Below are 61,908 nucleotides of genomic sequence, written 5' to 3' on the forward strand. Positions count from 1 at the left end.
ATGGCTGGAGTGGTTGGTGGCGGGGGAGAGTTTGGGACTTGGGCGTTGGAGCTCAGGGACGGAAGGCGTGGGGTAAAAAGGTGGATCCTTATCTCCTTATAAAGGCAATGAATATCAAGCGTCCCCCACGAACCTTAAAACTCGCCTATTTCCAAGGGGTCGTGCGAACGGCACGGTTGCATTACCCAAACCCGTATTGATGAGAATCCCGCAATAAGGGGACACGATCTTTGCTTTGACAAAGCGGGAGGCTGAAAACGGTTCAGAATAATAATAAGGCCAGAACATGACGTCTCGCCGGAAAAGCTGTCAGTAGACGTGACTTGTTTAGTTTAAGTATTTTGCCCTTGTGGTTCGGGGTTGTAACTTTTATACAGAGCCAGATATAGTTCTTATCATCGACTGCTTTGAAGTGTTCGGAGGAGGAACCCGCCTTGCAATGCCGAAGATAATCTGCGTGTCGGACACATCGTCATTAAAGCCTGGTTCAGGGGCTACTGAGGGAGTCCTGGATTAGGGGGTCCCCAGGCGTCGGGCCTATGTGACGTGGGCCGGACTGGTGGGCCGTGAAGATACAAAACAGAAGGCCTTCCCCCGTGTCTGGACGGGACTCTCCTTTTCATGGATGGCAAGCTAGGCGTTCGGATATGTATTTTCCTTTCTCTGTGCACCGACTCTGTACAACCCTAGTCCCCTTCGGTGTCTATATAAACCGCACGGTTTAGTCCGTAGAGGCAAGAATAATCATAATCATACAGGCTAGATGCTACCTCTTGAGCATTGCGTTGGTTTTCCCTTGAAGAGGAAAGGGTGATGCAGCAAAGTAGCGTAAGTATTTCCCTCAGTTTTTGAGAACCAAGGTATCAATCCAGTAGGAGCCTACGCGCGAGTCCCTCGCACCTACACAAAACAAATAAATCCTCGCAACCATCGCGATAAGGGGTTGTCAATCCCTTCACGGTCACTTACGAGAGTGAGATCTGATAGATATGATAGGATAATATTTTTGGTATTTTTGTGATAAAGATGCAAACTAAAATTAAAGCAAAGTAAAAAGCGAATGAAATAACTAAGTGTTGGAAGATTAATATGATGAAGATAGACCCGGGGGCCATAGGTTTCACTAGTGGCTTCTCTCAAGAGCATAAGTATTTTACGGTGGGTGAACGAATTACTGTTGAGCAATTGACAGAATTGAGCATAGTTATGAGAGTATCTAGGTATGATCATGTATATAGGCATCACGTCCGAGACAAGTAGACCGACTCCTGCCTGAATCTACTACTATTACTCCACTCATCGACCGCTATCCAGCATGCATCTAGAGTATTAAGTTCATGGAAACAGAGTAACGCCTTAAGCAAGATGACATGATGTAGAGGGATAAATTCATGCAATATGATAAAAAAAACCATCTTGTTATCCTCGATGGCAACAATACAATACGTGCCTTGCTGCCCCTACTGTCACTGGGAAAGGACACCGCAAGATTGAACCCAAAGCTAAGCACTTCTCCCATTGCAAGAAAGATCAATCTAGTAGGCCAAACCAAACTGATAATTCGAAGAGACTTGCAAAGATAACCAATCATACATAAAAGAATTCAGAGAAGATTCAAATATTGTTCATAGATAATCTTGATCATAAACCCACAATTCATCGGTCTCAACAAACACACCGCAAAAAGAAGATTAGATCGAATAGATCTCCACGAGAGAGGGGGAGAACATTGTATTGAGATCCAGAAAGAGAGAAGAAGCCATCTTGCTACTAACTATGGACCCGAAGGTCTGAGGTAAACTACTCACACTTCATCGGAGAGGCTATCATGATGATGTAGAAGCCCTCCGTGATGGATGCCCCCTCCGGTGGAGCTCCGGAACAGGCCCCAAGATGGGATCTCATGGGTACAGAAGGTTGCGGTGGTGGAATTAGGTTTTTGGCTCCGTATCTGATCATTTGGGGGTACGTAGGTATATATAGGAGGAAGGAGTACGTCGGTGGAGCAACAGGGGCCCACGAGGGTGGAGGGCGCGCCCCCTACCTCGTGGCCTCCTCTTTTGTTTCTTGACGTAGGGTCCAAGTCTCCTGGATCATAATCTTCCTAAAAATCACGTTCCCGAAGGTTTCATTCCGTTTGGACTCCGTTTGATATTCCTTTTATGCGAAACTCTGAAATAGGCAAAAAATAGCAATTCTGGGTTGGGCCTCCGGTTAATAGGTTAGTCCCAAAAGTAATATAAAAGTGAATAATAAAGTCCAATAATGTCCAAAACAGTAGATAATATAGCATGGAGAAATAAAAAATAATAGATACGTTGGAGACGTATCAGGCATCCCCAAGCTTAATTCCTGCTCGTCCTCGAGTAGGTAAATGATAAAAACAGAATTTTTGATGCGGAGTGCTACTTGGCATAATTTCAATGTAATTCTTCTTAATTGTGGTATGAATATTCGGATCCGAAAGATTCAAGACAAAAGTTTAATATTGACATAAAAATAATAATACTTCAAGCATACTAACAAAGCAATTATGTCTTCTCAAAATAACATGGCCAAAGAAAGTTATCCCTACAAAACCATATAGTCTGGCTATGCTCTATCTTCACCACACAAAGTATTTAAATCATGCACAACCCCGATGACAAGCCAAGCAATTGTTTCATACTTTTGACATTTTCAAACTTTTTCAATCTTCACGCAATACATGAGCGTGAGCCATGGACATAGCACTATATGTGGAATAGAATGGTGGTTGTGGAGAAGACAAAAAGGGAGAATATAGTCTCACATCAACTAGGCGTATCAACGGGCTATGGAGATGCCCATCAATAGATATCAATGTGAGTGAGTAGGGATTGCCATGCAACGGATGCACTAGAGCTATAAGTATATGAAAGCTCAACAAAAGAAACTAAGTGGGTGTGCATCCAACTCGCTTGCTCACGAAGAACTAGGGAATTTTGAGGAAGCCCATCATTGGAATATACAAGCCAAGTTCTATAATGAAAAATTCCCACTAGTATATGAATGTGGCAGAATGAGAGACTCTCTATCATGAAGATCATGGTGCTACTTTGAAGCACAAGTGTGGTAAAAGGATAGTAACATTGTCCCTTCTCTCTTTTTCTCTCATCATTTTTTTATTTGGGCCTTTTCCCCTCTTTTTTTATGGCCTCTTTTCTTTTTTTTTGTCCAGAGTCTCATCCCGACTTGTGGGGGAATCATAGTCTCCATCATCCTTTCCTCACTTGGGACAATGCTCTAAAAATGAAGATCATCACACTTTTATTTTCTTACAACTCAACAATTACAACTCGATACTTAGAACAAAATATGACTCTATCTGAATGCCTCCGGCGGTGTACCAGGATATGCAATGAATCAAGAGTGACATGTATGAAAGAATTATGAATGGTGGCTTTGCCACAAATACGATGTCAACTACATGATCATGCAAAGCAATATGACAATGATGGAGCGTGCCATAATAAACGGAACGGTGGAAAGTTGCATGTCAATATATCTCGTAATAGCTATGGAAATGCCGTGATAGGTAGGTATGGTGGCTGTTTTGAGGAAGGTTTATGGTGGGTGTATGATACCGGCGAAAAGTGCGCGGTATTAGAGAGGCTAGCAATGGTGGAAGGAAGAAAGTGTGTATAATCCATGGACTCAACATTAGTCATAAAGAACTCATATACTTATTGCAAAAATCTACAAGTTATCAAAGCAAAGTATTACGCGCATGCTCCTAGGGGGATAGATTTGTAGAAAATACCATCGCTCGTCCCCGACCGCCACTCATAAGGAAGACAATCAATAAATAAATTATGCTCCGACTTCATCACATAACGGTTCACCATACGTGCATGTTACGGGAATCACAAACTTTAACACAAGTATTTATCAAATTCACAACTACTCAACTAGCATGACTCTAATATCACCATCTTTATATCCCAAAACAATTATCAAGCATCAAACTTTTCTTAGCTTTCAACACACTCATAAGAAAGTTTTTACAAATCTTGATACCAAGCATATTAGGATTATTTAAGCAAATTACCATGCTATTTAAGACTCTCAAAATAATCTAAGTGAAGCATGAGATATCAATAGTTTCTATAAAACAAATCCACCACCGTGCTCTAAAAGATATAAGTGAAGTACTAGAGCAAAACTATATAACTCAAAAGATATAAGCGAAGCACATAGAGTATTCTAACAAATTCCAAATCATGTATGGCTCTCTCAAAAGGTGTGTACAGCAAGGATGATTGTGGTAAACTAAAAATCAAAGACTCCAATCATACAAGACGCTCCAAGCAAAACACATATCATGTGGTGAATAAAAATATAGCTCCAAGTAAAGTTACCGATGGAAGTCAACGAAAGAGGGGATGCCTTCCGCGGCATCCCCAAGCTTTGGCTTTAGGGTGTCCTTATATTATCTTGGGGGTGCCATGTTCATCCCCAATCTTAGGCTCTTGCCACTCCTTGTTCCATAATCCATCAAAATCTTTCACTCATAACTTGAAAACTTCACAACACAAAACTCAACAGAAAATCTCGTGAGCTCCGTTAGCGAAAGAAAACAAAAGACCACTTCAAGGTACTGTAATGAACTCATTCTTTATTTATATTGGTGTTAAACCTACTGTATTCCAACTTCTCTATGGTTTGTAAACTATTTTACTAGCCATAGATTCATCATAATAAGCAAACAACACACGAAAAACCGAATCTGTCAAAAACAGAACAGTCTGTAGTAATCTGTAACTAACGCAAACTTATGGAACTCCAAAAAATCAGCCAAAATAGGAAGACCTAGAAAATTTGTTTATTGAACAGTAGAAATTGGAATCACTATTTTATCACGTTCTGGTGATTTTTAACAATTGTTTTCGCGAACAGAAAGTTTCTGGAAATTACAGCAAGATCAAATAACTATCATCCAAGAAGATCCTATAGGTTTAACTTGGCACAAACACTAATTAAAACATAAAAACACATCTAACCAGAGGCTAGATCAAATATTTATTCCTAAACAGAAGCAAAAGGCAAAAAACTAAAAATAAAATTGGGTTGCCTCCCAACAAGCGCTATCGTTTAACGCCCCTAGCTAGGCATAAAAGCAAGGATAGATCTAGGTATTGCCATCTTTGGTAGGCAATCCATAAGTGGCTCTCATAATAGATTCATATGGTAATTTTATTTTCTTCCTAGGGAAGTGTTTCATGCCTTTCTTTAATGGAAACTGTAATCTAATATTCCCTTCCTTCATATCAATAATTGCACCAATCGTTCTAAGGAAAGGTCTACCAAGAATAATAGGACATGAAGGATTGCAATCTATATCAAGAACGATAAAATCTACGGGCACATAGTTCCTATTTGCAACAATAAGAACATCATTAATTATTCCCATAGGTTTCTTAATAGTGGAATCCGCAAGGTGCAAGTTTAGAGAGCAATCATCAAAATCACGGAAATCTAGCAAATCGCACAATGTTTTGGGAATAGTGGAAACACTAGCACCCAAATCACATAAAGCATAGAACTCATGATCCTTAATCTTAATTTTAATAGTAGGTTCCCACTCATCATAAAGTTTTCTAGGAATGGAAACTTCCAACTCAAGCTTTTCTTCATAAGATTGCATCAAGGCATCAACGATATGTTTAGTAAACGCTTTATTTTGACTATAAGCATGAGGGGAATTTAGCACGGATTGCAACAAGGAAATACAATCTATCAAAGAGCAATTTTCATAATTAAATTCCTTGAAATCCAAAATAGTGGGTTTATTAATATCTAACGTTTTGATTTCTTCAATCCCACTCTTATCAATTTTAGCATCAAGATCTAAAAACTCCGAATTTTTGGAATGCCTTCTAGGTAAAGGTGGATCATATTCAGTCTCATCATTATCAAGACTCATATTGCAAAAGAAGGATTTAATAGGGGACACATCAATAACTTTTAGATCTTCATCTTTATGTTCACAGAAATTCGAAGAACACGCTTTCATAAAGCAATCTTTCTTGGCACGCATCTTAGCGGTTCTTTCTTTGCACTCATCAATGGAAATTCTCATGGCTTTGAGAGACTCATTGATATCATTATTAGGAGGAATAGATCTAAGCTTTAAAGAATCAACATCAAGAGAAATTCTATCAACGTTCCTGGCCAATTCATCAACTTTAAGCAATTTCTCTTCAAGCAAAGCATTGAAATCGTTTTGCGAATTCATAAACTCTTTAACACTAGTCTCAAATTCAGAGGGCATCTTATTAAAATTTCCATAAGAGTTGTTGTAGGAATTACCATAATTATTAGAGGAATTACTAGGATAAGGCCTAGGATTAAAGTTTCCTCTATACGCGTGGTTACCAAAATTATTCCTACCAACAAAATTCACATCCATAGATTCATTATTATTCTCAATCAAAGTGGACAAAGGCATATCATTACGATCGGAAGAAACACTCTTAATAGCAAATAATTTCATAAGTTCATCCATCTTTCCACTCAAAACATTAATTTCTTCTATCGCATGCACTTTTTATTAGTAGATCTTTTAGTGTGCCATTGGGAATAATTAACCATAATATTATCTAGGAGTTTAGTAGCTTCTCCTAAAGTGATTTCCATAAAAGTGCCTCCCGCGGCCGAATCTAAAAGATTTCTAGAAGCAAAATTCAATCCGGCATAAAAAAATTGTATAATCATCCACAAATTCAAACCATGAGTAGGGCAATTACGTATCATTAATTTCATCCTCTCCCAAGCTTGTGCAACATGTTCATGATCAAGTTGCTTAAAATTCATAATATTGTTTCTAAGAGAGATGATCTTAGCGGGAGGAAAATACTTAGAGATAAAAGCATCTTTGCACTTGTTCCAAGAATCAATACTATTTTTAGGCAAAGACGAAAACCAAGCTTTAGCACGATCTCTAAGCGAAAAAGGAAATAGCTTCAGTTTAACAATATCATTATCAACATCTTTCTTCTTTTGCATATCACACAAATCAACGAAGCTATTTAGATGAGTAGCGGCATCTTCACTAGGAAGGCCGGCGAATTGATCTTTCATGACAAGATTCAACAAAGCAGCATTGATTTCACAAGATTCAGTATTGGTAAGAAGAGCAATCGGAGTGCTAAGAAAATCATTATTGTTGGTATTGGTAAAGTCACATAATTTGGTATTATCTTGAGCCATCGTGACAAGCAAGCAATCCAACACACGAGCAAACAAGAGACGGGCAAAAAGAGGCAAACAGAAAAGAGAGGGCGAATAAAACGGCAAGGGTGAAGTGGGGGAGAGGAAAACGAGAGGCAAATGGCAAATAATGTAATGCGGGAGATAAGGGATTGTGATGGGTACTTGGTATGCTGACTTTTGCGTAGACCTCCCCGGCAACGGCGCCAGAAATCCTTCTTGCTACCTCTTGAGCACTGCCATGGTTTTCCCTTGAAGAGGAAAGGGTGATGCAGCAAAGTAGCGTAAGTATTTACCTCAATTTTTGAGAACCAAGGTATCAATCCAGTAGGAGGCTACGCGCGAGTCCCTCGCACCTACACAAAACAAATAAATCCTTGCAACCAACGCGATAAGGGGTTGTCAATCCCTTCACGGTCACTTACGAGAGTGAGATCTGATAGATATGATAGGATAATATTTTTGGTATTTTTGTGATAAAGATGCAAACTAAAATTAAAGCAAAGTAAAAAGCAAAGGAAATAACTCAGTGTTGGAAGATTAATATGATGAAGATAGACTCGGGGGCCACAGGTTTCACTAGTGGCTTCTCTCAAGAGCATAAGTATTTTACGGTGGGTGAACGAATTACTGTTGAGCAATTGACAGAATTGAGCATAGTTATGAGAATATCTAGGTATGATCATGTATATAGGCATCACGTCTGAGACAAGTAGACCGACTCCTGCCTGCATCTACTACTATTACTCCACACATCGACCGCTATCCAGCATGCATCTAGAGTATTAAGTTCATAAGAACAGAGTAACGCCTTAAGCAAGATGACATGATGTAGAGGGATAAACTCATGCAATGTGATATAAACCCCATCTTGTTATCCTCGATGGCAACAATACAATAAGTGCCTTGCTGCCCCTACTGTCACTGGGAAAGGACACCGCAAGATTGAACCCAAAGCTAAGCACTTCTCCCATTGCAAGAAAGATCAATCTAGTAGGCCAAACCAAACTGATAATTCGAAGAGACTTGCAAAGATAACCAATCATACATAAAAGAATTCAGAGAAGATTCAAATATTGTTCATAGATAATCTTGATCATAAACCCACAGTTCATCGGTCTCAACAAACACACCGCAAAAACAAGATTACGTCGAGTAGATCTCCACGAGAGAGGGGGAGAACATTGTATTGAGATCCAAAAAGAGAGAAGAAGCCATCTAGCTACTAACTATGGACCTGAAGGTCTGAGGTAAACTACTCACACTTCATCGGAGAGGCTATGATGATGATGTAGAAGGCCTCTGGGATGGATGCCCCCTCCGGCGGAGCTCCGGAACAGGCCCCAAGATGGGATCTCGTGGGTATAGAAGGTTGCGGAGGTGGAATTAGGTTTTTGGCTCCGTATCTGATTGTTTGGGGGTACGTAGGTATATATAGGAGGCAGGAGTATGTCGGTGGAGCAACAGGGGGCCCACGAGGGTGGAGGGCGCGCCCTGGGGGGGTAGGCGCCCCCTACCTCGTGGCCTCCTCTTCTGTTTCTTGACGTAGGGTCCAAGTCTCCAGGATCATAATCTTCCTAAAAATCACGTTCCCGAAGGTCTCATTCCATTTGGACTCCGTTTGATATTCCTTTTCTGCGAAACTCTGAAATAGGCAAAAAACAGCAATTCTGGGCTCGGCCTCCGGTTAATAGGTTAGTCCCAAAAGTAATATAAAAGTGAATAATAAAGCCCAATAATGTCCAAAACAGTAGATAATATAGCATGGAGCAATCAAAAATTATAGATACGTTGGAGACGTATCACTAGACATCTAGGGTTTAGCCATTACGATCTCGAGGTAGATCAACTCTTGTAACCCCTATACTCATCAAAGTCAATCAAGCAGGAAGTAGGGTATTACCTCCACTAAGAGGGCCCGAACCTGGGTCAACATCGTGTCCCCGGCCTCCTGTTACCTTCGATCCTTAGACGCACAGTTCAGGACCCCCTACCCGAGATCCGCCGGTTTTGACACCGACACCGGGTCTTGGTGGGTTAAAAATATATTTTGGCAATCCGCTTTCCCATTCTTTTGGTTACTTATAAATAGCTTGCCTTTATCCTTGCTAGTGGTTGAGAGTGAGTTCTCTGGCGAGTTAAGGTTTCCCTGTGAGCCGCCGGCGACTTGTAAGTGAGGATATGGTTGAGAACTTTGGCAGACACAGGGGCGCTGGGAGATTCAGTAATGAAGGGAGGGGTAATTATAAATATCATAGGAATGAAGATGAAGGAGACCGAATTAGACACATAAATCCAAGAGACGAAAGGGGTGATCTGGTTGCGAAATCTAGTGATTTAAATTGAAACTGGCTATTTCATGATCTGTGAGGACCTCACTCGAATGACGGTGATGCCCAAGGCGGTGGATCTCTTCAACAGGATGGCAAGAAGAGTGCAGAAGCGAATCTCTTGCAGCAAGGAAACATGGTAATCTCGGGACACCTTTGTTGGGGAACGTAGTATTTCAAAACAATTGCCTACGATCACGCAAGATCTATCTAGGAGAAGCATAGAAACGAGTGGGGAGAGTGTGTCCACGTAACCTCGTAGACCGAAAGCGGAAGCGTTTAGTAACGCGGTTGATGTAGTCGGACGACTTCGCGATCCAACCGATCAAGTACCGAACGCACGTACCTCCGCGATTTGCACACGTTCAGCTGGGTGACGTCCCTCGAACTCTTGATCCAGTTGAGGCTGAGAGAGAGTTCCGTCAGCACGACGGCGTGGTGATGATGAAGTTACCAGTGCAGAGCTTCACCTAAGCACTACGACGATATGACCGAGGTGTAAAATTGTGGAGGGGCACCGCACACGGCTAAGAGATTGTCTGTTGTCCTTGGGGGTGCCCCCCTGCCCCCGTATATAAAGGAGGGGAGGAGGAGGCCGGCCAACAAGGGTCGCGCCAGGGAGAGGGGAGTCCTACTAGGACTCCAGTCCTAGTAGGATTCGGCCCCACCCTTTTTTCCTTCTACCGAAGGGGGAAAAAGGGAAGGAGAGGGAGTAGTTGAAGGAAAGGGGGGTGGTGCCCCCTTCCCAAGTCCAATTCGGCCTCCTCCCTTGTAGGGAGCGCACCAGCCCCTTGTGGGCTGGTTAGCCTCCCTCCTATGGCCCAAAAGGCCCATATCTTTCCCCGGGGGGTTCAGGTAACCTCCCGATACTCCGGAAAAATGCCCGAATCACTCGGAACCATTCCGATGTCCGAATGCAACCTTACAATATATGAATCTTTACCTCTCGACAATTTTGGGACTCCTCGTCATGTCCATGATATCATCCGGGACTCCGAACAAACTTCGGTCATCAAATCACATAACTCATAATACAAATTGTCATCGAACGTTAAGCGTGCGGACCCTACGGGTTCGAGAACTATGTAGACATGACCGAGACACATCTCTAGTCAATAACCAATAGCGGACGCTGGATGCTCATATTGGCTCCTACATATTCTACGTAGATCTTTATCGGTCAAACCGCATAACAACATACGTTGTTCCCTTTGTCATCGGTATGTTACTTGCCCGAGATTCGATCGTCGGTATCATCATACCTAGTTCAATCTCGTTACCGGCAAGTCTCTTTACTCATTCTGTAATGCATCATCCCGCAACTAACTCATTAGTCACATTGCTTGCAAGGCTTATAGTGATGATCATTACCGAGAGGGCCCAGAGATACCTCTCCGATACACAGAGTGACAAATCCTAATCTCGATCTATGCCAACTCAACAAACACCATCGGAGAGACCTGTAGAGCATCTTTATAATGATCCAGTTACATTGTGACATTTGATAGCACACTAAGTGTTCCTCCGGTATTCGGGAGTTGCATAATCTCATAGTCAGAGGAACATGTATAAGTCATGAACAAAGCAACAACAATAAACTAAACAATCATTATGCTAAGCTAACAGATGGGTCTTGTCCATCACATCATTCTCTAATGATGTGATCCCGTTCATCAAATGACAACACATGTCTATGGCTAGGAAACTTAACCATCTTTGATTAACGAGCTAGACAAGTAGAGGCATACTAGGGACACTCTGTTTTGTCTATGTATTCACACATGTATAAAGTTTCTGGTTAATACAATTCTAGCATGAATAATAAATATTTATCATAATATAAGGAAATATAAATAACAACTTTATTATTGCCTCTAGGGCATATTTCCTTCAGTCTCCCACTTGCACTAGAGTCAGTAATCGAGTTCACATCGCCATGTGATTTATCACCAATAGTTCGCATCGTCATGTGATTTAACACTCTATAGTTCACATCGCCATGTGACCAATACCCAAAGGGTTTACTAGAGTCAATAATCTAGTTCACATCGCCATGTGATTAAACCCAAAGAGTACTAAGGTGTGATCATGTTTTGCTTGTGAGAGAGGTTTAGTCAATGGGTCTGCCACATTCAGATCCATATGTATTTTGCAAATTTCTATGTCTACAATGCTCTGCACGGAGCTACTCTAGCTAAATGCTCCCACTTTCAATATGTATCCAGATTGAGACTTAGAGTCATCCGGGTCAGTGTCAAAGCTTGCATCAACGTAACCCTTTACGACGAACTTTTTGTCACCTCCATAACCGAGAAACATATCCTTATTCCACCAAGGATAATTCTAACCGCTGTCCAGTGATCTACTCCTAGATCACTATTGTACTCCCTTGCCAAACTCAGGGCAGGGTATACAATAGGTCTGGGACATAGCATGGCATACTTTATAGAACCTATGACTGAGGCATAGGGAATGACTTTTCATTTTCTGTCGTGGTCTTGTTTTGAGTCTTTACTCAACTTCACGTTGCAACACAGGCAAGAACTCCTTCTTTGACTGTTCCATTTTGAACTACTTCAAAATCTTGTCAAGGTATGTACTCATTGAAAAAAACTTATCAAGCGTCTTGATCTATCTCTTGAGATCTTGATGCTCAATATGTAAGCACCTTCACCGAGGTATTTATTTGAAAAACCCTTTCAAACACTCCTTTATGCTTTCTAGAAAAATTCTACATCATTTCCAATCAACAATATGTCATTCACATATACTTATCAGAAAGGATGTAGTGCTCCCACTCACTTTCTTGTAAATACAGGCTTCTCCAAAAGTCTGTATAAAACCATATGCTTTGATCACAATATCAAAGCGTATATTCCAACTCCGAGATGCTTGCACTAGTCCATTAATGGATCGCTGGAGCTTGCACATTTTGTTAGCACCTTTAGGATTGACAAAACCTTCTGGTTGCATCATATACAACTCTTATTTAATAAATCCATTAAGGAGTGCAGTTTTGTTATCCATTTGCCAGATTTCATAAAATGCAGCAATTGCTAACATGATTCAGACATCCTTAAGCATCGCTACGAGTGAGAAAATCTCATCGCTAGGAGTGCAGTTTTTTTTCGTAGGTTCGTCATGGTCAAGTAACATGACCTCCAGAACAGCATTACCGTACCACTCTGGTGCGGATCTTACTCTGGTTGACCTACGAGGTTCAGTAGTAACTTGATCGGAAGTTTCATGATCATCATCATTAACTTCCTCACTAATTGGTGTAGGAATCACTGGAACTGATTTCTGTGATGAACTACTTTCCAATTCGGGAGCAGGTACAATTACCTCATCAAGTTCTACTTTCCTCCCACTCACTTCTTTCGAGATAAACTCCTTCTCTAGAAAGGATCCATTATTAACAACGAATATCTTGCCTTCGGATCTATGATAGAAGGTGTACCCAACTGTCTCCTTTGGGTATCCTATGAAGACACATTTCTCCGATTTGAGTTCGAGCTTATCAGGTTCAAGCTTTTTCACATAAGCATCGCAGCCCCAAACTTTAAGAAACGACAACTTTGGTTTCTTGCCAAACCACAGTTCATAAGGCGTCGTCTCAACGGATTTCGATGGTGCCCTATTTTAACATGAATGCAGTCGTGTCTAAAGCATAACCCAAAACGATAGCGGTAAATCGGTAAGAGACATCATAGATCGTACCATATCCAGTAAAGTACGATTATGACGTTTGGACACACCATTACGCTGTGGTGTTCCGGGCGGCGTGAGTTGCGAAACTATTCTGCATTGTTTCAAATGAAGACCAAACTCGTAACTCAAATATTCTCCTCCACGATCAGATCATAGAAACTTTATTTTCTTGTTATGATGATTTTCCACTTCACTCTGAAATTCTTTGAACTTTTCAAATGTTTCAGACCTATGTTTCATCAAGTAGATATACCCATATCTGCTCAAATCATCTGTGAAGGTCAGAAAATAACGATACCCGCCGCGAGCCCCAACACTCATCGGACCGCATACATCAGTATGTATTATTTCCAATAAGTCTGTTGCTCGCTCCATTGTTCCGGAGAACGGAGTCTTAGTCATCTTGCCCATGAGGCATGGTTCGCAAGCATCAAGTGATTCATAATCAATTGATTCCAAAAGCCCATCAACATGGAGTTCCTTCATGCGCTTTACACCAATATGACCTAAATGGCAGTGCCACACATAAGTTGCACAATCATTATTAACTTTGCATCTTTTGGCTTCAATATTATGAATATGTGTATCACTACGATCGAGATTCAATAAACCATTTATATTGAGTGTATGACCATAGAAGGTTTTATTCATGTAACTAGAACAACAATTATTCTTTGACTTAAATGAATAACCGTATTGCAATAAACATGATCCAATCATATTCATGCTCAACGCAAACACCAAATAACATTTATTTTAGGTTCAACACTAATCCCGAAGGTAAAGGGAGTGTGTGATGGTTATCTTATCCTTGGAATCACTTCCAACACACATCATCACCTTGCCCTTAACTAGTCTCTGTTTATTTTGCAACTCCCGTTTCGAGTTACTAATCTTAGAAACTGAACGAATATCAAATACCGAGGGGTTGCTATAAACACTAGTAAAGTACACATCAATAACCTGTATATCACATATACCTTTGTTCACTTTGCCATCTTTCTTATCCGCCAAGTATTTGGGCAGTTCTGCTTCCAGTGACCATTTCCTTCGCAATAGAAGCACTCAGTTTCAGGCTTGGGTCTATCTTTGGGCTTCTTCATGGGAGTGGCAACTTGCTTGCCTTTCTTCTTGAAGTTCCTTTTCTTTCCCTTGCCCTTTTACTTGAAACTAGTGGTCTTGTCAACCATCAACATTTGATGCTTTTCTTGATTTCTACCTTCGTCGATTTCAGCATCACGAAGAGCTTGGGAATCGTTTTCATCATCCCTTGCATATTATAGTTCATCACGAAGTTCCAGTAAGTTGGTGATAGTGACTAGAGAACTCTGTCAATCACTATTTTATCTAGAAGATTAACTCCCATTTGATTCAAGCGATTGTAGTACTTGAATAATCTGAGCACATGCTCAGTGGTTGAGCTATTCTCCTCCATCTTGTAGGCAAAGTACTTGTCAGAGATCTCATACCCCTCGACTCGGGCATGAGTCTAAAATACCAATTTCAGCTCTTGGAACATCTTATATGCTCCATGGCGTTCAAAACATTTTTGAAGTCCCGGTTCTAAGCCGTAAAGCATGGCGCACTAAACTATCAAGTAGTTATCATACCGAGCTTGCCAAACGTTCATAATGTCTGAATCTGCTCCTGCAATAGGTTCGTCACCTAGCGGTGCATCAAGGACATAATTCTTCTGTGCAGCAATGAGGATAATCCTCAGATCACGGACCTAGTCCGCATCATTGCTACTATCATCTTTCAACATAGTTTTTCTCTAGGAACATATATAAAATAAACGGGGAGCTACATCGCGAGCTATTGATCTACAACATAGTTATGAAAATACTATCAGGACTAAGTTCATGATAAATTAAAGTTCGATTTAATCATATTACTTAAGAACTCCCACTTAGATAGACATCCCTCTAGTCATCCAAATGATCACGTTATCCATATCAACTAAACCATGTCCGATCATCACGTGAGATGGAGTAGTTTTCAATGGTGAACATCTCTATGTTGATCATATCAACTATATGATTCACGCTCGCCCTTTCGGTCTCAGTGTTCCGAGGCCATATCTGCATATGCTAGGCTCGTCAAGTTTAACCCGAGTATTCTGCGTGTGCAAAACTGGCTTGCACCCGTTGTATGGGAACATAGAGCTTATCACACCCGATGATCACGTGGTGTCTCGGCACGACGAAATGTCGCAACGGTGCATACCCAGGGAGAACACTTGTACCTTGAAATTTAGTGAGAGATCATCTTATAATGCTACCACCGTACTAATTAAAATAAGATGCATAAAGGATAAACATCACATGCAATCAATATAAGTGATATGATATGGCCATCATCATCTTGTGCCTTTGATCTCCATCTCCAAAGCACCGTCATGATCACCATCGTCACTGGCTTGACACCTTGATCTCCATCGAAGCATCGTTGTCGTCTCGCCAACTATTGCTTCTACGACTGTCGCTACCGCTTAGTGATAAAGTAAAGCAATTACATGGTGATTCCATTTCATACAATAAAGCGGCAACCATATGGCTCCTGCCAGTTGCCGATAACTGTTACAAAACATGATCATCTCATACAACAAATTATATATCATCACGTCTTGACCATATCACATCACAGCAAGCCCTGCAAAAACAAGTTAGACGTCCTCTACTTTGTTGTTGCAAGTTTTACGTGGCTGCTACGGGCTAGCAAGAACCGTTCTTACGTACGCACCAAAAACCACGACAATTTTTCGTCAACTGTGTTGTTTTAACCTTCAACAAGGACCAGGCGTACTCACGCTCGATTCAACTAAAGTTGGAGAAACAGACACCCACTAGCCACCTGTGTGCGAAGCACGGCGATAGACCAAGTCTCACGAACGCGGTCATGTAATGTCGATCTGGGCCGCTTCATCCAACAATACCGCCGAATCAAAGTATGACATGCTGGTAAGCAGTATGACTATTATCGCCCATAACTCTTTGTGTTCTACTCGTGCATATAGCATCTACGCATAGACCTGGCTCGGATGCCACTGTCGGGGAACGTAGTATTTCAAAAAAAAATCCTACGATCACGCAAGATCTATCTAGGAGAAGCATAGCAACGAGTGGGGAGAGTGTGTCCATGTACCCTTGTAGACCGAAAGCGGAAGCGTTTAGTAACGCGGTTGATATAGTCGAACGTCTTTGCGATCCAATCGATCAAGTACCGAACGCACGGCACCTCCGCGATCTGCACACGTTCAGCTCAGTGACGTCCCTCGAACTCTTGATCCAGTTGAGGCCGAGGGAGAGTTCCATCAGCACGACAGCGTGGTGACGGTGATGATGAAGCTACCGGCGCAGAGCTTCACCTAAGCACTACGACGATATGACCGAGGTGTAAAACTGTGGAGGGGGGCACCGCACACGGCTAGGAGATTGTCTGTTGTCCTTTGGGGTGCCCCCCTGCCCCCATATATAAAGGAGGGGAGGAGGACACCGGCCAACAAGGGGCGCGCCAGGGAGAGAGGAGTCCTACTAGGACTCCAGTGCTAGTAGGATTCGGCCCCACCCTTTTTTCCTTCTACCGGAGGGTGAAAAAGGGAAGGAGAGGGAGTAGGAGAAGGAAAGGGGGTGGCGCCCCCTTCCCAAGTCCAATTCGGCCTCCTCCCTTGTGGGGGCGCACCAGCCCCTTGTGGGCTGGTTAGCCTCCCTTCTATGGCCCATAAGGCCCATATCTTTCCCCGGGGGGTTCCGGTAACCTCCCGGTACTCCGGAAAAATGCCCGAATCACTCGGAACCATTCCGATGTCCGAATGCAACCTTCCAATATATGAATCTTTACCTCTCGACCATTTCGAGACTCCTCGTCATGTCCGTGATCTCATCCGGGACTCCGAACAAACTTCGGTATGCGGACCCTACGGGTTCGAGAACTATGTAGACATGACCGAGACACATCTCCGGTCAATAACCAATAGCGGAACCTAGGTGCTCATATTTGCTCCTACATATTCTACGTAGATCTTTATCGGTCAAACCGCATAACAACATATGTTGTTCCCTTTGTCATCGGTATGTTACTTGCCCGAGATTCGATCGTCGGTATCATCATACCTAGTTCAATCTCGTTACCGGCAAGTCTCTTTACTCGTTTCGTAATGCATCTTCCTGCAACTAACTCATTAGTCACATTTCTTGCAAGGCTTATATTGATGACCATTACCGAGAGGGCCCAGAGATACCTCTCTGATACACGGAGTGACAAATCCTAATCTCGATCTACGCCAACTCAACAAATACCGTCAGAGACACCTGTAGAGCATCTTTATAATCACTCAGTTACGTTGTGACGTTTCATAGCACACTAAGTGTTCCTCCGGTATTCGGGAGTTGTATAATCTCATAGTCAGAGGAACATGTATAAGTCATGAAGAAAGCAATAGCAATAAACTAAACGATCATTATGCTAAGCTAATGAATGGGTATTGTCCATCACATCATTCTCTAATGATCTGATCTCGTTCATCAAATGACAACACATGTCTATGGCTAGGAAACTTAACCATCTTTGATTAACGAGCTAGTCAAGTAGAGGCATACTAGGGACGCTCTGTTTTGTCTATGTATTCACACATGTATCAAGTTTCCGGTTAATATAATTCTAGCATGAATAATAAACATTTATCATGATATAAGGAAATATAAATAAAAACTTTGTTATTGCCTCTAGGTCATATTTCCTTCAACCTTGAGGCTGGGTGTGAGTTGGGTACTGCAATGCATCAAAAAGACATCTATAAAGTGATGGATCCTAAGGGATGGACATCAGTGGCAAATAGTATGGACTAGGTGTCAACGAGGGTGGAGATGGGCTGGGCATTAAGCATGGATGCAAGTGAGAGTCTGTAAAGCGTATTGTTTCTTGTGAAAAGGTGTTACCTATGAGAATAATGCCAATGACATATAAGGCAAGGTGGGTGGTGGCATTGTTTTAGTGATAGGTGAATAACAAGGAGCCAAATTAGGACACAATAAAGCCTAGGGAGAGGAGATGAGTGCTGAACCGCATAGACCAGGCACAGAGTGCTTTCTTAACGCCATGTGGGTATTTGCACAGTCAAAGAAACCTGAAGGTTGGCGACTATAGATTGTTTCGACAAGAAGACTATGGAGAGAAAATAGTTGTAGCTTGTTGAGGGAGTCCTGGATTAGGGGGTCTTCGGACAGCCGGACTATATCCTTTGGCCGGACTGTTGGAAGGCAAGCTTGGCAATACGGATATGTAGATCTCCTCCCTTGTAACCGACTCTGTGTAACCCTAGCACCCTCCGGTGTCCATATAAATCGGAGGGTTTAGTCTGTAGGACAACAACAATCATACCATAGGCTAGCTTCTAGGGTTTAGCCTCTACGATCTCGTGGTAGATCAACTCTTGTAATACTCATATCATCAAGATCAATCAAGCAGGAAGTAGGGTATTACCTCCATCGAGAGGGCCCGAACCTGGGTAAACATTGTGTCCCCCGCCTGCTGTTACCATCCGCCTTAGACGCACAGTTCGGGACCCCCTACCAGAGATCCGCCCATTTTGACACCGACATTGGTGCTTTCATTTAGAGTTCCACTATGTCGTCATCATAAGGCTGGATGGCTCACCTTGTTGTCAAGGAGAACATCACCTCTGGGGGAGCTCTGGCTGTAGGCAAACTCTCCGACTAGGCGGTTTCGTCTTGACCGCCTGTTCGGCCGCTGCACCGACGATGACTTCTCGGGTCATCGAAAACAGCCTCCACGTCAGCTTGGGACTCGCCGAGCAGTTGGATCCAATGGAACTCTCTTCTTTGAACGAGCTCTTGGATCGCATCGCCGCTTTGGGAGTCGCTACGGACTATGATCGGATTGGGCTTAAACCCGACCAAAGGGAGATTAACTCTCCGCCGGTCACCCATCAGATAGCTGTGGTGGAGGAGCAATGCGGCGATTCTTCCTCTATATTGAGGACAAACTATGTCCGAATTCCCGAGCTCTCTGAGCCAGATACCCGTCTACGGGAGGACACCGCCCAAACCCTGAACCTAGAATCAGGCAGCGGGCCAGACCTATCGGGCAACATCCCGGAGCCCGAACTTCCAAGATCGGAAACTCCTCAGCCCCTGGGTCCCAGATCGGGTCAAGGTTCGGACTTAAATCCACCCACCCACCCAGATATGAACGATCTTTCCCACATTAGGCAAGAGCCCTAGGAGACAGTACATCACTATTGGGCCAGATTCCTCCTTGTAATGAACAAGGTCAAGGACTGTCGCGAGGAAGACACAATTTCATTCTTTTGCAATAATTGCACGGACAAGGGAATCCTCAACGCCATAAGTCGCTGTGACATAGCACACTTCGCTGACTTGGCGGCCATAGTACGGAAGTACTGTGCGATGGAAATCGCCTGGAAAACCCAAACAAAATTTTTCGGTGCTCCGGCTCTGACAAAACCCCCAGTTCGAACTAAAAGGGTGCACTCTCGCAAGTCGCCCGACCCAATTACAAAGAAGCAAAAGCCCACTACAGGGCGTGGAACCGTATTGGAGGGATGGCTTAATGGGCCATGAAAAATTCATAGTACAACGGATACCATACCAACACACAGCCTTAGAGCATGTTGGGTACTCCGGCAGGTGGCCAAGAGCGGTGAGGATCTCCTCATCAAAAATACCGCAGAGCACCATCCCGTGGATAACAACAATACAGTATTGACAGTCTTCGGGACCTTCGCCTCAAATAATAGGCGTAAGCGAGCATTCTGCAGCCTTGCCGAAGTTTGCCACGTGGCAGCAATAAATCCATGGAGCGACACGGCTATCACCTTCAATGCCAGTGACGAACATAAATTCTGAACAGTCCGAGCACTAGCCGCTTTGGTCCTTAGTCCAATTGTGGATGGCTTTCGGCTTAATAAAGTGCTCATGGACGGCGGCAGCGGATTAAACGTCATCTATTAGGAGACTCTTCAAAAAATGGAAATAGACAGAAACCGCATTGAGCAAAGCAGCACGACCTTCAGAGGAAGTATCCCTAGTCGGGAGGCATGATGCGCTGGGAAAATCACACTAGATGTGGTATTCGGCACGCCGGAGAATTATAGGTCCGAAGAAATTACATTCCAAGTGGCCCCGTTCAGTAGCGGAACGCCCTTCTAGGGCGGGAGGCATTCACGATCTTCCAAGCCATACCCCATTACGGGTACATGAAGCTCAAAATGCCCGGGCCCAATGGAATCATCACTCTAGCTAGTGATCCGGACATAGCACTCCGCGTCGAAAACAAAACAGCCGCACTGGCCCTCGAGGCATTATCCGAAGCCCTCGCGGCCGATGAATTAACTGCGATGTGCTCCTCAGTGGACAGGGACGACGTGATACTCGACAAAAGATCCAAGTCCACCTCTTTTAAACCAGCGGATGAAATAGTCAAATTCCAAGTCCACCCAATGGACCCTACAAAAACAGCTTCCATCGGGGCACAGTTAAACCCCGCTGTAGACGCCGCACTACTGGAGTTCCTGCGCGAGAATTGGGACATATTCGCCTGGCATCCTTCAGACATGCCAGGAATCCCACGCAAGCTGGCTGAGCATTGCCTTAACATTCTAAAGGGATTCAAGTCGGTCAAGCAGACTCTTCGACGTTTCTCTGAACCTAAGCGACAAGCCATGGGAGAGGAGCTAGCCAAGTTACTGGAGGCCGGATTCATTAGAGAAATAAAACATCCGGACTGGCTAGCAAACCTGGTGATGGTACCAAAGAAGGATAAATCCTGGCGCCTATGTGTCGATTTCAAGGACCTTAACAAGGCTTGCCCCAAGGATCCCTTCCCCCTCCCCCGCATCGATCAAATTATCGACGCTACTGCAGGACACGACTCATTGTGTTTCCTCGACGCATACTCCGGATACCATCAAATTAAGATGGCGGAGTCCGACCAAGCCGCAATGGCATTTATCACCCCATACGGCCCCTTCTGTTTTAACACCATGCCTTCCGGGCTTCAGAACACCGGTGCAACGTATCAACGCATGATTCAGACATGCCTGGAAAAACAGATCGGCAAAACAGTGGAGGCATACGTTGACGATGTGGTCGTTAAAACTAGACACGTCGAATCCTTAATAGACGACTTGAGGCTCACGTTCGACAACCTCCGAACATACGACATCAAGCTCAATCCGGAAAAATGCGTTTTCGGCGTGCCCGCCGGAAAGCTCCTGGGCTTCATCGTCTCCAGTAGAGGAATTGAAGCAAATCCGGCTAAAATCCGAGCTCTGTCACAGTTGGCTATCCCAACTGACCTCAAGCAAATCCAGAAATTAACTGGATGTGTGGCGGCCTTAAGCCGCTTTATCTCCTGATTAGGAGAAAAGGCACTACCCCTTTATCGCCTTCTTCGGCGCACCGAACACTTCGAGTGGACGGATGCGGCCACGGCCGGATTGGAAGAAATAAAAGCCATATTGGCCACCAACCCAATCTTGGCCGCGCCAAATGTCGGCGAACCAATGCTGTTATATATAGCGGCAACTCACCAAGTTGTAAACGCAGTGCTCGTTGTCGAACGAGAGACGGACGGACATAAATTCCCACTTCAAAAGCCGGTATACTATGTATCCACTGTCCTCACTCCATGCAAATCACGGTACCCACATTATCAAAAGATAGCATACGCGGTATTTATGGCATCCCGGAAATTACGACACTACTTTCAAGAGTGTTCAATTACGGTGGCCTCGGAAGTACCACTTAACGACATATTAAACAACTGTGATGCCATGGGCCGGATTGCCAAATTGGCTATCGAGCTCCTCCAGTTCGACATAACATATAGACCACGGCGAGCCATTAAGTCGCAAGTACAGGCCGATTTTGTCGCCGAGTGGACAGAAGCCGAACTCCCTAAAGAATACGGCCCGTACTCCAATTGGATCATGCACTTCGACGGCTCTAAAATGCTGGCTGGTCTAGGGGCTGGCGTCGTCCTGACGTCCCCCACCGGAGATACAGTCCAATACATACTCCAAATACTCTACACGGACTCCAACAACGCAGCCGAATACGAGGCCCTTTTACATGGTCTCCGGATGGCAGTTTCCATGGGCATTCAACGCCTGGAGGTGCGTGGGGACTCGAACCTCGCAATATCCCAAATAAACGGAGACTTCGACGCCAAGGATCTGAAAATGGCGGCTTATCGCAACGCCGTCCTCAAAATGTCAGCTCGGTTCGAGGGGCTTGAATTCCACCATGTGGCTTGGGAAAACAATCAGGCGGCGGATATCCTTGCCCGTATCGGCGCTAAGAGCGACCCTGTCCCACCTAACATCTTCTTGGAAAGGCTGTTTAAGCCATCCGTAGTATGGGAAGGGGACACCGGTAACAATAGTCCGGACCCGGCCACAACACCAGATACCGAACACTCTGACACAATCGGAGGCTCTGCCACCGAAATAACACCTTCAGCCCACGTGATAATGGCCATCATCGCCCCGTGGACAGAACCATTCCTGGCCTACCTAACTAGGCAGGAACTACCCGAGGACCAAAATGAGGCACGCTGCATAATGCGGCGGTCTAAAGCCTACAAGGTCCACGAGGGAGAGCTTTATAAGAAAAGCACTACCGGAGTCCTTCAAAGGTGCATCTCCGAAGAGGAAGGGCGGAAGCTTTTGGCAGAAATCCATGCTGGACTCGGCGGCCACCACGCCGCAGCCCGGACCCTTGTAAGCAAGGCCTTCCGTACAGGTTTCTATTGGCCGACGGCCCGAGCAGACGCACATGACCTTGTTCAACGTTGCGTCGGTTGCCAGCTTTTCGCAAACCAAAGCCATATGCCGCCTACCGCTCTCCAATCAATCCCCATTACTTGGCCCTTTGCGGTCTGGGGGCTTGATATGGTCGGACCCCTCAAAGGGGGAACCCATAAGAAAAAATACCTATTGGTCATGGTGGACAAATTCACCAAATGGATAGAAGCCAAACCAGTCAAAACGGCTGAATCCGGACCGGTGATAGACTTCATATCTGGGGTTGTACACCGTTATGGCATCCCCCACAGCATCATCACCGACAACGGCTCGAACTTTACAGCCGACGAGGTGAAACTTTGGTGCAGCAACATGGGCATCAAGCTCGATTATGCTTCTGTCTATCACCCGCAAACTAACGGTCATGTCGAGCGAGCAAATGGTCTTATCATGAGCGGCAATAAACCCAGATTAGTGCGGTCCTTAAAGGAATCAAACACGCACTGGGTTGAGGAGCTCGACTCCGTACTATGGGGGTTGCGGACCACGCCGAATCGCACTACCGGATACACACCGTTCTTTATGGTGTACGGCGCAGAGGCGGTACTGCCCTGCGACATAATTCATGACTCACCTCGAGTGCGCATGTATGAAGAAAAAGAGGCCGAGCTCGATCGGCAGGAAAGTTTGGACGCCCTGGAGGAGGAGCGTGACGTACAAAAGCCCGTTCCGCATTCTATCAGCAACAGGCTCGAAGGTATCAAAGCAGAGAAGTACGGGCCAAAACTTATAACGTTGGCGAACTCGTTCTACGCCTACCGGAGAAGAAAAAGAACAAGCTCAAGCCCAAATGGGAAGGTCCCTTCATTATTGACCAGGTTCTGACCGGTGGAGTGTACCGTCTGCGGGATGCATCGGATAATCGACTCGAGCCAAACCCATGGAACGCAGCCAGCCTCCGAAGGTTCTACGCCTAGTGTCGTACTCTATGTTCATGTCCTTACCTCCATCAATTTTTTACATATCCGTTATCTGTCTTTTCTCTCTTTCTCTCTTTTTTTTCTTTTCTTCAAGGCCTCAAAAGGCTAAATTGTGTCTTGACTACACAATCTTGACGCGCTAACCGCGCTCATTATACCTGGGGGCTTCTTATACAGAAGCTTAATATAACCATTTTCCGGGCTTTATGCCCCACACATGTGTTATTCTTCCACATGTACCTTTTTTCGCCATTATATGCATCGATGTGACTTAAGTTTTGGCCAAGCTGGGATGCCTGGCTCTTGTGTTTATGCCCTACGTTCCCGTTAATTCGGCTAGGGCATAAGGGGAGCACCTCTGTGATTGTTACTGCCAGGTCAGCCGGATGTGTACCTCAGACTGGGTGAAGCCAAAAGCTAGCGTTCTTAAGGGAATACTCGGTCGGTGAACAAAAGATGACTTTTATTTATTTTCATACATGCCCCCAAATGGTTATAGCCTGAGTCTCTTTTCGCAGTTCAGACATGCACATTAGGGCATGCGTACCTAGGGAAAGGAACCCTTAACGGAACTATTCTCCCTGAAAGATGTTTCTTACTACCCATGTAATATAACATAGCTAGTTGGGTACTTGTCTGTTCAAGCACTTATGACCCCTACGCCTGGTCTCCACGCGTACCCCGGTTTTTACATAACTGAGCGGGTATTCGGATACACTCCGGACTATCGGGTCCAGAGGTTGAAGCGAAAAGGTCCGCCATGACAAATGATTTACAATCCGGCTAGGGACAATATATGTCACTTAAAGTACACAGTCACTTAGACTGACTAAATTCTTCTTCTATACCATCCAACAGGCTGTCTAGCCTACAATCCTGTTGGGAATACTTTGCGGCTAATTCTAGTTGGTCATACACCAAACTGACGGGGATCTCCTTCCCGTCAGGCCCCACAGGTCCGACCTCAGCCATGTGGTTAGGGTCAGCCTTGGTATACCGCGTCTTCACCATGGCCCAGGCTTCCCTCGCACCTTGTCGGCAGGCTGATATCTTCCATAATCGGAAGCGTCGTTGCGCTCCCTGGAGCTTCTCTACAAGTTCCCCCATGCCCCTTGGTAGGGAGACGGATGGCCACAAGGCTTGGGCAATGCCCTGCATCACCTGTCAAACTTGTTCGTGCAGTTGTGAGAGCTCTGGCAAAAGATCACCCGCGGACCCGGGCATCTCCTCCTCAGGATGACCCGTCAGCATACCTGCAGATATAAATTTGTAAGCCGGTCTCTTCGCCGAACTCTTTAAAAGTTCGTTCAAGCACTTACTGAAAATGCCGCGTCGAAGCCTCTTATTCTCCTTCATGGAGTCAGCAAGCTGGGCCCGAACATCCTTCAGTTCCACGCCCAGCTGGATATTGGCATCTTGGAGATTGTTTTTCTCCTGCCTAACCTTTTTAAGCACGCGCTCACCAGCCTTTAGCTGTCGTTGGGAATGTGGCTCGTTCCCTATCACGACCTCCGGATTCGCTCCGGAGTTATCTGCAGAATCTATTGTTAGATTTGCACGCATGCTGCATACTACTGGTACCTGTCATTCTTTACAATAGAGACAAGTGTTACCAGAGGGGGCCTTCTCGGACTCCTTCAGCGCGGCACCTGCGGCCCGTAGCTGGGCTTTGCACTCTTCCAGCTCTTGAGACAATTGGGTATTCTTCTCTGTAAGAACCTGCACAAATAATGATCCTTAAATCAGTTGTGTCAACTGTTTCAAGTCTCAGGGGCTACTGATATATATAATCGTCAGATTTTCTTACCCGTATATCATTTACATACTGATCCGTGGCTCTGGCAAGACCATTTTGAGCGGCACGGATGTACGCGTCTCCTGAGTTGAAGGCATCGAACGCCTCTTGGGAGAAACAAGCGTCACGGAGTACGGCCCGGCGACGCCTGTGATTCATGGCGCTCTCCACTTCGGAATTTGTAGCGGATAGTCTATCCGCATCCTCTGTAGGAGGAGCATCCGGCGTTCGCCCCATGTTAGCTTCCGCCTCTATGTCCGGCGCTGGAGCCCGACTGGTGGAGGGCGTGATCGGCAACCTCTCCGGATATAGTCCGGCGAGCGTTTTTTCTACTAGGAAATGTGGACGTTATTATATTTTAAAAGACGACAACCACGGAGTGAGGTTCTGTATCATACCTCTGCGACGGCGTCTCAGTCCTGACCGCCTTCCTTTTTAGCCTACCCGGCTTCGGTGCCCCTTGTTGGCGAGTCACTGCGGGTTCGGCATGGCGTCCCGAGGGCCTTCCCTGTAAGACACCATAGGTGTACGGTAGGTGAAGTGCAAAAAAGGGGATCCTTCTCGGAAGGTGGGACTCCGGTTTTACTTACATGCGATGCAGGGAGTAGCCCAGGATAGTCGGCTATAATGGCTACCATGGCATCATCGTAGCTCAATTGATAGAATGTCCTGTCGATCAGCTCCACAAATATGTACGGATCCTCTTCGAGTCCGGGATCGAGGGCCCGGTCAGGGTCCTCCGGTTGTGGAGGCGGGCTGTTGACCTCCCTTACAGCTTTTCGCAGTTCCTGCCACGAAACGGCAAGGTAAGTACTTATGACGAAGAATGCGGGAAGGCTGGGAGTAAAAAGTGACAGGTCACCCAGCTTGGAGGGTTGTACATGGAGAATCCATCCCGTGGCTTAATGCGGATGAACTCCTCTTCCTCCCCCTTGTATGAATCGGACAGGATTTTTGCTAGAGCAGCAACTGAGTCCGGTCCCTTACGCCCACAGCGGGTGGCATCATCTTGCCCGTTAAAGTGCCACATGGGGTGCCCTCGATATTGAAGTGGCTGTACCCCCCGCATTATACATATTGACATAACCTCGATTATTGTCAGTCCTGATTGAGCCAGCATTTTTATCCGGCCCATCAGGTAAAGGACTTCTCCGTTACCTTCCTCCTGAGGGCTCCAAGGGCGCTAGCTGCGGCGTTTCTTCAGGGGAGCGTTGTCGAACTCAGGGAGGCCCATCCGAATAGGGTCCGGAAGGGGGACGTCCTCCATATAAAACCACTCCGAAGGCCAGTCCTCGGATGTCTTCTTCGGAGTACCGGACAGGTATCCGGTCCCGGCGATGCGCCATATTTCGGCTCCGCCCACTTGGTACAGTGACCCCTCCTGTGTACGGGGTACGAGGCAGAATAGCCTCTTCCATAGCTCGAAATGACCTTCGCAGCCCAGAAACATTTCGCAAAGGGCGACATAGCCAGCAATGTGTAATATGGAGGCGGGAGTGAAATTATGCAGTTGGAGGCCATAGAACTCCAGGAGCCCACGGAGGAACGGATGAATTGGAAATCCAAGCCCTCTTAATAAGTAAGGGACGAGGCATACCCGCTCCCCAATGGATGGGCTGGGAAAGATCGCCGCTTGCTCCCCGCCATTATAGGTGGCGTACCCGGCTCGAACGGGGACCATATACGCTGGAGGGAGAAATCCCTGGGTCTGCAACTCTACTAATTAGCTGTGGGGGACGGAACACTTCTTCCAATTGCCGGGCTTAGGGCTACAGGAGCGAGAGGAGGAGCTTCGACGACCGGCCATGTTGGAATGGATTTTTTCCGAGCGCGCTCTGATGGATACTCGCTGTGGGAGAATGGTGTGATCTGGATCTGATAATCCCTGTCTCTTTAATAGACGATTTACCCACATGGCTAGGGTGGCAACTGTAAAAATGCCCCGACTTCTCGCATTCGCTCGACGCGTGGAGAATATCCATTATTAGGCGTGGAAGCCAAGGAGTGCAACATTTATGGGAAGCCGGACACTGCTCAAACAAGCATTCAGAATTTGGAGAAGAACCCGCCTTGCAATGCCGAAGACAATCTGCGCGCCGGACTCATCGCCATTGAAGCCTGGTTCGGGGGCTACTGAGGGAGTCCTGGATTAGGGGGTCCTCGGACAACCAGACTATATCCTTTGGCCGGACTGTTGGACTATGAAGATACAAGATTGAAGACTTCGACCCGTGTCCGGCTGGGACTCTCCTTGGCGTGGAAGGCAAGCTTGGCAATACGGATATCTAGATCTCCTCCCTTGTAACTGACTCTGTGTAACCCTAGCCCCCTCCGGTGTCTATATAAACCGGAGGGTTTAGTCCGTAGGACAACAACAATCGTACCATAGGCTAGCTTCTAGGGTTTAGCCTCTACGATCTCGTGGTAGATCAACTCTTGTAATACTCATATCATCAAGATCAATCAAGCAGGAAGTAGGGTATTACCTCCATCGAGAGGGCCCGAACCTGGGTAAACATTGTGTCCCCCGCCTCTTGTTACCATCCGCCTTAGACGCACAGTTCGGGACCCCCTACCCGGGATCCGCCGGTTTTGACACCGACACTTGTGGATGATGAATTTTCACCACCTTTAGTTTTTTCCATTTACTTGAGAGAAACATGGACTTGGTTAAGCACAAAGGTGTAAAAGCGTTGGAGGGTAATATCAGCGACAGACTTATTGTGTAATGGACTAGTTAGGAAATACTCTGAGCACTCATCAAGAATAATGACATAAAAATCATAACAAGGGAAAATACAATGGGAAAAACACAAATCATAGTATTTTTTGAAGGGGTAGTATTAAAAAAAGGGAAGAATCAATATGCAGGTAGGGATGTCGTCCAAATTGGCAAGAATCACAAACAAGAGTTTGCCGAATTTTTTATTACATGATGGAAGTAATTTTGTAGCTACTACAGAAACAGAAGCTTGCCCCGAGTGCCTAAGACTTCAATGCCAGAGGTCGCCAGAGCTGGTTGCAGAGCAAACAATGGTGCCACCTTTATTCATCGAGCGGAAGTCATAGATCTCTCCCGAGCTATTTGATCTCAGGGGGATTCTCATTGTTGCTAGGTCCTTCAAATAGAAACCATAGGGATCAAATTCAAATGAAAAATAAATATCACAAGGAAAATTATTAAATAAAAGTAAGTTCTTGATAATAGACGAGGAAACTAAAATTTGTTGAGATCAAAGGAATAATAAGAGTAGTGGATCCAATAGTTGTGATGGGGATCCTCAAACCATTTCCAACTATAATATTAAGGGGAGTGTGCATTAATCGGGAATAAGACTTGTCTCATCAATGTCCGAGGAGACTTCGTGGTCCATGAACCAATCGTCGATGCAGTTGGGCTAGTGAGACATTTCTTATTCGAGTTTTCATCATGTAGCATGCAACATTTTTTTAAGCCAGTATGATCTAAGTATACCTCGACGTAGGCTTGGGATGAAGTGCATGGATGAGGGTAGAACCAGCAGGAACGGGCAGCATCCAAGAACCACGCCACTGGCTTTAGTGGGAAGGTTGCCAACCATGGAGCGAATTTTACCGACCAAGGAAACTAGGGATGTCCATGTTGTACATGGCCCATGTGGTTGCGCAAGCCACGTTTATGACTTCTGATGCGCCTATGCTCCGAGGAGCTTCCACTGGGACAACCGTGATTCAAATGGTCATATATGGAGCACATTCATTGTCTCGCTACCTGCTACCATTCTCCTAGTTGTTGATTATGAGTGTCGCAGTGCCCTCGGCGTGCTTGTGCCAAAAATTTTGATTGCCTTAAGAAACAATGATCAGTGTGCCTAGACGAATGGGGGAAAGGGAAAATGTAGGTGGAGTATGGAGGCCATCACCTGATATATGTGGTGAGGCCGCAAATCATCACCAATGTGAGAGAGTTGTCGGTTACCAGTTTCTCATCGTTGGCGAGGGAGTGGACGAGTGCCCTGAGGCACCGGTAGTAGGTGGCAATGATCATGTCACCTTGAAATGTTGCCTAGAAATTGGTGCCACTATGGATCGTGCATTTGGTAAGCTTCACATCAAAGAACACGTGTAGGTGATACCACATCGTGTTGGCTACGTTCTCTGTTGACATGTACACATCGTATATCTCACTAGATATCGTTGCACAGAGCCACATGATGATGGTGAGATCTTCCTTGTGCCAATTGATCTCTCAAGATGCAAGATCATTCTCATGCTTGAGGTTAAGGCAGTCGAATTTGGTGTCCACGAGTTGAAAGAGATGCTTCCACTTGGTGTAGTTTTTGGTGGCCAATTTGAGTTTTAATGGTGATATTGGTCTGATGCATGCAGGGAGGAGAGAAGGAAGAGCTTCTTACACTGACATGGACAATCAGAAGGTTGCTGCTATTGGAGGACTTGACAGTGGACTTGGTGCCAGTGGGGGACGCAACAGAGTTCTCACTCATTGTGAAGGATTAGAAAGGAACTACTCTAATGCCAAGAAATTTTCTGGAAATCAATTTTTATTATATTTACGCTTCTGGGTCATGTATATATAGAAATCACATATTAATACAATAGTGAGCTCTACAACCTAATTAAGTACATAACGTTCGATGCGTTAGGCATGGGGGCATCCTAGAGTGTTGGAGCATAAGGTGGTGCTAATGTTGTGCATCTATTGAGATGAGTGCACACCACAAAAGATCGATGGCTCTAGGAGGTGATAATCCCACCTCTCATCCTTTGATGGAAAGAAAAACAAAGTATTTCCCAACATCTAGCATAAGTGTGTTAATTGGAACTGGAGATCTCAAGAGATTTGTCCCCTAAGACGTATGAGGGAGGGGTCTCGAGCGAGGATAACTTGCCAGACATTTGGCATAATTTTTCAAGGAGAACCCAATGATGAATGTTCCATGCCATGATCGTGACCTTTGTAAACTATTTTCTTTCAAGAAAAGAAAAACATCGCCAGTGCTAAGGAGCTGATGATCAAGGTAGAACACCACAAAGGCACCTAAGAGAAATGGGTTTGCGAACACAACACAAATATGCATCCAAGCAGTTGAAAACACACACTACCGTAATCAATAAATTTGTTGTCTGCTTAAACATTCTTTGCGGTCAACGTGCTGACGATAAACAAATTCGGAAAAGAGCTACTTTGTCATGAGCTTTTCCTCGGGTGGATGGAAAAGTCTTTGCCATTGGCCAAATTCCGTTTGTGTCGCCAGCCGAATAATAGCAGATGGCAAAGAAAAGAATCTTTGCCATCAGCCAAAATCCATCTTTGCTGTTAGCCTCAAATATCATAGACAGCAAAGAAATGGGTAAATATTAGAAAAAAAAACACAGGGGCGCTGCTCGTCCTCCTCTGTTGAGGCTGAAGAGAGATAGGGCCATTGCATCATGCTCCCCATGGGGAAGACGCCAGGCGGCACAGATAAGGCAAGGAGGCGGGGTGTTGGCGCCGGGTTTGAGGCAGTGCTAGGGAGGAGGTGCGGATTCAAGGTGCAAGTGCAAGGGAGAGCCCCGGGTCTTGTCGTTGGGGAGTTTTGCAGGCTGCGTGGTCAGACGGATCCATGTGCAGGCAACTTCGGTAGGATGACGATGAGTCACAGGTGATAGAGGGAGTTTCCGGGTGGTAGCAATGTCCTTTGAGGAGAGAGAGTGACAGATATCTGGGAGAGAGAGAGAAACACTGGAGAGAGGAAGAGCTGGGAGAACAAAGGGAAGGGAGGAGGAAGGTGAAGGAGACACGCGATGGGCAGCGGTGCTCCAGTGGCTTCGGTCACCGGCGTCGGCCTCCGGCGAGAAGAAGGCGGCCGTTTCGGGTCAGGAAAGGTCGACGAGAAGGAGGTCCTCGGGCGGCACTGGGAGGAAGGTCGTGTGGCGGCACGGTGCGAGGGCTGGGCAAGAGTTGGTGTAGCGACGCCGGGATGGAGGTGGTGCGACGGCGCAACATGGGGCGGGAGGTGGTGTAGCGACGCAGAGCGGGGCAAGAGGTGGTGCGGCGGCATGCATCAAGATGGAGGTGTGGCGACGGTGCGCTATGGGATAGGAGGTGGTGCAGCGGCGCGGGGAGGGAGGTGGGGCGATGGTGTGGGGCGGGAGGTGGTGCGGCGCCGGGAGAAGGAGAGAAAGAGAGAAGGGAGAGAGGTGCATGTGGGGTGGCATTGGGCAAGTACGTGCGTGCGTGGGGGTGGTGTGGTGCCACGTCATAAATCTGCATGATCAATCCGCGGGATGTGCTTTCTCTTTTTCGACGACCAAAAAAACTGACGGCAAAGTCTGTCTTTCCTGTCAGTCAAATAAGCACATACGGCTAAGTTTGTCTTTGCCACTAGTCAAATAAAAACATACGACAAAGTCTCTCTTTACCGCATGTCAAATAAAAACAGACAACAAAGTAAGCTCTTTGCCGTCATTTTTTCCCTATTTTGCCGTCAGCCCCGACAAAAAGCTGACAGAAAGAGCTCCACAGACGGCAAATTTCCAGATACCTGTAGTGACACACACACACACACACAACCCTGGTACAACTTGTCATCAAGTTATTAAGGAGACATGTATTTGATACTTCAACTCTAACTCATGGTGCACATGAGTGCACCGAAGAGAAATGAGGTGCGCCCCAAGATAGCGACGATAATGTGATCGTCCTCTGCCTTACGCAAAAGAATGAAAGACGTTGACCACGTGCTTGAGGGTCTTCAGTCAAAAAGATATGGTGCCATGAAGCCCCTGATCTTAGAAGTAGGCAACATCATCTGAAAGAAGGCCTCAGATGTCTTATTCATAGGGCGATGACTTTAACAAGCCATGAACACGACATCAAGATGGTGCTTCTTGCGCACGACATCTTCCGTGTGCTAGAGCGATGAAAATCCCAGTCACCGGCTTAGCATTGTCGATTTTGAGCTCACTCTAGCATTTGTGCTGGCTGCCAACTCTTGCACCACTTGCAGCTAACACGGGCGGTGTTTGGATTAAGGTCTAAGGACTAGAAAAGGGTAATAGTGCTATAAAATAGTTATATCCTGATTTTAGGGTATGAAGTTTTTAGCACAAGACAACAAGGACAACACAAGCATAAGTACTTAACAAGCATCTAGGTATAGAACATGATAGGATCTCAAGTGACCCCTAACCATTTAGGATGTGCTCACCAGCCAAGACTAACAAGCAAAGAAAAGTCACTTGATAAGAACTCCCAGAATGATCTTCAATCAAAAATTCCTCAAGAATCAAGGGGGTCACTCTCACAAGAATGGGAATTTCATGAAAGAGATGAACTAGAGATATAGGTATGCAAGAAAGGGGAGTTCCTGGCCTTGGAAGAATCGAAGAAGTGAACATGGAACCACCCAGAACTTCTTTTCTTAAGTGTGATGGAGTGGAGTGGCTTGAAGAGGTGGACTGAGTGAGTGAAATGACTAAGGGTGGAAAGGAATGGTTGCAACAATGGATGGTTATGATAGGCTATTTATGGATAAGTTCCAAAATATAGATGTTACTGCAAAAAATAAGTAACCATGCTTGGAAGGACTGGTAGTAGTTTATGGAACAACCAAGACAATTCAAATAAATTTGAATGGCCACAACAATGTTCAGGGACCAAATAAAGTAAACCACTTAGAAGTACCAATGAATGAATAAGTAGAGGTTTCGACTGAAAAAGATAACACATTTTCGGCAAAGGTAGAATGACTCAGAAAGTACCCTGTAAAATCAATTGCTTGGTAGTACCATAGTGAGGGAGTAGTTCTTAGAATAAGAATCTACATAAAAGAGCAGCTCGGAAGTTTCTGTTGAAAACGAAGCGAAATTACCGGACATATATTTTGCCCGACAGACAAATAAATCATGACAACTCAAAATTGTCGACTTGAAGTATTGTGGTCGAAAGCGACAGAGTACAGAAAATGCTTCAAAGTGGATTTCTCAGCAGTTCCAGAAAAAAATGAATAGCGGTTCTTAAGTATTGAAACTCGATATTTTCTCTGAGTATGAATACAAGGGGAATCTCCAGATGTGCCGGGGCTTAGAGAAACCCATACAAGGGGAATGGCTAGGAAGTGGATTTTAGAGGAGTGAGGTGTTTTGGCTCCTAGACTCAGATGAGCCCTTGAGTGAACAAAAAATAATTTAAAATACTAAATTAATTCAAAAAATTCTGATTTTTTTAGAGAAAGATGCCTGAGTGCGTAATGTACGTGCCAAATTTTAGAACATTTGGATGTCTGAGTAGCTCTCAGCAACAAGGACAAATTTCGGGTCTGTGAAAAAGTTTACTGCTTGTGTACTGTTCGAATCTGTTTTTTTTTGCTGAGAGCTACCCGGGTGTCCAAATGCATGGAAATTTGGCACGCACCTCACTCATTCCAATATCTTCCATGCAAAAAATTGGACTTTTTATTTTTCTAGTATTTTTTTAAAATTTACTGTTCACTAGGTGCAAATGAGCCTTGGCTCATGATTGGATATTCGACTTTGGAGGATTTTGTCTTATAATCTATTCTTTGGTTTTAAAACAAAGTACTTAGCTCTTGCCGCATTTCATAGTACGATTGTCCTACACTCAATGTGAACCTTGGATTCGGTAAACGCCTAGAAAAATAGATGTTAAGAGCTTGAAGAGGACAAAAACTAGAAAATTTGTTCATGGGGTCGTAAATGATACTTCACTTTTAGCCAAAGACTTGAATAGGAAAATTAGTCCTACTCCCCGAAAAAAACTCATTCAATACATTACTACATTAGTCATCTCAGTTTTGTCGTAAAACAACCAATTGGAATGTGTAGCCCGCCTCCAGTCAGCAAGCGGTGGTTTAGTGGGTTGCAGCAATGGGCAGCCCCTTGCGGCGCGGCGGCCCTAGGTTGCAGCAACACGACACCGCCCTTGAAGTAGCACGTGCCACGTGGATTAGCGGACGGTGGTGGTATGATAGCCTAGAGATGGAAGAGGTGATCGGGGCAAGTGAGATTTGGTAGGTGATGATGGAGTATAGCGCAAGGTAGGAGGGGTGAGTAGGGGGAGATGAATAGATAGGGATAAGGCAAGGGGGTCACTTCACATAAGGCCCACTGCTGCATGTGGTGAGCTGTCGAGACGGTCAACGCAAGCGCGCAATCAGCTGTCTGATTGGAATCGCACCTTCATTATACTACATCGACCGGGGCTAGTTTAATGTCCTACATTAATTTGGCCAAGCTCGATTGAAATCATTCCTTTAATGAAATATATTAATCATACCCAATGTAAAGCTTTGAAACAAACACAAAATTTAAAAACAGTCAACAAATAGCATGAACTCAAAAAGACCATGGACAATGGATCCATGCAAAGAATATCCCGTGCATAGTAGAATTGCTATTCTGATGACCATCCAAACTAAGGCCTGACAGGGTGAGAGAGGTTTTGGGTTCGGCCAGAGCTTCGCCAGGCCTGACAAGTGAATGGGCCGAGCTAGGCTCGGCACATTCCAGCTCAGCGGAAAAACACACGCTGCGGCCCAGTCAAACACTTGCATACAGTACTTCAGCACATACGCAACCTCGAGCCAGTTTCAGCACTGCTCTTTTATTTTTGAAAGGAAGGATGCCAATTTGGAGGCACATAGTCTTGCCAGACATACTTTTGGCCAGCGGCTAGAAGCCTGAGCACAGCGAGGACGACGGACGCCAGCAGGTAGCCAACGCCGACGCCGACGCCGAGCACGTCCATGCCCAGGCCTCGCCCGTGGTGGCCGATGCCGACGCCGAGGCGGCACTCCCACCTACGCATGCCTGCTTGCGGTCACGCCGACGCCTCGCTCGTTAAATTAAGACGGGCACTCGCAAACCTACCTAGCTAGTAAAATATACATGGAAATGCTTGCATGTTACAAGTGAAATCTTCAACAAGCACCCAGAAACTAATTAACAGAGTAGAAACGGACCATGTACGATGCAGCCACAACAAACAGCCAAATATGGTGGAGATAGTAAAGATGGTTGACCATCCATTAGAAACATATGTGACGCACCTTCTACCCCCTCGTCAGGGTCGTCCACTTCTAATCCCCTCTGCATGTCGACATGGATCCAGATATTGCGCACCTCCTGGTAGCACATAGGCTTTGCCATGAAGCAGCAGGCGCCTTCATTGATTGTCCTCATCACCATCTCCTTGGAATAGTCGGCGGAGAAAACTGCAAACACACATGCAGGATTGCCGTTACTAACCTCACAGTAACCACGCATGCATATGCGTGCGACATGTCGAATACTCACTGATGACCGGGTAACGATCCCGAACGCGCTTGAGGAGGTCGAAGCCATCGAATCCAGCTCCTCCTTCGCCACCGTGCACGACGGTCATGATGATGTCGAAGTGGAAGCCCTCTCCCTTCTCCTCCACCTCTTTCAGCGCTTCTCTCGGCGACGCTTTCGCTGTCACTGCATGACACAAACACGTATGTACAAGGTGATCCAGATCTCACAACAGGTAGAGGAGACATGCAAAACTGAGGCGAGCAGATCTAAGATGGCCGCCAAGGTACCTTTGTAGCCGCACCTCTCGAGGATTTGCGTCAAGTCCTCGAGGTCGTTCGGGTCGTCCTCCACCACGAGGACCCTCATCCCCGCGGGGAAATCCTGGGGCAAAGTGTCCTTGCTCACGCCAGAAGGGAAGGCGCTGTCGTTCTCCATAGCACGCACGCACCTAGCGCTCTTCAGAAGGTACTGCTGGTGATAGAAGAGAGTGGAGAAGGTCTGAAGATACAACTCAGATATATAAAGCCAGCCACAAGCCTCTTTTTTTCCTCACGAAACAGAGTGGAGTAATGCACTAAGATTTGCCATATATAACTTAATTAATGCAGTACACTAAAACTATATAACGTACTAGTAGTAGTAGCCTTTCCAATTAATAGAGTATATTAAAGACAGATGATTCAGATCGTACCATTAACAGTTGCTTAATTAATGTGGTGCATTAAAACTCAATATAATGTATTACAACTCTATATAATGTATTACAACTCTATATTAATACTTCATATAATGTATTACAACTCTATATAATGCATCAACCTTCCAAATTAATGTAGTATGTCAAAGGTAGAGGATTCCAATCATGTAATCGGACGCCTCGACTACTCAACACGTGTACCCCCACGGCCCCATGCGAAGCACTCCCCCTTGCCTTAACCTTTATATGTTTGTATTTGTTGACTCATCCCCTTCGCCAGTGTCTCCTACCTCGTGTTCATGCAGTCACAACCTCCCAAATCTTGCTCACACCACTCACCTCCTCCATCTCGAGGACAGCAGAACCACCACCGCACGCCAGTGTCTAGAGCTAATATGTGCATTCAAATCACGAACAAATTTCACGGTTCCGCTTCTCGCATCGAGATTTTCAAAATTAGTTCCCATGTTTAAAGGTTTGGATGGAATATTTTTCGGTGAAAATTATGCTCCAAAAAATGAACTAATATGTGCTTAGAAATTGTACTAACTTGTGCTCTCCAGTAAAACTAACTTGTGCTCCTACGGTGTGAAGCACAACCTTGCTCCCGCAAGGAAGCCCATTTGTGCTCTGCGCTAGAACACATGTGCTTGTCTAAAAATATAGCAAACGTGTAATCAAATTTCATAAAAACACATCACTAATGTTGTGGTGCATGGTGGAAACAAAACATTTGGGGATGCTCATTCCGAGTAGGCTTTTATTTTTTGGCACGTCTTTTAGAGGAGCTGCTATTTCTAGACCATAGCGGGATGGAATAAAGGTCGCCTACATCACCCACTAGATGGGAAAGGCCTAGCGCATGATGGGAGACTTTCCATGTTAGCGAACCTAGGATTCGTACAAACAGGCTTTTTAGGTTTCTTGTTCTTTTTTATTTTATTCCTTTTATTTATATTTCTCAAAGATTTAAATTTAAATACATATAAAACAACATTCATTACGTGATAAGAAAACGTTCATATGGTGTTAAAAAACATTGTGCAACTTTGAAAAATGTAGGTAGCACTAAAAAACTTGTGAAATTTAAAAAATGTTCACATGTTTGAATAAATATGTGCGTGACATTTTTTAAAAATGTTTATACAATGTAAAAAATGCTCGTTTAATCAAAAAAATGTTCATGTCATTCAAAAAACGGCGTGATGCATTTAGAAAAAGTTTCACGAGTTTAAATAATATGGTCATGACGTTTAACAAAATATTAATACGATGTAAAATATATAAGTAGAGTTAAAAAATGTTTTGTATTAGACAAAATAAAATCAACGTGTATTTGCATATTGTTTCACAGTTATTCAAAGAAATGTTCAAAAGATGTATTTGAAAACAAAATCATGTATTTAAAATAAGTTTAACATGTATAAAAAGATTTCATATGTATAATAGAAGTGTACAATGTGTATGAAAAAAATATAGACATCGAAACATATATTTGAGAAAAAGTTAATAATGTATTTGAAAAAAGTAAACATGTATAAACGCATTTTACATGTATAAAAAAATGTCCAATGTTATGAAAAATGGATATCAAAACATATATTTGAAAACAATGTTAATCATGTATTTGAAAAATGTTAAATGTAAATAAATAAATTACTCATGATGCATACAAAAAATACACAATGTTTACAAAAAATGTAGACATGTGTTGGGAATAACCTTGAAACTCGAGAAAGAAAAAAGGAACCGAAGACAAAAAAGAAAAACGAAAGGAAACCGCTGCAAACTATGAAAAAATCAATAAGAAAAATAAAGGGGGAAAACCCATGCCAGAGCTATTGTAATGAGCTGGCCCAGTATTGCGCTAGCCAGAGGCTAGACGGTGCTACGTCTCGCAACGGACAAGACATAGCACCCGCGGACCTTTAGCCCCGATCCAATTCCACGCCTTAAGCGCCAGTTTTAGAGACCTCCTCTTCAGCGCCTTTAATGCCAGGTAGGAAACCTAGCGCTCACATGCTGCTCGCCTATGCCTAGCCCAACAAAGCCAAATGGTCCCTGGCGTCGCTCGAATCTCTTATCCCTTCGATCACTTAGTCGCACGTTCGTCGATCACTCTGGTCGATAGTTGATCGAAAGCCGTTAACCAGACAGTTGTAAACCAGACAACCGTTTTGACCTTGGTAAAAAATAAATCTGAATATTTCAGAAAACAAAATGAAAAAACATGGATTTGAAAAAAAATCATAGATTTGCCCTAAAAAGTTCACGAGTACCGAAAAAAGTTCACCGAATTCGAAAAAAGTTCATAGATTTTAGGGAAAAAGTTCACGACTTGCAAAAAGATTAATCAATTTTGTAAAACGTTCACGGATTTGCAAAAGTTCATCAAATTTGGAAAACTATTTAAGAATTTAAAAATAATTCATCATTTTTTTAAACAAATCTTCAATTTTGCAAACTGGGAAAAACGATTTGGAAAGATTTCCTAACCGGGAGCTTCCGCGAACAGAAGAAAGAAGAAAGAAGAAAAAATAAGTAAGTACTCACAACAGGTGAGATGGCCTTGTTTTCTTTTTTGAGAATGTGAGGTGTCCTTGTTGGTTACTGTAGTTTATACTAAATAAGATGGTTAGGAGTCGGAATCTCCTCGCACACACCTCTTTTTGAAGGTTAACAGAAAAAAGAAAAATGGACCGGCTCGGCGCGGAACGGGGTGTGCGCCAGTTTGCAGATAACACATTAACAGGCGCAAAACGCGCCAAACAGGAGTTGGCCCGGTTTTACTGTATTTCACTAACGGGCGCAAACCCCCTTCGACTGAGAGGGCCAACCCATTAAGGAACTCTAGTGTGTTTTCTGCTGCCCTTTTTTTGCTTTTTCGGTCTTTTCCTTTTTTTTAGTGTTTTCTATAAGTATGGTCTTTTTTTCAAAATCGAGAAGTTTCTTTAAATTCGTGAGCTTTTTTTAAAACTACATGAACTTTTTCAGGTTCATGAACTTTGTTTCAAAATTGGCGAACTTTTTTCAATCAGCTAACTTTTAAAACAAATCCTCAAAATTTCAAATCAGTAAACTGTTTTGTCAAATCAATGAATTTTTTTCAAATCTGTGATTAATATTTTGAAAATTCATGAAATTTTTCCAAATTTATGAAAAAAAAATTCCAAAGCATTGAACTATTTTAAATCTTTGAACCTTTTTCTCAGTCCACGAACTTTTTTCAAATTCGTGAACATTTTTTCATAATCGCAAACTTTTTTCAAATCCGTAATTTTTTTTTCTGAATTTGCAAACTTTTCTGTTTTTTGTGGTTTCTTGGATTTGTTGATTTTTTTTAAGAATCAATAGTTGACCGGTGAGCTGGTCAACTATGGACCGGTCAACCATTGACTGAGCAAAGCAGGTGCGCCCTCGCGAGCCATGATACGTCTCCAACGTATCAATAATTTTTTATTGTTCCGTGCTATTATATTATCTGTTTTGGATGTTTTATATGCATTAATATGCTATTTTATATGATTTTTGGGACTAACTTATTAACCTAGAGCCCAGTGCCAGTTCCTGTTTTTTCCTTGTCTTTGAGTTTCGCAGAAAAGGAATACCAAACGGAGTTCAAACAGAATAAAACTTTCGCGATGATTTTTCTTGGACCTGAAGACACCCAGGAGACTTGGAGTGCAAGTCAGAAGATCCACGAGGCGGCCACAAGGGTGGAGGGCGTGCCCAGGGGGTAGGGCGCGCCCCCCGACCTTGTGGGCCCCTCGGTGACCCCCTGACCTAGATCTTCCTCCTATATATTCTCAAATACCCCAAAAACTTTCAGGGGAGCCACAAAACCACTTTTCCACCGCCGCAACCTTTTGTACCCGTGAGATCCCATCTTGGGGCCTTTTACGGCGTCCTGACGGAGGGGGGTTCGATCATGGAGGGCTTCTACATCAACACCATTGCCTCTCCGATGAAGCGTGAGTAGTTTACCACACACCTACGGGTCCATAGCTAGTAGCTAGATGGCTTCTTCTCTCTCTTTAATACTCAATACAAAGTTCTCCTCGATGTTCTTGGAGATCTATTCGATGTAATACTCTTTTGCGGTGTGTTTGTCGAGATCCGATGAATTGTGGATTTATGATCAGCTTATGTATGAATATTATTTTAATCTTCTCTAAATTCTTATATGTATGATTTGATATCTTTGCAAGTCTCTTCGAACTATCGATTTGGTTTGGCCAACTAGATTGGTTTTTCTTGCAATGGGAGAAGTGCTTAGATTTGGGTTCAATTTTGCGGTGCTCAATCCTAGTGACAGAAGGGGAACCGACACGTATTGTATTGTAGCCATCGAGGATAAAAAGATGGGGTTTTCATCATAATGCTTAAGTTAATTCCTCTACATCATGTCATCTTGCTTAAGGCATTACTCCGTTCTTTATGAACTTAATACTCTAGATGCATGCTGGATAGCGGTCGATGTGTGGAGTAATAGTAGTAGATGCAGAATCGTTTTGGTCTACTTGACACGGACGTGATGCCTATATTCATGATCATTGCCTTAGATATCGTCGTAACTTTGCGCTTTTCTATCAATTGCTCGGCAGTAATTTGTACACCCACCGTAATAATTTCTATCTTGAGAGAAGCCTCTAGTGAAACCTATGGCCCCCGGGTCTATTTTCCTTCATACTAGTTTCCGATCTACAATTTCAGTTTCCTATTTACTTTCTTTGCAATCTTTTACTTTCCTTTCCATAAACCAAAAATACCAAAAACATTAGTTTACCATTTATCCATCTCTATCAGATCTCATGTTGCAAATAACTGTGAAGCGATTGACAACCCCTTTATCGCGTTGGGTGCAAGTTGGTGTTTGTTTGTGCAGGTATTTGGTGGCTTGCGCGTTGTCTCCTACTGGATTGATACATTGGTTCTCAAAATCGAGGGAAATACTTACTCCACTTTGCTGCATCACCCTTTCCTCTTCAAGGAAAAAACCAACGCAAGCTCAAGAGGTAGCAGGAAGAATTTCTGGCGCCGTTGCCGGGGAGATCTACGCCAAGCCGAGACATACCAAGTACCCATCATAAACTCTCATCCCTCGCATTACATTATTCGCCATCCGCCTCTCGTTTTCCTCTCCCCCACTTCTAAAATGATTTTTGAAAAGATTCGCCTTTTCTTTGCCCCTCTTCCGTTCGTCTTCTTCGCTTGCTTTTTGCGTGCTCTTGTGTTGGATTGCTTGTTTTTTCACAATGGCTCAAGATAATGCCAAATTGTGTGACTTTTCCAACACCAATAATAATGATTTTATTAGTACTTCGATTGCTCCCGATGCTAATGCGGAATCTTGTGAAATTAATACCGCTTTGTTGAATCTTGTTATGAAAGATCAATTTTCCGACCTTCCCAATGAAGATGCCGCATCCTATCTTAACAATTTTGTTGATTTGTGTGATATGCAAAATAAAAAATATGTGGATAATGGTATTGTTAAATTGAAGCTATTTCTGTTCTCACTTCGAGATTGTGCTAAAACTTGGTTTTCATCTTTGCCTAAAAATAGTATTGATTCATGGAACAAGTGCAAAGATGCTTTTATTTCAAGTATTTTCCTCCCGCTAAGATCATCTCCCTTAGGAACGATATCAAGAATTTTAAGCAACTTGATCATGAACATGTTGCACAATCTTGGGAGAGGATGAAACTGATGATTAGAAATTGCCCTACTCATGCTTTGAATTTGTGGATGATTATACGAAAAAATATGCCGGATTGAATTTTGCTTCTAGAAATCTTTTAGATTCGACCGCGGGAGGCACTTTTATGGAAATTGGAGAAGCTACTAAACTCCTAGATAATATTATGGTTAATTATTATCAATGGCATGCCAAAAGATCTTCCACTAGTAAAAAGGTGCATGCAATTGAAGAGATTATTGTTTTGAGTGGAAAGATGGATGAGCTTATGAAATTGTTTGCTAAAAAGAGTGCTCCTTTTGATCCTAATGATATGCCTTTGTCCATTTTGATTGAAAACAATAATGAATCTATGGATGTGAATTTTGTTGGTAGGAACAATTTTGGTAATAACGCGATTAGAGGTAATTTTAATCCTAGGCCGTTTCGTAGTAATTCCTCTAATAATTATGGTAATTCCTACAACAATGCTTATGGAAATTATAATAAGATGCCCTCTGAATTTTAGAATGGTGTTAAAGAATTTATAAGTTTGCAAAAGAATTTCAATGCTTTGATTGAAGAAAAAATGCTTAAGATCGATGATTTGGCTAGGAACGTGGATAGAATTTCTCTTGATGTTGATTCTTTGAAACTTAGATCTATTCCACCCAAGCATGATATCAATGAGTCTCTAAAAGCCATGAGAATTTCCATTGATGAGTGCAAGGAAAGAACCGCTAAGATGCGCGCTAAAAAAGATTTGTTTATAAAAGCGTGTTCTTCTAGTTCCGTGAGAATAATGATGAAGATCTTAAAGTGATTGATGCGACTCTGATTGAATATTTGTTATCCAATGTAAATCTTGATAAATATGGGACTGGAGATGAGTCAACTTTAGTTAGAAGGCGCCCCAATGATTCGGAGTTTTAGATCTTGATGCAAAAATTGATAAAAGTGGGATTGAAGAGGTCAAAAATTTAGATAGCAATGAACCCACTCTTTTGGATTTCAAGGAATTTAATTATGATAATTGTTCTTTAATAGATTGTATTTCCTTGTTGCAATCCATGTTGAATTCTCCTCATGCTTATAATCAAAACAAAGCTTTTACAAAACATACCGTTGATGCTATGATGCAATCTTATGAAGAAAAGCTTGAATTGGAAGTTTCTATCCCTAGAAATCTTTATGATGAGTGGGAACCTACTATTAAGATTAATATTAAAGATTATGAATGCCATGTTTTGTGTGATTTGGGTGCTAGTGTTTCCACGATTCCGAAAACTTTATGTGATGTGTTAGCTTTCCGTGAATATGATGATTGTTCCTTAAATTTGCATCTTGCGGATTCCACTATTAAGAAACCTATGGGAAGAATTAATGATGTTCTTATTGTTGCAAATAGGAATTATGTGCCCATAGATTTCATTGTTCTTGATATGGATTGCAATCCTACATGTCCTTTTATTCTTGGTGGACCTTTCCTTAGAACTATTGGTGCAATTATTGATATGAATGAAGGAAACATTAGATTTCAATTTCCGTTAAGGAAAGACATGGAACACTTCCCTAAAAAGAAAATTTAATTGCCTTATGAATAAATTATGAGAGCCACTTATGTATTGATAACACTTAGATCTATCCGTGCTTTATGCCTAGCTAAGGGCGTTAAACGATAGCGCTTGTTGGGAGGCAACCAAATTTCATTTTTCTTTTTTCTTTTTAGGTTCTGTTTTGCAATAAATATTTCAGCTAGCCTCTGGTTAGATGTGGTTTTATGTTTTAATTAGTGTTTGTGCCAATTAAGACCTTTGGGATAGCTTACGGTAATAGTTGGTTTGATCTTGCTGAAAAAACAGAAACTTTGTGCTCAGTCCCAGAATTTTTCAAAATCACAGGTGATAAAATCCTGAATTTTTTACAGTAGATTGATATACAAATAGCCTAGGACGTCCTAAGTTTTCAGGATTTTTGGAGTTACAGAAGTATGTGAAGTATTCAGATTACTACATGTTGTTCTGTTTTTGACAAATTCTGTTTTTCGCGTGTTGTTTGCTTATTTTGATGCATCTATGGCTAGTATCGGGGGGTATGATCCATGGAAAAGTTGGAATACAATATATATTACACCAATAAAAATGAAGAATGAGTTCACAACATTACTAAAAGTGGTGATTTATTTTCTTATACTAACGGAGCTTATGAGATTTTCTGTTGAGTTTTGTGTTGTGAAGTTTTCAAGTTTTGGGTAAGGATTTGATGGACTATGGAATAAGGAGTGGTAAGAGCCTAAGCTTGGGGATGCCCCGGTAAGGCATCCCCTCTTTCGTCTTCGTCTATCGGTAACTTTACTTGAGGCTATATTTTTATTCACCACATGATATGTGTTTTGCTTGGAGCGTCTTGTGTGATTTGAGTCTTTGCTTTTCAGTTTGCCACAATCATCCTTGCTGTACACACCTTTTGGGAGAGACACGCATAAATCATGATTTATTAGAATACTCTATGTGCTTCACTTATATCTTTTGAGCTAGGAAAATTTGCTCTAGTGCTTCACTTATATCGTTTTAGAGCACGACGGTGATTTTATTTTATAGAAATTGATGAACTCTCGTACTTCACTTATATTATTTTAAGAGTCTCTAAACAGCATGGTAATTTGCTTTGGTTATAAAATTAGTCCTAATATGATATTCATCCAAGAGGGATATAATAAAAACTTTCATATAAAGTGCATTGAATACTATGAGAAGTTTGATTCCTTATGATTGTTTTGAGATATGAAGATGGTGATATTAGAGTCATGCTAGTAAGTAATTGTGAATTTGAGAAATACTTGTGTTAAGGTTTGTGCGTCCCGTAGCATGCACGTATGGTGAACCGTTATGTAACGAAGTTGGAGCATGAGATGTTTTTTGTTTGTCTTCCTTATGAGTGGCGGTCGAGGACGAGCGATGGTTTTTTCCTAACAATCTATCCCCCTAGGAGCATGCGCGTAGTACTTTGTTTCCATGACTAATAGATTTTTGCAATAAGTATGTGAGTTCTTTATGACTAATGTTGAGTCCATGGATTATACGCACTCTCACCTTTCCGCCATTGCTAGCCCCTCTTGTACCGCGCAACTTTCGCCGGTACAATAAACCCACCACATATCCTTCCTCAAAACAGCCACCATACCTACCTATTATGGCATTTTCATGGCCATTCCGAGATATATTGCCATGCAACTTTCCATCGTTCTGTTTTATTATGACACGCATCATCATTGTCATATTGCTTTGCATAATCATGTAGTTGACATCATATTTGTGGCAAAGCCGCCATTCATCATTTTTATATACATGTCGCTCTTGATTCATTGCACATCCCGGTACACCGCCGGAGGCATTCACATAGAGTCATATTTTTGTTCTAGTATCGAGTTGTAATTTTTGAGTTGTAAGTAAATAGAAGTGTGATGATCTTCATTATTAGAGCATTGTACCATGTGAGGAAAAAAAAAGAAAGGCCAAATAAAAAAAGAGAAGGCCCAAAAAAAGAGAAAAGAAAAAATGAGAGAAAAAGAGAGAAGGGACAATGTTACTATCCTTTTTGCCACACTTGTGCTTCAAAGTAGCACCATGATCTTCATGATAGAGAGTCTCCTATGATATCACTTTCATATGCTAGTGGAATTTTTCATTATAGAATTTGGCTTGTATATTTCAATGATGGGCTTCCTCAAAACACCCTAGGTCTTGATGAGCAAGCAAATTGGATGCACGCCCACTTAGTTTTCTTTTTGAGCTTTCATATCTTATAACTCTAATGCATCCGTTGCATGGCAATCCCTACTCATCCACATTGATATCTATTGATGAGCATCTCCATAGCCCTTTGATACGCCTAGTTGACATGAGACTATCTTCTTCTTTTTGTCTTCTCCACAACCACCGTCTATTCACTACGGGAAACAGGAGATTTGCCGTCAGTACTGTCCTTTGCCGTCAGCTTTTCATCGGGACAGACGGCAAAGAGCAATTTTTCCGACAGATGCTGACGGCAAAGAACGGCTGACAGCAAAACATACTTTGCCGTCTGTAAATAAAAAGACTGATGGCAAAGAAAATAACAGATGGCAAAGTGCTTACTTTGTCGTCTGTAAAAAAGAAGACAGACGGCAAAGACTACATTGCCATCTATAAATAAAAAGACGGACGGCAAAGACCTTTGCCGTCTGTCTTTTTATTTACAGACGGCAAAATGAGCACTTTGCCGTCTGTAAATAAAAAACAGACGGCAAAGAAGAAACACAGCACACGGATCAATCTCCTGGATCGATGACATGGCATGATCTGGGCCACCCGCACCCACCTCTCTCTTTCTCACCGTGCGCACCCCAACGCACCCATGCACGCCCGCACCCACTGGCCCACCACCACCCACGCACGCCCCCACACATGCCCGCACCCACTGGCCCACCACCACCCAGATCATGTGTTATCCTCTCCCCTCGTTCGTCTCTCTCTTCTCCTCTGCCCGCACTTTCCTCTCTCTGGCCCGATGCACTAGTAGCCGCCGTTGCCTGAGCCCGCCTCCACGCGCCTCCCTCTCTCTTCCGACGACCTCAACGTCGACCACGGGGGCGACCTCGACGATGACGCCGTGCGGACGACCTCACCGACGACCACAGGAGCGACCTCGACCATGACGCCGCGCGGACGACCTCAACAGCGACCACGGGGACAGGGCCATGGCGGCGAGCGTGGGCGCGGCCGGCGGCGGCGGGGGCGAAGTAGGGAGGGCGTGGGCGCTATCGGCGCCGGCGCGGGTGGAACACTAGCAGGGCGGCGGGTGCGGCCTAGCACGACGGCAGGCGCAACATGGCAGGGTGGCCGGCGCACGCGTGTCCTGGAAAGGACGGACGAGGCCGGGCAGGGCAGCGGCCTCGGGTAGGAGCGAGTTTTTTTTAATAAAGAAAATGGATTTGTCGTCTGTAACTTGGTTGGGCTGATGGCAAAAACGCAAATTCGGCTGACGGCAACGATGTAAACTATGCCGTCCGGCCGATAAAATGCAGATGGCAAAGTGTCTGTTTAGCTGACGGCAATGATTTTGCCGTCTGTCCTATAAAATGCTCTTTGCCGTCTGAGTTTGCCGTCTGCTTTCTAACGGCAAAATCTTTGCCGTCTGGATTTAGGCCTTTGCCGTCTGTGAGCCACAGACGGCAAATTAATTGATTCGTGTAGTGGTTCCGCCTATAGTGCTATGTCCATGGCACACGCTCATGTATTGCGTGAAAGTTGAAAAGGTTTGAGAACATCAAATGTATGAAACAATTGCTTGGCTTGTCATCGGGGTTGTGCATGATTTGAATGTTTTGTGTGATGAAGATGGAGCATAACCAGACTATATGATTTTGTAGGGATAAGCTTTCTTTGGCAATGTTATTTTGAGAAGACATAATTATTTTTTTAGTATGCTTGAAGTATTATTGTTTTTATGTCAATATTAAACTTTTGTTTTGAATCTTACGGATCTAAACATTCATGCCACAATAAAGAGAATTATATGGATAAATATGTTAGGTAGCATTCCACATCAAAAATTCTGTTTTTATAATTTTTTATTGTTCCATGCTATTATATTGTCTGTTTTGGATATTTTATATGCATTAATATGCTATTTTATATGATTTTTGGGACTAACCTATTAACCTAGAGCCCAGTGCCAGTTCCTGTTTTTTCCTTGTTTTCGAATTTCGCAGAAAAGGAATACCAAACGGAGTCCAAACGGAATAAAACGTTCGCGATGATTTTTCTTGGACCAGAAGACACTCAGGAGACTTGGAGTGTAAGTCAGAAGAGCCACAAGGCGGCCACAAGGGTGGAGGGCGCGCCGCCGACCTTGTGGGCCCCTTGGTGACCCCCTGACCTAGATCTTCCTCCTATATATTCTCAAATGCCCCCAAAAACTTCTAGGGGAGCCACAAAACCACTTTTCCACCGCCGCAACCTTCTGTACCCGTGGGATCCCATCTTGGGGCATTTTCCGGTGTCCTGCCGGAGGGGTATTTTCATCACGGAGGGCTTCTACATCAACACCATTGCCTCTCCGATGAAGCTTGAGTAGTTTACCACAGACCTACGGGTCCATAGCTAGTAGCTACATGGCTTTTTATCTCTCTTTGATTCTCAATACAAAGTTCTTCTCGATGTTCTTGAAGATCTATTCGATATAATACTCTTTTGCGGTGTGTTTGTCGAGATCCGATGAATTGTGGATTTATGATCAGCTTATCTATGAATATTATTTGAATCTTCTCTGAATTCTTATATGCATGATTTGATATCTTTGCAAGTCTTTTCGAACAATCGATTTGGTTTGGCCAACTAGATTGGTTTTTCTTGCAACGGGAGAAGTGCTTAGCTTTGGGTTCAATCTTTTGGTGCTTGATCCTAGTGACAGAAGGGGAACCGACACATATTGTATTGTTGCCATCGAGGATAAAAAGATGGGGTTTTCATCATAATGCTTGCGTTAATTCCTCTACATCGTGCCATCTTGCATAAGGCGTTACTCCGTTCTTTATGAACTTAATACTCTACATGCATGTTGGATAGCGGTCGATGTGTGGAGTAATAGTAGTAGATGCGGAATCGTTTCGGTCTACTTGACACGGACGTGATGCCTATATTCATGATCATTGCCTTACATATCGTCATAACTTTGCGCTTCTCTATAAATTGCTCAGTAGTAATTTGTTCACCCATCGTAATAATTTATATCTTGAGAAAAGTCTCTAGTGAAACCTATGGCCCCCGGGTCTATTTTCCTTCATACAAGTTTCCGATCTACAATCTCAGTTTCCTATTTAATTTCTTTGCAATCTTTTATTTTTCGTTCCATAAACCAAAAATACCAAAAACATTACTTTACCGTTTATCCATCTCTATCAGATCTCACGTTGCAAATAACCATGAAGGGATTGACAACCCCTTTATTGCGTTGGGTGCAAGTTGGTGTTTGTTTGTGCAGGTATTCGATGGCTTGCGCGTTGTCTCCTACTGGATTGATACCTTGGTTCTCAAAACTGATGGAAATACTTACTCTACTTTGCTGCATCACCCTTTTCTTTTCAAAGAAAAAACCAACGCAAGCTCAAGAGGTAGCAAGCCATCGCTTGCCCGTCTGTTGGGCCGGCCTATTGTTGCTTACGCATGGGTGCCAGATCCCCTAACCGGCGCAGAAGGAGCCGATTAGGATGGTTCTTCTTTAGGACATCCCCTCTTTTTTGCTTTTGTTTTTATCGAGGGATCATTGTCTACTAAGAACATCTCTAGCCGATCCTAAAAAATAGAGTATCCGGCCGAGTAAAGCTTAGTGAATTATTTTTACTCCACTAAATTTTGACTAGACCTAATCGATCTCCTACATTTAGTGGAGTATTTTTTTTGCCAAAATCATTTTTTCTCACCGAAATGTACTCCACGAAGTTTCTATTTCGTTGAACGACATCTTGATACATCAAAGTACATAATTCACTAATTCTTCACTAAAAATTAAAAAAAATTAGAACCACAATTGGACATTTTAATAGAAATCAAGCTTTCATAACTGCACCCACTACTTGAATTAATATATTTTTTTCTACGTCTTCATTTTGAACATTGTTGATTTTCTCAATTGCCTTCTCGAACTTGCACACTTCTTTCTTATTCGCTTCCACACAATTCGACATTGCGTCATCTGGACTCATCTCTAATCTCTACTCTAACCGGCCAACATAGCACTGGTCGACTCCTACCTCACCGCCCGCGAAATACGCCGTGACCGTAGGTAGTACATCCAGTATCAGTCGTATTTATAGGGTGCCTACAAGGAGATGGACGAGATGGCGGATGAGGCGTTTGGCAAGAGCGAAGACGAGGAGGACATCGCCAGCTCCGCCACGGCCGCGCCGCACCACCATGACCACGAAGCCGGCACGTCCGCGGGTGCCTCCGGGAGTGAGGAAGAGTAGTGCATGGTAGGCCACCGCCGCTCTAGTCCCAAGAAGGCCACCGCTTCTTCCCTCCCATTAAAGCTAAGCTTGGCGGCCTGTTCATCGTCGGCCGATTAGCCGCCCAGGCTGCAGAGGCAGAGCTAGAGAGAGAGCTAGAGACTGTGAAGGCGGAGCTTTTTTTAGAAAAGGAGGAATACCCCCGGCCTCTGCATCTGGACAATGTGTACATCCATTTTATTAATTATTAACACAAGACCTTACAAAGTCATACAACAGTAAGACCAAAGCCACCATCTAAGCAACATATGTCGCTACTCCTATCCAGTTGATGAAGGGGCGATGATAGTCTTGGCCTAATACCAAACAGACCTCGCAGCCAAACCTAACATCTAAGACCTGAGGTCCCAACCAGGACGCTTGTCGGGTATGGGAACCCACCAGTCCAGCGTGCTCCTCAACCAGGACGCCTGCCGGGTATGAGGCCGCCGCAGCCACTTGCCACCAATCCATCTTCAGAGTTGCACTGCTGCATCAACCTTGCCCGGTCTAGCTACCGCCGATGCCACCACGACGCCAGACAACGTCGACATCCTGCACGTGTCCATCACCCTACATCTGACGCCAAGCCTCCGCTGCTCCATGCCGCCAAGAGTCGCTGCCATGAATATGTAGAAAGAAACACCGCTCCACCGAAGAAGCCATCCGCTGGTCCCTCAAGCCCGAGTGCATCTCCAAGAATGCCGCCCCCAAGGGGGTAACGACACATGAATGCCGCCGTCATCCGATCAACTGATCTAGGGTTTCCCCCGGAGGTATTGGGTGGGTTTGGTGAAGGAAATATGCCGTAGAGGCAATAATAAAGTTGTTATTTATATTTCCTTATATCATGATAAATGTTTATTATTCATGCTAGAATTGTATTAACCGGAAACTCAGTACATGTGTGAATACATAGACAAACAGAGTGTCACTAGTATGCCTCTACTTGACTAGCTCGTTAATTAAAGATGGTTAAGTTTCCAAGCCATAGACATGAGTTGTCATTTGATTAACGGGATCACATCATTTGGTTAAGTTAGACCCATCTGTTAGCTTAGCACGATGATCGTTTAGTTTGTTGCTATTGCTTTCTTCATGACTTATACATGTTCCTATGACTATGAGATTATGCAACTCCCAAATACCGGAGGAACACTTAGTGTGCTATCAAACGTCACAACGTAACTCGGTGATTATAAAGATGCTCTACAAGTGTCTCCGATGGTGTTTGTTGAGTTGGCATAGATCGAGATTAGGATTTGTCACTCCGATTGTCGGAGAGGTATCTCTGGGCCCTCTCGGTAATGCACATCACTATAAGCCTTGCAAGCAATGTGACTAATGAGTTAGTTACGGGATGATGCATTGCGGAACGAGTAAAGAGGCTTGCCGGTAACGAGACTGAACTAGGTATTGAGATACCGACGATCGAATCTCGGGCAAGTAACATACTGATGACAAAGGGAACAACGTATGTTGTTATGCGGTTTGACCGATAAAGATCTTCGTAGAATATGTGGGAGCCAATATGAGCATCCAGGTTCCGCTATTGGTTATTGACTGGAGATGAGTCTCGGTCATGTCTACATAGTTCTCGAACCCATAGGGTCCGCATGCTTAACGTTCGATGACGATCGGTATTATGAGTTTATGTGTTTTGATGTACCGAAGGTTGTTTGGAGTCCTGGATCTGATCACGAACATGACGAGGAGTCTCGAAATGGTCGAGACATGAAGATTGATATATTGGAAGGTTATGTTTGGACACCGGAAAGGTTTCGGATGAGTTCGGGCATTTCCCGGAGTACCGAGGGGTTACCGGAACCCCTCGTGGAGTTAATGGGCCTTGATGGGCTTTAGTGGAAGAGAGGAGGAGGCGGCCAAGTGGGAGGCACGCGCCCCCCAAGCCCAATCCGAATTGGGGAGGGGGTCGGCCCCCCTTTCCTTTCTTTCCCTCTTCCCTTCCTTCCCCCTCCTAGTTGGACTAGGAAAGGGGGAAACCTACTCCTAGTAGGAGTAGGAATCCCCCCCTTGGGGCGTGCCATAGGAGGCCGGCCTCCCCCTCCTCCATTCCTTTATATAAGGTGAAGGGGGGCACCCCATAGACACACAAGTTGTTTCTTAGCCGTGTGCGGTGCCCCCCTCCACATATTTCCACCTCAGTCATATCGTTGTAGTGCTTAGGCGAAGCACTGCGTCGGTAACTTCTTCATCATCGTCATCACGCTGTCATGCTGACGAAACTCTCCCTCGGCCTCAGCTGGATCAAGAGTTCGAGGGACGTCACCGAGCTGAACGTGTGCAGATCGCGGTGGTGCCGTGCGTTTGGTACTTGATCGGTTGGATCGAGAAGACGTTCGACTACATCAACCGCGTTACTTAACGCTTCTGCTTTCGGTCTACGAGGGTACGTGGACACACTCTCCCGCTCGTTGCTATGCATCACATAGGTAGATCTTGCGTGATCGTAGGTAAATTTGAAATACTGCGTTCCCCAACATTTGGGATTTGTCGATGATGCCTTCATGAAGGAAACGATGATAAGGGCATCATCATCACCGGCTCCGGCCAACGACTGAAGACCAAGTTTTCACTCGGATCCGTCCCAAGAAATCCACCCGACAACCTGTGCACTGTCTCGACCACCTTCAAAGCCCCAGATCTAGCCGCCTAGATCCGGCGACCAACCACAACAGCAGTGCCACCGTAGGAGCCCTGGCACACCGGCCACTGCCTGAATGCGCCACCACTGGAGCCTGGGAGGAGGACTCCCACCCCACCTCGCCAAACCGCGAGAGCCGCCGAGATGGATCCCGCACGCTCATCACCGTCTCTGATCGGAACCAATCCGTGGCAAAACCACGAGATCGCCGCGCTACCTCTTGAGCACTGCGTTGGTTTTCCCTTGAAGAGGAAAGGGTGATGCAGTAAAGTTGCTTAAGTATTTCCCTCAGTTTGAGAACCAAGGTATCAATCCAGTAGGTGACCACGCTCGAGTCCCACACACCTACACAAACAAATAAGAACCTCGCAACCAACGCGATAAAGGGGTTGTCAATCCCTTCACGGTCACTTACGAGAGTGAGATCTGATAGAGATGATAAGATAATATTTTTGGTATTTTTATGATAAAGGGTAAAAGTAAAGATTGCAAGGTAAACGGTAATAAAAATAAAGGGAGATTAATATGATGGAAAATAGACCCGGGGGCCATAGGTTCACTAGTGGCTTCTCTCAAGATAGCATAAATATTACGGTGGATAAACGAATTACTGTCGAGCAATTGATAGAATTGAGCATAGTTATGAGAATATCTAGGTATGATCATGTATATAGGCATCACGTCTGTGACAAGTAGACCGACTCCTGCCTGCATCTACTACTATTACTCCACACATCGACCGCTATCCAGCATGCATCTAGAGTATTAAGTTCATAAGAACGGAGTAACGCTTTAAGAAAGATGACATGTTGTAGAGGGATAAGCTCATGCAATATGATATAAACCCCATCTTTTTAACCTCGATGGCAACAATACAATACGTGTCGTTTCCCCTACTGTCACTGGGATCAAGCACCACAAGATTGAACCCAAAACTAAGCACTTCTCCCATTGCAAGAAAGATCAATCCAGTAGGCCAAACCAAACTGATAATTCGAAGAGACTTGCAAAGATAACCAATTATACATAAAAGAATTCAGAGGAGAATCAAATATTGTTCATAGATAATCTTGATCATAAACCCACAATTCATCGGATCTCGGCAAACACACCGCAAAAGAAGATTACATCGAATAGATCTCCAAGAGAATCGAGGAGAACTTTGTATTGAGATCCAAAGAGAGAGAAGAAGCCATCTAGCTAATAACTATGGACCCGAAGGTCTGAGGTAAACTACTCACACATCATCGGAGAGGCTATGGTGTTGATGTAGAGGCCCTCCGTGATCAATGCCCCCTCCGACGGAGCGCCGGAAAAGGCCCAAGATGGGATCTCACGGGTACAGAAGGTTGCGGTGGTGGAAATAGGGTTTTGGCTCCGTATATGATGTTTACAGGGTACGTAGGTATATATAGGAGGAAGAAGTAGGTCGGTAGAGCTACGAGGGGCGCACGAGCGTGGAGGGCGCGCCCAGGGGGGTAGGCGCGCCCCCCCCCTGCCTCGTGGCCTCCTCGTTCGTTTCTTGACGTCCACTCCAAGTCCTCTGGATCACGTTTGTTCCGAAAATCACGTTCCCGAAGGTTTCATTCCGTTTGGACTCCGTTTGATATTCTTTTCCTTCGAAACACTGAAATAGGCAAAAAAAAAACAGCAATTTGGGCTGGGCCTTCGGTTAATAGGTTAGTCCCAAAAATAATATAGAAGTGTATAATAAAGCCCATTAAACATCCAAAACAGAATATATAATAGCATGGAACAATCAAGAATTATAGATACGTTGAAGACGTATCACGCCAACGCAGATCCGCCTTGGATATGGACTGCACCACGCCATGCTGCCGTGGGAAGCCCGAGCTTCATCCGCCGCCGCCGTCCAGGGCCACTGCCCCAGGATCCTGATCTGGCCAGCCCGAACCTCCACGGCGCCCTCTTCACGCCGCCGCCCAAGGCCTCCGCCCGGAGCATGCCGTCGCGCCACCATGGATCAGATCGCCGCCGCGCCGTCACGCGTGTGGGGGTCCCGCCCCACCCCCTCCGACACGATCCAGGGAGGAGAGCCTCCGCCACCACCGTCGCCCCCCGGGCTTAGCCCAGGGCGTCCTCCGGTGGCGGCGGAGGGAAGGGAGGGAGGTGGTGGTGACCCTGGCGGCTAGGGTTTGAAGAGCCGCCAGAGTCGCCCGAGACGGGGGCGACGCGGGGGCAGTGTTCTACAGCGTACCCTGAAGGCGGAGCTGGAGCTTCATTTCACGGAACTCACGTTCGGACGAACGTCGGCGATCATTTAGATTAGGTTTAGAGTCGGGTTAGCTAAAATATGTCCGAATGTAATAAATTTCGTCTGGTTTACATGAAAACTAGCCAATTTCCATGAACTTTGTTCGATTCGTTCAAATCTTGTTTGAATTATATGCGGATAGCATTGGATGTACTGAGTTTTATATCCGTGCCTGCGGGCTGGTCGCCTTTTCACGGACGAATGCGGAAGAAAATTTACGGCGAGCGTTGGAGATGCCGTAAGTCGGACGGCCAGCCCGTGCGTGTGGGCGTAGATATATTGATTTTCTTGGTCAGTTTCCTATTGACCTCGCCGCGTATCCACTGGTGCCCCCGAAGAGCACCTAGGGCCTGGGCGGCACTAGGCCAGCGACGTCAGTCCTCCTCCGCCCAGGCATCGGCCACCAGCAAGGAAGGCTAGCTGGCTTGAACGGCGAACGGATGAACGGCAGAGGACGGCACGGGATCCGCGCCCGTAAGCGGTAGCTTGCGACGGGCCGATCGAAGGCGACGTACGACGGTGAAATCATATCTTCCTGGTAAAAGCCGCGTCGAGTGCAACAAACAGCAACCTCTGGACCATATAATAATGAAAAATGAATTCGATAGACCCCAAGAGAATCGTACTACTGTTTTGGACGAGCTCAGCCCAACAGGTTCTGTTCTGTCCGCTTGCAAGGATGTTCCCTTCCACGTCCATCGCCGTCTGGAATTCAAGCATCGGACGCACCGGTGTCTGGCCGGCCGGTCTTCCCTACGTGCTTTGCATGAGGAACCAACCGGCACGTACGATTGATCAACTTGTTTTTTAGGTTTTTTTTTTACTTAGTTGAGAAGACGTAGTTTTGTTGAAAGGGATACACTGTGTCAAGTGTCAACGGGTTTGTTCAATGGGCTACGGTTGTCGTAATTTCCTTCAATGGATTCTTACTGTCACGGACGTGATGTTACATGGCACCACTAAGAAAAGTCTGGCTGATGACGCGGGCTCATTGTGCACCTGGTCTACAGCAAGTACTAAGTACGTACGTCTGCGAGCAACCTGCTCAGTAATAATCGGACTGGTCCGGCCGTAATTAAGATGAGGGGCCAGACCTCGCCGCGTTTGTGTTCCCCCGCCACAGCACGACGACTGAAGCTATGCTCGTTCGTTCCCTTGGCCGTGACCCCGCGACCGAGATGGCGACGGCGACGGCCAGCCAGCTAGCTGGCATGCACCGACGGCATAGCACGGCACGGCTGGCCCGCCCGCAGCACGGGATCCCATCGCGGCCGTACATCCACAGATGGATGTGCACGACGAGACGGCGACGGTGAACCATATATATCTTCTCTCTGGCTTTCTAGTAATAGACGTGCCAAGTGCAGCAAACAGGAACATCTATCTCGGCCATAAATTAAATAAGGCCAAGTTTATTTTGCCGAATGTAAAATACTAAAATCCATCGACAAACCCTAACAAAAATCTTACTACTAGTATTTGGAATGTTGAGTTCATCTTAACAGGACGAGAGTAGATCGACAAGAGGTCTCGGTGTATGTAGACTGCACATACGCTATGCGTGCCACGGCAAAAAGTATCCGTGGCCAGCAGCAGGAGCGGTCTAGTTGACGCAGTCCGTCCAAGTGGATATCTTGCGCGCCGCGACAGACGGCTCAGATGTCCCCGCACGTCGTGACGGGTGGACGGATGTTGCTGGGTCGAAGGATTTCGTTTTTGTGCGCGCATGCATGCACGACCGGGCACACAGTTGAAAGTTGCGCGCATTTGACAATTGGTAGATGAAAATGCTGCACCCAAAGCCCCAAACAAGACCTCCTCCCTCGTGCACCAAGTTGCGATCAATTGCTCTCTACACTAATTTATTAAGCTTATAAGCAACTTATATGTTGTTGAGTGGTTCCACGATATATAGCCATTATTTCATTTTTACCAAACAATGCACCCTTGAATAGCACACATGGTTTCATTTTTTTTTAAATAACATGCTTTCATTTGTTGTAGCCCAAATACTCGTCTCAAATATCAGAACGTTTTTGCTATTTATCCGGTGATCGGCAAATAAATATTTCTAAGTCACCACCGGGAACTAGCGGTCAAAATTTTGGAAAAATCTTGATAGTGGCAGCTATAAGCATAAGCATTGGAGTCAGAAAATAACTACTTCCATGTTAACTGGAACAAAGGCATAATAATAATAATAATAATAATAATAATAATAATAATAATAATAATAATAATAATAATTTAAAAAAACACGAAGAGTTTTGGAGTCAAGCGTGTGTGGTCTGCGTTGGATAGTTGTGGCCATTAGTTTTAGCATTTGGTAGTTGTGAGATGGTTGATGTTGGTATTTGTTTAGGGAATCAAGACCAAAACGGGACGGGACCAAACGAGACAAGAGAAAGATCCCGTGTATGTGTACACCCTGCCCCTAAGTGCTGTGTGTCTCATGCAGTTGGCCTCACCCTATGACTGTTTCCATGCTATAAACAGTACAAATGCATGCATGCATGCACGCACGCACGCATAGCACTCTGCAAATTGAGTTCGGCATCTCCAACGCCGAGCGGCAAACCTCCATCATCCATCCGAACCGTGATTTCCAAACGATGGAAGCCATTCAGATACGTTTTCTCCTGCAAACAGAGACAAATGTGAGGAGGTTTACGGAAGTCCGGACCATTGTCACGTCCGCTTCTGACCACCCTGGTCCATCGAAAACCCCTCGCCCTCCCACGCACGCTTCCCGCCTGTCGCTAGCTGCCAGCATTTATGCTGCTTTAGAGCGCGCCGCTCCATATTGAAGGCGGCTCAGAGTGGACGCGACCTCTCACTGCCTCCGCCATTGAAGTGCCGCGCCGGTCGAGGGCGCTGCCTGCTGCACGCCCGGCTGAACACGCCTTCTCGAGCATTCAAATGCCTCCATTAACCCGGGTGGAAGCCAAGAAACTTACTCCGGCCACACGTCCGTTCAGGTAAACGCAACGTCGGGCAAGCTACTCTCGTGTGCCCTCTACTTAAACGAGAACAGACATCGAGCAAGAATCGCACGACTCCGCCACTCCCCATCTCTTTCTTTCACCGTTTTCTCCACTCTTTCGAAGGCATCTGACGAGCAGGAAGAACAATTTTCCGGCATAAAAGCTGGCTGGGTGGCCCGCCGAGCCCGGCGGATACGAGTGACGGAGCAAGTTGCTGCCCCAAGCCGGCGCGTGCTTCACCAACTCGCCGCTTCAGGCCAGCTCGCGGAGGAGGATCGAGTTGCTCCAGGCCGGCACGACGGAGAACACGGAGGCACGGGTATCGTCACTGCCGTCGACGACGGCGCGTTGTACCGCACCTCTAGGGACTACAACTGTGTCATCCGCAATCGACGCCCACGTAGCCGCGCCATGCAGGCAGAGAAAGAAGTCGGTTGCATGGATGTTGACGAGGTGGCGGCCAACACGTCCGCGTCCACCGCCATCAACGAGGAGAGGTAGAACACGGGAGGCCATCGCCGCTTGTATCCATGAAGGCCACCGTCAGTGCGTCGCTGGTTTGCAACGATGACATGTCCGGTCTTTATCTCTGGCCATCCTGGGCACATCCGTCTAGGCTCCACGGAAGCACCCTTCCCCTCCAGTTGAAGCACCCTCTTTGCCACTTCGATGAGCGGCGCAACCAGACATAGGAAAGATACGGGGGGAAGAGTATGCCTCCGGGACTCCCAGCAGTCCGGTTAGCATGCTTTCAGACATGGGGATGACAAAGGGATCCGCCGCGGCAGGCCGAAGACTTCTGTAGTGTATCTGTGTCGTGGGACTCAGGGAGTGGAGCTCCCCGCGAATGTACGTGCACGCGGTTTTACCTTTTTAGTTAAAATATGTCCAAAATGTAACAGTTCTCATCGGGTTTGTACGAAATCAATCATGTTTGTATGAAATTCGGCCGTATTTACATGAATTTTATCCGGTTTGCTGAAAAAGAGTTTGAAATGTATGCGACTAGCGTTGGATGGCGACCCCCCGCATCCGTGTCTGTCGACTGGTCCCCTATCCGCAGGTGGATGTGGGAGGAAATTTGCGCCACTACTAGGAAAAGGCCTACTACTGGCGCGCCAGTTTTGCCTACTAATGGCGCACTACTGGTGCGCCACTAGTACCACGCCACTAGTATTTTTTACTAATGGCGCATCACTGGTGCGCCATTAGTATCTAGTATACTAATGGCGCATCACGCAGTGCGCCATTAGTATATCCCACAATGCGCCATTAGTATGCCTCCCAGGGGGCCATATTTACCCATGTGCTCTGGCTTACTAATGACGCACTAGTTGATGATGCGCCACTAGTAATGTATTTGGAAAACAAAAAAAAATCCAAATTTACAGAAAACAACCTATAAGGAAAATAATTTAAAAATAAAAAATGAAATAGAGTCATATTTTTTATTATAGTAAGAATATTACAATGTCTTTACAAGTATCCAATAAAAGGAAAATTGCAAGGAAATAAAAGAAAATCCTAAAACTAATCTTCTAGTAATCTTTTCTTCTTTTTCTTCACTTTATCCCTGCAAAATGTAACAAAATAAACAGAAATACAAACAAACTATTTATAACATGTCAATACTGTCATTTTTTTTATGCAGAATTAGATATGAGCATATATTTCCAGAATTACATGGTGTGAATATTGTATGAGTAAGATTATAATGGAAATGAATTGCGGAGGACATATGAGGTTCAACACTAATCATCAACAACAAAATCGTGCAAGAAATGATTGATCAGTAAATGGGCAACCTTAGAGATTGTCATGCGATGTCCAATGAATCAACAGGAAATAAGTAACATGCCTTCCAAGACATAATTCACTATTACACATAAATGTATATCCCAAACTGAAGAACACGCTAATATGTAATCATCATTTAGAGATACCAAACTGGAAGACCATTCATTTGGTCGCAAAATGACCTACTTAACTAGTCCTTGACCATCCATCATGCGCAAGAGCAAAGATAAAGATGGGCCTTGCAGCAGCGCCCAGCCCTTGGAACAGTCCATTGCATTACGTGGAACATGCTCAGATTAAGCACTATATCATCACAACTTAACAAAAGTAAATCTGAGACCCATCAAAACTAAAGATTCATCCTACTTGAGGATCGTCACTAATCATGGACACCAAAATCTTCCATTTGCAAGAAATGCTTCATGAGTAAATGCATAACCTTTTGGCATATAAAGCTTACACATTTTTCTGCATCCAGTAGCAATTAGGTAACGAAAACAGTGAGCGGCTTAGATGGGGTACAAATTGAAATAACACTGTCCAGCAGCAAAAGAACCATAGCTAGTAAGTGACCAACACTGTCCACACACGCATCATACAAGACCAAGACCTCATCAGGCCACACCCTAGCGTATGAATAGACCAACACTGTCCACACACGCATCATACAAGACCAAGACCTCATCGTCGATGTCGTCCATGGATGACTCCTACTCCATCCAAATCAAACAAACAAATGAGAAGGGGCTGAGATACAGAGCTAGCAACCAATTTTTACAGAGAAGTTCTAAAATTTTCTGGGTTCATATATTCAGCATGTTGACAAACAGAGGCAGTGTAGCGCACTAGGCTAGAGCTTAGAGCTATGCATGTACATTGATTGTTATAGCAGTGCAGCGACAACTACTTGTTTAGATGCATATAAATCATCTCCTTGCTTGAAGTAGAAAGAAAGCAGAGTAAAGGGCCCTGAAGATGTTGACTACTCACTTAATTAGAAGGTAGTGAGAGAATCCCTTGCCCAGTTGGGACGAGTTTCAGACCGGCGGTGGAACTTGTTCTTGCCTGTTGAGGATCCTCAATGGACAAGAGAATGAAGGCATCATCAGCTGACACACAAAAAAGGGCTCTCTGAAAACTAAAACGACCATGGGGTGCTGCTGCTTACCCGAGCTAGGAGCCGTCTTGTCGGAGGGGAGTTTGCCCTCGTACACGGCATGGTCGTTGGCCCAGCTCGGCTGCACCACACCGGAGCAAGCGACCAAGGCACTGGTCTTGCGTCGAGTTGCGTTGACAACGGAAGAAAGTCCGGTCTTACACACAAGTAAAGACTGAATGTTCAGTGGCATGTACGTACATTATAATGGCAGTCCATACAGAATAAAAATGACGCCACTTGTGGCATCAGATAAATTGAACCAAGCGGGCCAATGGATCAATTTGACGGACAAATTAACCCAAAAGCATGGCATGTACGACATCCATCCATCCAACCAGCAAGCATCAATTAAAGTGCTTATTCATTCATTCATTTATTCATTCAGGAGACATGATGAGATGGATAAAGTGAGCAATCTAACCTAACAATCCGTCCATAAACAGCAGGCAATGGAATTAATTAAGCCCGAATCTGGGCATGGAGATGCAAAAGCACAAGAGAGGAGGAAGAGACCGA

The 61,908-nt window shown here is 44.6% G+C and overlaps 1 protein-coding gene across 1 annotated transcript; it reads right to left on the reverse strand.

Annotated features, from left to right (window-relative positions):
* Nucleotides 1–28,761: 28,761 nt before the first annotated feature.
* LOC123141476 (two-component response regulator ORR27-like) lies at nucleotides 28,762–36,584 on the reverse strand. The gene is made up of 4 exons (XM_044560602.1): nucleotides 36,399–36,584; nucleotides 36,130–36,294; nucleotides 35,883–36,047; nucleotides 28,762–28,952 (listed from the first exon to the last, which is right to left on the reverse strand). Exons 1-4 carry the CDS (start codon nucleotides 36,544–36,546, stop codon nucleotides 28,915–28,917), a joined length of 516 nt encoding a protein of 171 aa, XP_044416537.1. The 5' UTR covers nucleotides 36,547–36,584; the 3' UTR covers nucleotides 28,762–28,914.
* Between the last annotated feature and the right edge of the window lie 25,324 nt (nucleotides 36,585–61,908).

This window comes from Triticum aestivum, chromosome 6D (genome assembly GCF_018294505.1).
Source record: "Triticum aestivum cultivar Chinese Spring chromosome 6D, IWGSC CS RefSeq v2.1, whole genome shotgun sequence".
Taxonomy (NCBI): Eukaryota; Viridiplantae; Streptophyta; class Magnoliopsida; order Poales; family Poaceae; genus Triticum; species Triticum aestivum.

What these genes read in the sequence shown, in the direction of transcription:
- LOC123141476 (XM_044560602.1), bottom strand. Translation starts at nt 36,546, where the DNA reads ATGGAGAACGACAGCGCCTTCCCTTCTGGCGTGAGCAAGGACACTTTG. An exon ending in GGATCGTTACCCGGTCATCA is followed by an intron (nt 36,048 to 36,129) that starts GTGAGTATTCGA and finishes GTGTGTTTGCAG; the next exon opens with TTTTCTCCGCCGACTATTCC. An exon ending in CCCTGACGAGGGGGTAGAAG is followed by an intron (nt 28,953 to 35,882) that starts GTGCGTCACATA and finishes TTCTATTTGAAG; the next exon opens with GACCTAGCAACAATGAGAAT.